Source organism: Aplidium turbinatum, chromosome 1, assembly GCF_918807975.1.
Source record: "Aplidium turbinatum chromosome 1, kaAplTurb1.1, whole genome shotgun sequence".
NCBI lineage: Eukaryota > Metazoa > Chordata > Ascidiacea > Aplousobranchia > Polyclinidae > Aplidium > Aplidium turbinatum.
Window position 1 is genome coordinate 59393484 of NC_137472.1, and position 69944 is coordinate 59463427.

Below are 69944 nucleotides of genomic sequence, written 5' to 3' on the forward strand. Positions count from 1 at the left end.
ATGATATCGTTTTGTCACTTCTACCCTTTTTATCAATTTTGTTGGAAAGGTTTCTTTGATGTAGGCTACCACAACTAGAGAGCAGCCAGTTTTTGGTTTCATCATCCAAGACGCGCAGAAGTTCCACTTCATTAAGTAGCTTGAAGATGGTACAATCGTTGATGATGTGGTCTGTTCCTCGGCACCACATTCACAGGAAGAGACCATTCTATCAATCAATCATTTTATTTTTCGTCATTAACGCGTCCGGGACGAAAAAGATACTAACTACAAAAATCGATATAAACCTACCAGCACGTTAACGAACGGGAAAAGATGGCAAAACCTTGAAAGGTTTAAAACGTGCCTGAATGAAAAATTATGTACGTAGTAGGCTATATATCAGTAGTTAGCACGGCCACAAAACCCAAAAAAACAAATAGCAAAAAATAAAACAAAAACAGAGAAGCACACATGTAGTATTATAGTTATAGTATTTTAGTTATATTATTAGTTATAGTTAGTAGTTAGTATTAGTTATTAGTTAGTATTAGTAGTTATTAGTTAGTAGTAGTTATTAGTTAGTAGTATTTAGTTATTAGTTATAGTAGTATCTCGTGCATTAGCCTATAGAGCGGAATAGTCCGACACCCGTGCGAAGAAGGTTGAGGTGTACTCAGTACCCACTCCTGTCTTTGTAGCGACAAGCCGATGGGACGTGTGTTGGCGCCGAGAATGAACGGATGGAGTCTGGTAGTGTAGGCTATAATAGGATTAATGGCATTGCTAATTTGCAATATGCATCCCTAAAACAATGTTTAGAAATTAATATTTTTAATTTGCGCAGCCATTATTCCTATTATACATTGCATTGGTCTGGAGTCGAATCCGGAACTCTGCGTGGTAGGAGAGGATTTTACCACTGAACCATCAATGCTGGAGGTTCATTGGTTGTCGCTCAGTAGAATAAATAGCATAATATTTTAGAATAATATAATACATTCCGCTGCCCTTCTATTTTTCTGCATTTACAATGTCTGCTTTGTAAAGCGCTGAAGAGCAACGCATGTCTGGGATGGATATAGCGCTATATAAAGCACATATTAGGCTATGTTTAATACAGTATCATTGCTTGGTTTCATATGCTAACATTTCCACCTTTCTTAGGCATTTGTTATCTTGTCACGTATTGTTTGTACTGTCATGGTCACTAATCAAAATCCGTGAAATTTTGCAACTATATCTTCCTAGCGTCAGTTTAAACTGACGCACATAAAACTGGGCTTACTGTATTTCCGGTTAAACACAAAAGTGTGCAAAAATTCGGCCGAATCTGTTTAACTTACCCTAAGTAAAACTAAGGTGCAAACAGGATATCGAATAAAAATAAGACTTCAGGATGATATGGGTTAAGACGCATCAACGCCTGTCTTTGTAGCGTCAGGCCGATGGGACGTGTTTTGGCGCCGAGAATGAAATAATGGAGTCTGGTGGTAGCCTACTTGACTTCTATTCAGAGTTTCATTTATGGTCCGCCTAATTAGCCGCAAAGATATATCGTCCATCAGCTTTGTTAATCAGGAATTGAGCGGCTGACACAAATAGGTGTCTTGACTTTTATCGACAAGAGTGTTCGTTTGAAGGATCACAGACCTTTGAGTGAATAAGATGTTTGGGCTCCAATGCCAATCGATCGAGATACAGAGTGGTTTCTTCTCGACGACGCTCAGCAGGTTGGATGCCAGCAAGAATGGGAAGATTGTCCAATGGTGTGAGACGCAGGCATCCGGTCACTATGTGCAGGACGCTGTTTGTGGCAGTGTCGATGTTGTGGCAGTAAGCACTGCGGCACCAAACAGTTGCACAGTAAATCTGCTGAGGAATAGACAAGCGCTACGGCTGCTATACGCAAAGTGTCAACCCTCGCTCTCCAGCTAGAGCCTACCAGGCACTTTAGCGCAGCGCGCGATGTCAGTTTGTAGTGCAGTGACACCAAATGGTGGCGGTATGTGAGCGATCTGTCAAATGTCACCCAAAGGTATTTTGGTTCGGGGCAGAAAGACAGAGATTTTCCATTGTTCTGGACATGTAGGTAGACACCCACGACCTGGTTGGCAGGTCGTGGGTATAGATGTTGAAAAGAAGTGAAGCCAAGACATCCCCTTGGGACACCATTTATCAGACGACTCAATCTGTTTCGCAATGAGTTTCCTAGTGGTGAGGGTGAAGCTTCGATTCCTGACAAGTGTCATGATCATATGGACCATATGTCGGTCTGAAAGCAGGCGAAGCAGCTTGTAAGTAAGGCCGCGGTGTCGTAGGGAGCTGTTAAATCTAGAAAAACAGCTCCGGTCTTCTTTTGACTGAAAGCAATCTTCAATGTCTTTAGTGAAGCGTGTGACCTGATCTACAGTGGATTTTCTACGGCGGAACCCAGTTTGCTCTTTTGGAAGGAGCTAGTCGATGATTGGGTAGATGCGGGCATAGATCAGCCGTTTGAGGATTTTGAAAATAACACAGAAGAGAGATATTAAGCAATAACTCCTTGGGTCCGCTGTGCAACTAATAAAACTCTTCTCCAACTATCAGGGATTGTGAGGTGGTGCAAGAAGAAGGGAATTTACGTAACCAGAACTTGAGGGCAGGGCTAGCATGGAGCACAAACTCAAGGCACATCTTATCTGGGGCAGGAATCTTGTGTGGTTTCACTAAGCGGAGGGCGGTGGTGAACTCCTCTGGAGTGAAATCTTCACAGATTGTTTCTTCTTGTGGTGTTTCCACTCGCCACAGGGCAGATACTTCTTTGGCGACAAGACGGGATGGCTTGCGATCCTTTATCTTGTAGACCCCGTAGTGCACTAGCTGGGGAGCGATGGCATCTGCAGAAACGGGGCACTGGCGTCTGGCGAGGGGAGTTTGCTGAGCGCCCAGTGAGGTTGTTGATGATGTTTCATGCTTTGCGGTTTGAGTGTGAGAAGTCGATAGCTTGGAAGGCTTCGTTCCATCGCTCAAGCTTCTTTGCGTCCAACCGCTCAAGTAACTTTGTGGTGGCGGTGTTGAAAGCAGTACCAGGTGTGGCGTTTTGGTAGAAACGATAGGGTGTCTCACATTCAGAGTCCCAGCATGGTGTATAGCTGGTTTGACGGCCACATAGTCTTGTGGCTTTTGCCACAGTTATTATGGCATTGCAAATGTACTGGTAGGTCTCGTCTACGTTGCACGTTTCAGGTGATGGTAAGCATGTAAATGATGACTAAATGATGTCACAAGTTTGATACCCTGTCGGGTCATACCAAAAACTTTTTAAAAGTGATACAGAATCTTGCTTCTTGGCACTCAGTTCAATTCAATTTTGTTTTTCATTGCTGGCACGAAAATGAAAAGAACGATAAAGTAAACATAGGAATTTGGCACCAACAAAAAGGAAAAGATGGCAAAACCAAAAGGTTTAAAATATGCATCGCTTAAACAGTGTTTAGAAATTATTATTTTTAATTTGCTCAGCCATCACACCTACTACACATTGCATTGGCAGGGAATCGAACCCGGAATTTCTCATGACAGGCGAAGATTCTACCACTGAACCACCAATGCTGTCGGTTCTGTGGTAGTCGCTTAGCAAAACGAATAGCATAATATTTCAGTATAATAATTCATTCAACCCCCTTTATTCTGCTGCTCTTACAATGTCTTCTTTGTAAAGCGCTGAAGACCAACGCATGTCTGGGATGGATATAGCGCTACATAAAAACACATATTAGGCTATGTTAAATGCAGTGCCATTGCTTGGTTTCATGTGCTAACATTTCCACCTTCTTTAGGCATTTGTTATCTTGTCACGTATTGTTTGCACTGTGATGGTCAGTAATAAAACCAAAGTGAACTAATGAAGTTTCAAAGTCAAAAATGATTCAATTTGTAAATTTGAGGGACGAGATATGCAACTGCTGCGCTATTAATGGGCCACGTGATCACCATAACCAATGTGCACAACCAAATGCACTAATGCATAACCTTACAAAATGTGGCATAGCTTTGATTAATGTGTTGATAAACAATCGCTCACCGGTGAAGATATCACTCTTTGGCTCTCATCCTGAAAAAAAAATTATTGTGATTACTTCTTATTTGTTTATTACTTCCGGAGGGAGTTTGATTTTTTGTACCACAGACAAGCAAGGCACAGCATCACAACTCGGCTTAGCATTATAAGAGTATATTTTACATATTTACAACTAGTTTTAAAATTTGTTTATTGAGCATAACATAATGACATAATGCCGCAGGATATTTCATTTATGAAACACATTAAGAGAGTGTAAATAATAGAAAATTTTCTTACCATTTTTCTGATTAAGCACGTCTTAACTACACAAATACGTACAAAATACTAATCTGCCTGCAAAAATTTTAACTCAAATTAAATTTTGGATTACTTGCACTGTGTCAAATCTGCATCACTTTGGACGCACAAAAGTTTGCTCAAAGTAAAAGTACAACGAAACATAACCAGCATTAGAGTTCAGTTTCTGTGATAAAAATGTATTTTACTTTCTTTTTTATATTTTAAAATTTTTTGCTTACAGTATTGTATTACTTAAAGGCATAGTCTACTAAGCGAAATTTTCAAACGGGTATTAAGCATTAAAACTGAACATTCAAGAATACATTTCAAAAAAAATTACCGAAAAAAATTTGTTTTCGATGGCGCTGGCAAGGCCCAAAGTCCAATGTTTCATTTATTTTCATTTTTTTTCAAAATGACCAAAAAGTGCAAACACAGCTCGAGAATACGTCACAAAAGACAGCAATAACAAAAGCCAGGTTAGGCTACAACATCTGATGTTTTAACATCAGATCTGAGGTTTTGAGCAAACTGTCTGATGTTTTGACGTTGAAATCTGATGTTTTGATGTACATAAATACATAGCCTGCAGTTAAATCGCCGGCAGTAACAACTGTTGCGTGATCAGATGATTGCTTGTCTTTTGTTACGTGGACTGTACAGTTTCACGCTTCGCTGCTCAGGCCCATTCTGGTTCTGAAAGCTCTGACAAAAGCACGCGCGCAATGATGGTAGGACCGCAATGGGGCAAAATTTTATTGAAAATTGTTTTATGGTAGCAAGTTAAACACAAAAAACGTGGAAAATCGCCAAGTCAGGTTTTTCCTTTAGTATCCCTTTTAGGGCAGCTTGTATTGAAAGCTGTGTAATTTTAACTCCTTTCAGGAAAGCTTCATAATTCCTTGCTTTTGTTTAGGTAGTACTTTGACAATGAGCTCTTTTTCTTTGAATCACTGGTGAAGCGTATGTAATTATTTACACATTTTCTTTTTTATATTTATTCATGTTAAGCCTACATTTAAAAATTTACCTTGAATAAATACATATTAAAATAAAAGAACTACCGGTATGTTAGTGATATTTATTAATATGACCATCCTTAAAAAACCGCCTTTGCATTCAATCAAAGATTATTTCCGTTTTATCATAGTTTGGTTTATTGGTAAAAATATTTACACAAAATCTTTGATTATCTTTATTTATGTTGAGCCCATAACTTCTCACAGCAAATCAACTGTTGAATTGTTGTCTGGGTTATTGCAAAATCCTTCTGTTATTGGTTTAGAAGTTATGTATAAAACAGATTTCAAGTTGTAAAAGTATCTCATTCTCACCCACTTAATGTCCACTAAACGAGAAATATGTTTTGGTGCAGCCCAAGGGTTCTATTTAAATGCCGGTCATTGTTGCGCCAAATCCTGGTATAGCTTGCCTTTCCGGTTGCCACTCTTGTAAACTTTACTCTTCCATGAACACTATACTGTACTGCGTTGCATAATTCTACATTTGTCAGATAAGAATATGTCTGTGAGTTCCTACAAGTTATATAGGTTTGTACCTTATTAATTTTCGTTCACTGGATCACTTGATTTTTCGCTAGATTATTGTTTTGGTTGGTTTAAAAAAGATGCTATGATGTCGATTTTAAACTTGGCCAGGCCTTTTGCATTCAACTGCAGCAAGGTGATGCCTTCCCATACGACAACCGTAGTTGCCCGCCCTGAACAGCTATTAGACATGAAGGGCGCATGCTCTGGGTCAGCATCACTCTGTACAGGATATAGTTGCATAGAGCTCTGTGAGCTATAATTGCTGTCTCGATTCGTTGTCATTCGCTTGATTGCATGAATCAACTACCAGGGCTCAACACTAGAAAATTGACAACTTGAGCCCAAAAAAGATACTTAAATCGACTTAAAGACACTGCATCCCTTACTAGCATTGCCAAAGACACTTCATCTATCACCAGCACTACCAAAGACACTCCACTTCTCATTAGCGATACCAAAGACATTCTGCTATATTATCATGTTTTGTTATGATCCTACATGCGCAGACAACCTATTTTTTAGTGATTTGTTTGCTATTTAATCTTCGTAACGAGCTGGTATGTTGTGTATTTATCCTCTGCCGTTTGTAGGATACTCACTGCCGTTGCTGCAAACACTTTATTTCTGTACGAAATCTGTAAATAGTCCTTGTACTATAAGTCAATTATTTAAATAACATGATGCATTCTATAGATGCAAATTAAGCTGAACTATTACAAGATGTATAAAGTGACAATCTGCTTTTATTCCGAAGTTTCGTCAATCAGACACAACTGACTTCTCCAGTGGGTAGCATGGCACAACACAGAACCACGCTGCTGAAATCAATTAAACATGCAAAATGAAAACGCAACTTCTAATTAAAAAATTATCGCGTGCAAACTTTGAAACTAGAAAAACGGGTTTGCTTGTTAACGGTCAACAAGAAGCTCAAATAACAGCAGAGAAGAAAGAGCAGAAAAGAGAGTGAAAAGTATGAGTCATGATGAATCGAATCTTGTACGCACTACTGCACTTTTTGCTAAAAAAATAATTATTAAAAAAAATATAAAAAACTGATGTTTTCTGAAAGTTGGTTTATCAATCAAAAGCCTCATTTAAGATGTAATGAATCGCAATGAGGCATCTCTTTTCCTGCTATCTACACAAAAACTATTGTTTGCTTATTTGACGTTTTTAAATTGGTTTCATGCTGATTGTAAACTGTGCAGTAGTGCGTGCAGAACTGTGCAGAACCGTTCATTCAGAAGTACAAATGACTGCGAAATAGCGAAGCAATGCAGAGCAGACCAGACAAATAGACAAAGGCACGCAAGAATGCAAAATGTGTAGGCTACATCAATACAGATTCAGCTCGTATAATTTAGGGAAGTTAAAGCAAAACTTTCCCCACCAAAAAGATGTTTGGCACCAAATAAGTCATAACATTAGCACATAGCCACGTAATTCGAAAACTGGCCGGCTGCGTTCAAAAGTTTGCCGACCCCTGGTTTAGGGTCATAAAGCAAACTCAATCACAACAAAAGGCTTGCAAAATTACTCGATAAAACTCTTCCAAGCAATACATCCAACAAGAAAATGGCTAACAAATTAACGAAGGCCCATATATTGTAATAATAATTGTATATTTTATATAGGCTACATGTTAATATTGAAAATTGTTCAGTAGTTTAGCTATTTCTTGCATGTGCACTTGCACTGACGTGTGCATTTTAACTTAGTCTTTACGTATTGGCACAGAGAGCAGGTAATTGTGCAAGTGCACTTCACATCTAGATGGAACACATTCTTGGCGAGGGGCAGTGTGGTCTAAATGGGAAGTAGCTAGCCGTCCTCTTCCTTCCACCCATGGTCAATTGGGTTGCTGACATGCATCATGGACATTTGGGCTGTTTCCTCTTGCCCAGATGCTTGCTTGAAAGACACTTCTTTTAAGATGTTGATCCAAAGCATCACTAGTTGGGGGAATTCTCTCCACGTCCCTAGTTCTCTGTGAGAACAACTTCATTCGGACGAGGTCAACATCATTGTCCTCATTTGATTCATTTGAGTACAGTCTACAGACAAAGTTTTTTGCCACTTCCTTCAACCTTGGGGATGTTTGGAATGGAGTGTCGGCAATAGTTGCAAATTGCTCCATAAGGGATGGAACTTTGTGCATCACCGCGCAGCAGGATCGCTTACCTTGAACTTGAAGGAAGAAGTGCTGTACGATCCAGTGAATGCATGGAAAAGGGCCATGGCTTTGCATATTGTCTTGCCGAGGTTTTTGGCAATAGTAGGCCTATTCAGAGAGATCATTTTGGTTCTCTATCCCGTTTTGAATGAAATTCAACTTTCTGCTGCCGGGTTGAGAGCCTTTGTGTGATGAAAGTTACTCAGAACAATTGCAATAACATCTGTGTCTCCAGTATACACCATCCAAATTGACGAAGATTGGAGGGCGTGGAAGAGATGTACTAAGACACGCGTGTTAGCTACCTCATGGTTGCATTGATTCATTGGTGAACCGTTCCCAACATGGTGGACTTGGTCACCTGTAGTGATGTAGACATTCTTGTCATTTGGGAACTCTTCTTCTGTTATATTCGACAAGAATGTGAACAGTTCCTTCTTGTTATCAACATTCGCCAGAAACTTCTGCCAATTTCCTGGGATTTTGGCAGTAGGCTACCAGATACGCACTGTCGGATGCCTGTTCCTCGTTTTTCCCTTGTGCCTTCTTTGATCGTCAGTGCACGATACTAGTCCCAGACAATGTCTACTCTTGTCGATCGGTTCAAATCATGACGAACTCTTGGACAAAATACGTTGTCGAAGTATGAATTAAAGGTCTTGCCTTGAACAGTTGTACCAGGAAGTGAGTGTATCAGTATTCCACCGTCAATAATAATGAAATCATAAAAATCTGGCGCAAGTAACTCCACGTCGACAGAAATTGCGCTACTTGCACAGGCTTCCGTGATATATACCAGCAAATCTGACTTGGTACAAGAGTTGAGGGACCTTTGAGAAGACAACACAGGTGGGTATAGGGAATAATCGTGCTGAAAAGACTTCTCCAAGTTCCCCCCGCGGCTCAAAAAAAGCTTGTCCAAAAAGCTCTGCGTGACGTTTGAAGTGCTGCATTTTCAGCTTAATTGTTGACTTTTTGTGTTTTCTTCTCATGGAAGAACACTAAGTTGTTGCGCTTGATCGGCGCTATAAAGGTGTGTCATTGGAGTCAAGCCCGCTCTCTTTGAAGTTATTGTACTTCTTTTGTCCCAGAAACTCGACTTTATGGACAGATACAGCAGCAACCGCCGACTCACACATCTTGTTATCTAATGTAACCATGTTACCACAGAACTCCTCAAAAGGATTCCCACTGCCCAGCAACACCTCCATCAGGTCTTTAATCATGGCGTAGGAATCGGTGCTGAGATGCACATCCTTCCTCATGATGAGAGAATCCTTCTTCACCATCGTCGTAAGCATTTACACCACTGAACTCCTCAATGACACGGCTGATTTCTGGGCCAGTCAATATCCAGCATTCCAGCGTTCCAACATGTCATAATTCTCAGTGAGATCAATAATGCCACCAACTCCTTTCACTCTTTTGTTGGCTTGCTCGTGTGCTTGATCGATAGGTAAGAATGAGAAAGGGTGATTGCTTTGAATTATTGTCAAGTGTCCCATATTAAATTCTTCCTGGATGCTATGTGGAAGACCTTCCAGGTCTCGAATAAAGATTGGAATCCACCTTGCTTAATCGTGGTGGTCTGGTGAAAAGAACAGAGGCGCAAGCTTCTGCGGCGTATTAACCATGAGTTCTAGCTTCCTCTCCCGATGGGCCGGATAAACATGATCTGTGGGTACTTGTGTATGAGTAGCCAGAATTTGAACGTTGGACTCTGTGGGAAAGCCACAATGACCCAATCCTCAAAAGCCATCTCGGTTCCACTATTTTTGGACGCTCGTTTTAGAAGGCTGTTAAGTACCACAACAGACTTCAGCTGCTTAGAGAGTAAAAGCACATGAGTCTGGTGCTTTGAGGAAAAACCCCTAAAATGCTACCCCAGTGTAATTTCGCCAAAGCCAGGCTTGGCCAGCACGAAGTCCAACAGTGGAGTGTACACTGTAGTGTACAGCCTAGGTAGCTGACAAACTGAAAGCCACTAGCCTGAGCAACTAACAGCCTAGAAGTTTGGCCATTTAACTGTTTGTTTATAGACTGTGTAGGCCAGCTACTCAATCATGTGTGATGTGGCTAATAAGTTAAGATCATCGCTGGAAAAGTGGACTATCTTCTTTCAGAAAGAAACTGCACCTAAATTGTTAAAATTTGTCCAGTATGCAATGTCTATCCATGTATCTAATGCCAATGTTGAGAGAATTTTCAGTGTTATGGGTAACATATGGACAGATGAGCGAAACCAGTGGCGTAGCCAAGGGGGGGTTGGGGGTTACAGCCCCCTCTTTGTCACGCGTGTGACGTCATGGTATTGAGAATGATGCTTTCAGTCTCTATGCCTCAAAACAAAGTTTGCCTAATTTTAAACGAAACTGCATTAAAAGAACGAGTTTTGCCAATACCAAACATTCAAATATCTCAGCTGGGAATTAGCAACAAGAAAACATAGAGACTTAGCTTTATTACCGAAAAATGCCCAAGAAAACGTGATCTTATCCTTTTGATATGCCACCGGACAGCACCATTTTACAGGAATATTTATACCCACATTTTTGTTGAAAAAGCTCTCAGAATGCACCAAAGTTAAAGTTTTTTTTCAAAATTGTCTGGGGGCCCCCAGACCCCCCTTTTCACAATTCCTGGCTACGCCACTGCTTTAAGACCTTTTAGGATGCGGTCGTGCGCTTTCAAAATGTTCACTATTTTGAGGAAAAAAATCTGGTAACCCTAACCACAGCACATAAGGAGGCCAGGTGAGGATTACCTGCAACTCCCTGGGTTTAAATCTAAACCCTGGGCTGAAAAGGCAATTATTTGCTGGCAGAGCTTCTTATCTTTTAACAGTTTTTGATTGAATTTTCTCGTTTTATGCTTTTCGCATTTGCTTTGTTTGTGCCACTATCGCGTGTTGTGCTTCTGTCCATCTTGCGTAATCTGCCTGAGTCCTTTTCTGAACAATTAATTTTTACATCTCAAATACTTGACCCGTTTTTGCTATGTAATTTTCAGTTATCATTTTGTGTGAGCGAGGTAGTATCTCAAATGTTTAGTTTTGACCATATTTTTGCTGTGATACTATAGCATTTCTTTTAAAATGTATTTTTCTTATAGGCTTGAAAAGGGCTGTATGACTAGCCGAAAACGTTCGCTTTTTATTTTTTGTTTTATAATGTTAAATGTAGTGTTGTTGCTGAGTTATGTCTGTTTATTCAAGTTAAGCCTACATTAAAAAAGTGATCTTGAAATACATACTAACAAAAAGAACTATCGGTACGTTAATTATGACCGTTGAAAAGTCTTCTTTGCATTCATTTCAAAATTTATTTGCGCTTTACCATTTTAGTTTTAGAGGCAAAAATATTTACACAAATTTATCAGGAATATTCATTAGTTGATGCACCAAATTCAAAGTAATTTTTCAAAATTTTCTGGGGGGAGGCCCCCCTGACCCCCCGCCGCTGGGTTGTCAAGCCCCCCACCCCCGTCTTAAATTCCTGGCTACGCCACCGGTTGGTGCTATCTAATACTCGCATGTCAAACGATCGAATCAATGTTGGCTTTATTCAATGCCAATGTTGGCTTCTTTCTAAACTTAACTGCTGCATTCTTGAACTGACCTACTAAAGATTTTACTATATGGCTGTAATAAAGGGTGTCCGACGTTTTTTTCGTAAGCAATTGTTCGTAAAATTAATTCTTCGTAAAACAACTCTTCCTAAAGCATTTTTTCGTGCATGCAGTTAAAATTTGATGTATACGAAGAAATGCTTTATGAAGAATTGTTTTACGGATTTCATTTTACGAACAACAGTTTACGAACAATTGTTTTACGAACAACTGTTTACGAACAATTGCTTTACGAACAACTGTTTACGAACAATTTGCCTATAACCGTAATAAAGTTGTGCTGAAGAGAATTTAATATTCGAAATCGCGATACACAACAAGATAACTTGATTTAATTTGGACTCATCGTAAATTTTTCTTAAATTTATAATTATCAGGCAGTGCATCCTGTGGATCCGTAATTGGACCTATCTCTTTCACCAGCTTGCTGGGCTTGCAGTTGTTATCTTGCGTTATATTGCCTTTTTCATTATTTTTGCATTTTGATCGTATCAATGTTTGTTTTTGTTTTATAGGAAGCAGGCAGGAACATCCTTATTCCCTAATTAAAGCCTTTTGGTCAGACATCGTATAGCCACAGCACAGCATGAAACAGAAGTAAAAACTAAAAAAACGAAAAAACTGTAAAATTGAAAAAAAAAAGCAAACGGAACGACTTTGACCTGGATAGCACAAATCTTGCAACAACTTTCATCATCATCATTCATCATTTTGTTCCTTCCTCGTATGGAGGGTTGGACAATGCGCCATTGTTCTCGACCATGAGCTGTGCGCACTGCACTTTCATAAGTAAATTTTGTCCATTTTGTGATATTTGTTGTCCAAATCATTCTTGGTCTGCCTTTACTTCTTTTACCGTTTATCTTCCCTTCTATTAATGATCTTTGTAACGAGTTTTGCTTTATTGTGTGTCCGAAATACTTCAATTTTCTTCTTTTGACTATTTGTAAGAGCATTTTGCTTGAATTGAATTTGGAGAGTACTTCATCGTTAGTGATTTTTTTGTTTCCATGAAATTTTAAACATTTGCCTGTGTGTCCAGAGCTCGAAGGCATCGATTCGTTTCTCCATTTTTTTGTGACATTGTCCAAGTTTCAGAATTGTATAATAGGGTCGACCAGATATAGCATTTTAAGATCCTGAGATGAATTGATAAATTTAAACGTTGATTGGTTAAAATATTTTTCATTTTTCCAAATGTAGTTCTTGCAATTTCTATACGTCTTAGAATTTCATGGTCACACCTTCCATCTTCAGTTATTAAATGTCCAAGATAGGAAAAAGATTTTACTTTTTGTATAATTTCGTTGTCAATTATAATTTGGAGTACTAGAGTGTCTGGTGATTTTGAGATTATCATTGATTTGGTCTTTTTAGCGTTAATTTTCATATTAAATTCTTTACCAATTGGGTTAACATTGTTCAATATTTCTTGAAGATCTTCTTGTGATTCTGCCAACAGAACAGTATCATCAGCATAGCGTAAACTTGCTATGCTCAAGCCGCCAACTTTTACCCCTTTCATATCATGAATGCGTCGAAAAATCATTTCTGTATATAAATTAAAAAGACATGGAGAAAGTACACATCCTTGGCGTACTCCACGCTTGATATCAATTCCTTTAGACAAATCTTTTTCCATGCGAATAAATACTTTTTGATTCCAGTACAAATTGATAATAAAACGTAACTCTTTGCCATTCATACCAATATTGGACAAACAGTGAATCAGTTTCTCATGGTTAACTCTATCAAATGCTTTCTCATAATCAATAAAACATGCATATAGGCCTACATCTTTATTTACTGCATTGTAACTCTCACAAATTCTTCTGAAATTAAGTATACCCTCTCGTGTTCCTTTACCAGTTAAAAATCCACTTTGAGTCATGCTAACCTCATTCTCAATAGTTTTTCGATTTCTTAACAAAATTATTCTCAACAAAATTTTCAGGACATGACTGATCAAACTTAATGTTCTAAAGTCACTGCAGTTCTTTGCTTTAGATTTCTTTGGTAGTCTGACAAAAACAGTTTCATTTATTTCTTCAGGTATAAATCCAGTCATATAAATTTCATTACATAATTTGTGTATGCGTTTTAAACTTATGCCATTGAATGCTTTTAGCATTTCTGGATAAATGTTATCCTTTCCTGCAGCTTTATTACATTTCAGATCTTGAATGGCTTTCTCAACTTCAGATATCAATATTTCTTCTCCTTCATTGTTGGTAATTTCAGGCATACATGTTCTATCATCATCATGTAATTCTGTTACATACTCTTCCCATCTACTCTTTATATCCTCTTCCTGAAATAACGTTTTTCCTTCACTATCCATGATGCAACTGTTTGCTTGTTCAACTTTCTTCAAACATGTTAGCTGTTTAACTTTATTGTGTAATTCAAGTGACTTATGAGATGCTTCTAATTGTTCTATTTCACTACATTGATTTTCCCACCCCCTTTGTTTAGCATCTTTGCATAATTGGGATATTTCCTTATTTAAAGCTTTATATTTCTTGTGATTATTGAATTTATTTTTCTTTCTATGTTGCATTAAGTCAAGTATCTCCTCAGTAATCCAAGGCTGTTTAAAATTGTTCCTCTTTGATGGTAAAATGTTAGTAGTTGCATTATTTAAGGTTTCTTTAAATTCATTCCAACTTCAATCTATAGTTTCTTGTGTAATTACTTGAGCAATTTCTGTTTGTTGTAATAATTCAAACTTATTGTTTACTGTAATACTGAATTTCTCTCGATATTGTTCATTTTTAAGCATGTTCATGTCCATATGTTCTGACATATTTGTTCTTTTCCCTTTTTTTTAACTTTATTTTGACTTTCACAACAACTGGATTGTAGTCAGACATTATGTCACATCCTGGATACGTTTTAACTTGTTTTACTGCATTTCTGAACCTCTGGTTTATCATATCATAGTCAATTTGATTCCGAAATTGATAACCTGGACTTTGCCATGTATACAACCGCCTAGCAGGATGTTGAAAAAGTGTGTTCGCTATTACTAAATCATTAAGTTTACAAAATTCCAGCAATCTTCTTCCACGTTCATTTAAATTCCCAATTCCGTAAAGACCAGTTGTGGGAAATTCATGATGATCACCCACTATTGCATTTAAATCACCCATGACTATATTAACTTCGCCACTTTTAGTATATTTAAGTACATCATTTATTGACTCATAAAATAACTCAATCTCTTCATCGGTATGTTCTTGAGTTGGTGCATATGTTTGTAATATGTTTACATTAAATGGTGCTGCAGACAATTTAATCATCATAACTCTGTTAGAAATTGGCCAAAAACCAATGATTGAGTTAGCTATTTCTTTTTTCATAATCATACCGACGCCGTAGGCTACATATGCTGTTCACCTCCTAAATATACAAAAACAAATTTATCTTCTGTCACTGTACCATCACCTATACATCTAGCTTCACTTATCCCAATTAAATCAAAGTTCATCACCGACATCTCTTGCTTTAAATTTTCGTATTGTCCTGCTTTATAAAGGGTTCTAACATTCCATGTTCTTATTTTGAGTGCCCTTTTTGTAGTATTCAGCAGTCTACCATCAGACTTATACCTTCCAGAAGGATTTGGGCATAAGCCATCATCACGAGCAGCATAGAAGAGGTTCCTCCTTCCCTGTAGCTATTAGGGGACTTCTCAGCAGGGGGCCCTGATCAGTCTCCATGACTCATTTTCGTATCAATAGCTATCATTGTTTACTACGGAATATATACTTGGTAAGGCTCCAATCTTTTCCAAAGTGACCAGCCACTGTACTCTAAACGTCAAAAGTGTGCCTAAACGGGTCACATCGTTTTGCTATCATGCCTTCCAAGCCATCGACTATTTATGGTTCTTCTGCCTTGTCAGCCATTCTAGACTTTGTGCACTTAAAGGGATTGACTTCCCTACCATGTTAAAGCTGTTCTAACATGCGCCTCATTTAGTTTAGCCGGCATTATGCCGTTACCAGGGTGTGGCCGTTGGTGTGCATTACCAACTTCGTGGAGCCATAGGCTAAATGAGACTTGGGGTTTACATGAAGGACCAATGTTACCATTATCTCATTTGAGGAAATTGAATAGAGGTGCTACCTTTTACACAAACCCCCATACACCCCATATTATGTTCATGTGACTTAAAATACTTGAGTCTTTTGCTTTGTGTAGCTCTGGTGGCCGGCTGGTCTACAGACTTGTGCTTATTTTAGTATAAATTTCGTATTAAAAAGCATCATCATCATCATCATCATCCGTTCAGTCGTTTACGACTCTCGGTCACTCTATACGTCATCTTTCTCCACATCTCTCGATCCCACGCAGCCTCCTTCAATTCATGCACTCCCATGCCACTGTCATTTACAATCGTGTCAAGCCATCTTGTTTTCGGGCGCCCCCTTCCTCTTCCTCCGCTCACCAAACCAAGCATGATGTCTTTTTCCATTGATTTGCTTCTCATTCTGTGGCCAAAATATGAAAGTTTCTGCCTGACGATTCTAGCTTCTAGGGATATGTCCGGTTTAATTTGTTCAAGAATTTTCTCGTTTGTTATTTTGACTGTCCAAGGAACACGCAGTAACCTTCTCCAACACCACAATTCAAATGCGTCAATCTTTCTTCTGTCTGTTTTGTTCATAATTTTAGTTCATAAAATTAAAAAGCAATTGTTAGTAAAAACTTTCAAATTCTTGAATGTCCCAAACTTGTTTTTGACATATTAGAACAGTGGTTCTTAATCTTTTCCTCCTTGGCACCACTTTGAAATCAACGACAAGTTCTTGCACCCCCTTCTAGAATGACTCAAAAGTAATGTTGTTTTCACAGGTAAATAACAAAACCATTGTGTTTCTTTAATCTTTATAACTATTCAATTTTTTTAATTCATTCAATTCAATTTTCTTTGTCTGAATGTAAAAGAAATGATATTGTGAAAAAGAAATACAGTAACAAAACCAACAAAAGGAAAAGGTGGCAAAACCCTAATGGTTTAAGACGTGCATGAAAGGATCTAATATTGCGGTAAATGCATCAATAAATATAATTAAGCACGGCCACCAAAACTGATACTTTAAAGACGAAGTAAAGAAAAAATAACTTCAAGTCCTATGCCTTGGTTGAAGCAAGCAAGTGTATAACAATTGTTAGCTAACACTCATATTGCATCTTTCAAGATGCGGCGAAAGCTTTGAAGAAATAATACGCTACACCAGTATGTAGGCAGACAGACAAATGTCAATTAGACGTTGAAATAACCAGAGGTGGGCACCCGCTACTTTTAAAGTAGCGCGCTACCCGCTACTTGGACCAAAATAGCGTGCTACCGCTACCAATTTACAAAAGTAGCGCGCTACCCGCTACCGCTACTCGGATCAAAGTACCGCGCGCTACCGCTACTTCTTCCGCTACTTTTGTCTAAAATGACACTAGGAAACACTCTTCAAGTCCCTAGTAAAGCAAAAATGACTTTGAAAACGAATTTTATCATTCATTTACACTGTCAATGTAACGTCGTTATAGAAAACACATTCTAAGGGAAATTTATTGTTACGCATCTTTCAAAAACACGAACATTTCAAAATGAGAGTCACTAAGTCCTGCCCGCTTTGGCTTTAAGCACATCTTTTCCAACAGAGAAAAGTCTCTCCACTGCAGCACTGGAAAGAATTGAGGTGTTATATTTAATAAACAGATTTTTAACTCGGTATTGGAAAAGCTCAAGGACTTGCTCCTGTCCGAAAAAAAAGCGTCCACAATTGCTGTTTCCTTCTGTACCGATGTTTCACGGGATGGCGCCAACACACCACAAAATTCATCCTCGGAGTCGTGACTGGTGTTGGTGTCACTCTTCTCAGTATCAACCTGTCTAGATGTCTCCCGCAACAGTCGAATTACATCTGTCTTGACTTTTTCTCGCAGTGCGTCAGTATCATCCGTGGAAGCGTAGTACAGAAATTGTAGCCACGACGTCTTGAAGGAGGGATGACGACATGATGCCATAACGCATTTTATGTCGTTGAAGCACTTGTTGAGTCGTTTCTTCACCCCTTCAAGGACTTCCACTCTCAACTCCTCACAGGTCAGATCACTGATCTCGGTCAACTTCTTCGCGCAAATTGTATGTTGCTGCACTAATTTTGTTTTTAATTCAACAAAATCAGTAGGAAATGAAGTAAATAAGAGTTGAGTTCAATTCATTGCATCTGCCATTCATTTGAAAATCGACATAAGAGACAGGCATGGGTGCGCCTCAACCGTCTCCGTACGGGCGTCGGGCTTTTCCGCTCAACCATGCACCAATGGGGAATGGCTTCTTCCTCCTCCTGTGAATGTGGTGCCGAGGAACAGACCGCAGACCACATCATCAATGACTGTACCATCTTCAAACCACCTAACGGAGTGGAAGGTCTGCGCGTCATGGATGATGAAACTAAAGACTGGCTGCTCTCTAGCAGCCTTCCAGTGTAGTCCGGGAACATCGTGAATCTGGGGTGGTAAAAGGATAGACCCTCGGCCCCAGAAGCTCAGACGACGACGACGACGACGACGACGACGACGAGTAGCCTACCTAATTTTAACAAATAATCGTTTCATTGTTGTTCCACAAATAAGGAAAACAAATAGCTGCAAACTAACTCTGGTTGATAAGTGCGGATAAAATTTTTGCGAAATAAAAAAGTGCCGACCTTGTTTTTAAAGGTTGAAAAGCACTGCGGTAAATCAATGGCCTCAACAAAATCCATTCTTGCTTCAAATATCTTGGAAATATTGACTGCAAACTCTAATCCGACTCAAAACAAAAACCACAATCTTAACTTTTTAACGTTAAAAACGGAACAAATAACTAGGCTACGGTTAGACTACTCAGTTTAGGAGGTAAAAATATTTACGCAAATCTTTTATTATGTTGAATTATGTCAAGCTTATAATAAAAACTGCCTCTTAAATACTTACTAAAAAAAAACAGAAGTGGTTGAATTGTTATGACCATCGTTAAAAATTTTCCGTAAAGATTTTGTGGTCTGCTTTTCCAAATACCTTAGCCAAGGGATCAAAAGGGCTGTGAAGTCGAAGGGATTTTGGCGTGTACAGAGTTGGAGCGGGCCAGTTACAAAGAAGCCAATCTCTTCGCCCAGCTTCAGGCACATTTTAAATGTCATGCCAATGACATTTAAAATTTAAAATGCCAATGACGAGACCACAAGATTTTGAGCAATGCCGAAGAAGTCTTCCGAGCGTCGCACAAAAGCCCTTATCACTCGGTTATGCAACTGGCAAATGATCCAGACCACCAACCAAACATTTCAAAGCCCTGCATGAAGCGCAATCATTTCCTTTTACACAGGTAATCGTATGCTTGTGGCTTGTCATCTCGAGGTCAGTTTCTCGTATCTTCGCATAACCTATCTAGCACACCTCATGTAATCTATTCCTTGTAGCTTGGTGCAATTCTCGACTTTTACTCTTTGTATGTGATATTGAGATTAATGATTAATTCAATGTTTAACTGTTGTATTATTTTTTTGATAAAACTGACTTTTATTATTCCTGAAGACACCGCAACGTAAGTTGTGAATACTTGTTAGTGTAGTTTCTTGTGTGTTGCTGCGTCGAACCTAATAATATTACTTGGCTTTGTAGGCTACTGCATATTTATAAGTCAAGATATGTTGATATTGTCAATATTTAACATCAATGCTGCATTAGTGGGTTAACTGGTATCCACCGCAAAGCTGGATTACCGGGTGCTGTTAATCCTGATCAGAACGTTGCATTTGTGGTAGTTTGGTAGAGTCGTCATTCTCCATCGCTGTAAATTGGTTTTTATCTTAAACGCGACCTTCAGGTTACTGTGCGGTGGACCATGACCAGTAGCTGCGTTAAAAACTGAGGGAAATGTTTGGTCTTCAATTAAATCGCTAGAAAAAATTTTGTTCTATAAACTGTGCCGCTTTGTTTTAATAAAAAAGTGCTCAATATTGTAAAAGTGATCTCTTAATTTTAGTCATTTACTTGTTGTTTTAATGTTTTGGTAAGTTTAGAAATTACTGAACCAAGTATAGAAAGTAGTTGTCTTTCTTCAAAAGGGATATGTTGCGTATTGTAAGTATTTTGAAACTATAATTTGAGCAATTTGGAAGTTTGTCATTTGTTTCAAAGCTCCCATTACCATTTAAAAATGGAATACACTGAGACCTTTGGAAGACTGTTTTTCAAAACAGCTGAGTAATTAATCACACAAAATCCTTATACGGGCTTTTTAAATACAACTATTTTTCTGTATCACTTTCAAGCTAATTTCAGCCGTTCAACCAACACAATCTTCGACAGATTTTGTTATAGCCCACATTAAAATTCAAAGAGCTGAAGCCCAAAATATTTATACACGTTTACTTTATTTAGCCAGCTGCGTTGTTAAAGAGGTTCAAGTAGTACGGTAAATAAAATAAAAAACATTACTTTATTTTTTCTAAAGGTCTCTACTATAGGTTTTCAATAAACTTTTAATGCAGGGTTTTCATTAAACCGTCTGTTTATTCTTTCAACAGTGCTCGTTAAAATAACTTATTTCTACACTCAACATTGCAAGCTTAGTAACCAATGGTCAGTTGGTCACCTAATTTAAAATAAAACTATGAACAAGTGCAACCTGTTACGTTGGTAAACTGACTGTGATTTGTTTAATATTGTTTGAATGTTCAGCAATTGTATTTACTTTTTGATTTTCATATACTGGCTTTTTTATCATTAACGTGGCAAATAAAATAACAGAAGGAAAAAATACAGTTGGTATTTTTTATTGAGAAACAGAGGGCCACAAACAGTGACGTGCGCATGGGGTCATTGGGCCATACCCTTCTCCATTAAAAACATATTACTTACAGCGTTGTTGTGATTTTGTAGTGCAAACATTTTATTATTTTAGAGTGGTCTAGGGTAGCAGAATCATATTTAATACTAACCATACCTCCCGCAGGAAGGCCCACGGCTGTTTAAAGGCCCACTTGTTTTAATTTGTAATATTTTGGGCTTTTCGATATAAAAAAATTATGTAAATATTACTGCAGAAGCTCGATATGCATTTTCTTGCTTCACGTAAAGCCGTATTTAGCGCTTCTAAACCCCCCGGTTTGGGGCCCACCATTGGGACTTTACTAGGACGCGGAACTCAGTTGTTTCGCCCAGCAAGCAGAGTTATCGGATGTTTTGTGTAGACTACTAGGCAGAAATGCAACATTCTAGTGCATGAACAAAAAGAGTGTTTTCAGGGTCAATTTGAGTCGTTGAGTTTGACATGTGGTCCGTTTTCTGTATCAAATCTCTTTTTGTCACTGCCGCGATCACACGTGAAAGTGAAAAAAAGCAGAAAAAAAACAAGCTCCAGTAAAAAAAACAGATTTGGTACAGAAAAATAGGACTTCATTTTCGGATTCCCCACTTTCGAAAATATCAAAACCCCTCCAATGTGTTAGTCATTATGACGTTTTGGTTGAAAAATTTGCAGTCGATCGATGTCTGCAACGTCATAATCAGACTTGCTATTAGCCTAATTACTAAGGTTTTCATTACAACGGTTTATTGCATGAAAATAAGTTTAAACACTATCCAATAATTAATTTACAATTCACCAAAGAATGATACAAATGTGATGATGACACCAGTAGGCTAATTAGCTTAGGCCTATATAGCCAAAATATCAAAAACCAAAACCATAATTACAGTAGGTCTATGGAATTGCAGGGCTCTTTAGAACCGAATTTTAGCACAAGACATTTTTTGAAGGAAGGCTATTTCTCGATTGAGCGATTGTTAAAGTACTTCAATATATTTTGGCAATACAGTTAGAATTAGATTACACAATATGCAAATTGACAATATTTCAAAACAATTTACACCGAACAGTAAAAGTTGTTTCTCAAACTCTTGTGAAACGTGCGCTGACAATGTCTCGACCGACCAATTTAAAATCATCTCTCGGAGCAGATCTGATTTTCAGACTAAGATCATGGAAGCCGAATCAAACGTAACAATCCATCTCCCAACCGGCAGTTATTCGCCTGTGGCTCGTCGTTCCTTTTGTGTGTGTTCTAATTGTTTGCCCAATGCCTGTAGTTTACATCTCATGTAATCTGTTTCCAGGCGTATAATTAACTCGTTATCATTCTTGTATCATTTGTTCAGTTTGTGCTTTTCAGTCCAGATTTTATCGTTACAGTTACACTGCAAAGTCAAATTTATCTTACAATTTTTATTTTATGTATATTGCAGATTTAATGCCTGATGAGAAAACACGTACGTGTCGAAAACGTATGAGTTATTATGTTATATATTTTGCTTTGTGTGTAATACATTATGTTAAACCCGCTAAGGTTAGCCTACTTTGTTTTTCTTGTCCACAGTAAAAGTTGTTGCTTAAAATCCTTGAAACTTTTGTACTGCACAAAGTACAACCATTGCCAAGCAGAGACCTGTGAGCTCAGAATGACCAATACAATTAGAAACCAGCCCCCTTAGCTCAGTGGTTACGCGCCTGGCTCAAGATCACGCGGCGCTGGTTCGACTCTTGGGGTGTGCGCTTGAGCAACTCACTTCAGGACTGCTCTCCATTCAGCGGTACCTAGTGAATGGAATAATTCCCGGCAACAGCACTTCAACAATCAGAAAACTTCACTCTGTCAAGCTCGGTAACCGGCCCTGTGTCAAGAGCCTCTACAAGTATGCGAAACTACCAGGAATAACCAATCAAGGCTTTGTCAGTCCGATGATAAAGATTCAAAACCAAACCAAAAACAAAAACAAGCAATTAGTCCCAAGGCCGTTGAAGGGATAATTTGGGCTGGGTACCTACCAATGAAATCCTCTGTCCCCAATTCAAGACATTTCTAAGACAAACGCACTATATTCAAAAATACGCGATAGCGTTTTCAAGTTTTCGTGCCCTGAAAGGCTGCTGGCCCTTAAAATGATCTCGGGCCCGGGTCCAAAAGTATTCCCTGTCAACGCTATTGATTAGACCCAACGATGCTTACTATTAAATTTGTATTACTATTAAATGTGGTAGATTTTTGTTTTTGTCAGTCAGCGAAAATTTGGGGTTCAACGAAAGCTTGCAGATTAGCGTAAGGGTTCGGTTGGTTAGTAAAGTTTAAGAACCACTAGCTTATACTGTCTACAGGATCTTCTTTCAATATTATCCACTTGTATCCAGCATTAGTTTGCAGAAAAACACGTCAAAACTCATGATTCTTTTCTGGACTATCAGTGAGCTTAGAAGGTGAGCTCATCAACAGATAACCAGTAAAGTTTTTCCTGATTGGATCCATTCTTCAAACTCATTGTTCACTTTCATCAATATCTCAGCCCATTATGCCCTTCGTGTGCTTTTTAGTGGAAAATAGGTTGTATGGGATCTTGCTTTTTCTGTGAAAATAAGCTTGGTGTTTGTGACTTCGATACAGACCGTTAAATTTTAAATATTATTTTTCATAAAAGAAAGTGAGATTACATATTCAGATATTCAGTGCATATGTACTGCTGTAAGTTGAAACAGCTAAAAACGGTTAGAAAAAAGAACGATCGTTGACTGACTCAATCAGAAATATCGAAGATAAACACAAGGCTAACAGAAAATAAAAGTGCAAGCAACATAGATTACACACTTCAAAGTTTCCAATAGAGTGTGAACAATGTGAACGTTTGCTCCAAAGGTGCACATGTGTCAATGGATATTGGATAGTCTAAGAAGGGCTTGCTTCCCAGGAAATTTTACTTTATTTTGGTCGTTTTTTTTCCTATGCTCAGCCTATAATCGTCACTTTTAGCCTGTAGTCGCCTACTGTTTAGCGAAGGTCTTCCTCTTTTCTTGCCAATCTAGTCAAACGCTTAGCCTAATACGTAAGCTTATCTTGTTTTTGTTGAAAATACACCCTTCTTGAGCATAATCATCAAATCCCAATGTTAGATTTCAAAGGAGTTGGGAGATAACAGTTTTGGTTTACCATTTTCAAGAAGTCGTCGTCGTCGCCGTCGTGTGAGCCTCTGGGGCCAAGGGTCTATCCTTTTACCACCCCAGATTCACGATGTTCCCGGACTACACTGGAAGAATCACTCAAAAAGTACCAAGATCTACACTCAAAAAGGGATAGAGCAAGAAAAGTTTGAAAACAAGGCTCCACAATCACGGAATAACACACTTCACCTCAAACCTTTGCTGACACCTGGATGGGTTAATATTTAGACATGCACAGAAGTAGTTTTCAAACAAACCAGGCTACTGAGAAATGCTTAGCTGACCACACATAAAGCTAGATTTTTATTTATTGTACGTAAAACCAACTAAAAGGGGAATTTGTCAAAGCAGAAAAGAAGGAAATGGAATAACAAAATTTATGCAAATACTAATTTATTCGATTTGTTGGAAAGATCAATAGAAAAACTCAGATTGTTGTAAGCCTAATTCTTCATTGACTTTTCGTATATCTTGTGATATGCATCTACAAAACAATTATCGTAGGCCTGCAATACAGAATTGGCATAGGGTAAAATATGATTAGGTTATAAATAAGTTATTTAATAGATTTGCTCACCGGTATATCTGGACTTTGCAAAAAAACAGGAAAAGTGCGAAATAAAAACAGCATACTAAAATACAAGATAAGACAAGTCTCAAATTGTCTCAATTCAACATGGAACTTTATTACGATACCTACGAAGATTTGGTTTAAAAGATTGTTGCACTAAATTAATATTTCTGGGCTACTCAAAAGTAAGCCCACTGCTAGTTGAAGGCTATTAGAAGTTGATGTGTCAGAGTAGCTTAAATTATTTGTAGTTCTTTGCACTTGACCTCTTGTGTCAACCTCACTTTAGTGATTTTTTCCACCGGTATGCGGTAAGCATAATAAAACTGATGGACTCCATTCACATGAAAATCGAAGAAATTCGTATTTTTTGCCGCAAATATTTCGATCTGAAAATAAATGTAGCTCTAATCATCTCTTGGTTATAAAAGTATTTTTACCTCAGACTATTTCAAAGATAGAAGTAAACCATTGGCCTTAGCCTACAATAAGCTCATTAAATCTTAGCAGAGATGTACGTATGCGCCGCAAATTCTACGCCGCATACATGCGGCGTAGACTTTTTGTTTGCGCTAACGCTTGCGGCCACATTTTTTTGGATAGTTTGCGCTTGAGGATGCGCCGTAAATTTTTCGCGGTTTTTTAGCGCATAGCGTCAACGCATACTTTTTAATATCTTAGTTGTTGTTTGCAATTTTTTTTTGTCAAACTGCGAAATGTTGACGTCTTGCAATTGCCCATTGTTCTAGTGTTGTGTCACAGTGTCATCTATTGTTCAGTCAGCTGGAGTTTGTTTGTATATCGCACTACTGCCTTTGACGCTAGAGTCCCACGTGGAGACTGAAGTCTTGCAGAAAAAAAGAAAGAATTAGTTAAAACAACTTAGGCCTACTGCGAAATTACTTAGTAAATTACGGGTCAGAACAGGAATGTAATGTAAGCAAGCAAGTAGGTAGGTTGGTAATGTCGCTCCATGTAAAATGTAAACAATGACTTGGCTTCGTAGTGTGAAGTTTTTTTAGTCAAGCAGTGTTGAAGGCGTTTGTAAGCAATTGTGAGCACTTTAATTTATATTAGTTAAGTCTTGCATTTTGGGGCAAATCAGAAACTTCTCAGGCAATGAGCAATGCAGCCTATGTATCTAAACAAACTCAAATATTTGGTCTCCGACCGTGATTGCTTGCATGATGTTGTACTCTGTATGTTATATTTAGTACATTACTTTGCCTTTGCCGGTTATTCTTGTTGTAGGCTATGTAGCGTAGTAATGTGTAGGCCTACATACAGTAGGCTATCAAGCTAAGGTAATTTTTACTTGACAATTTATACATTCTGATGCGTAAGTATGTAATTATATATGTTTTGTAACTTGATGAGCAGTTTAGCAAAACATGCATCCAGGGGCCAATTGTGAGAGGCTTTTGAGTAGCCTACTGCTAATAACACTAGTAATGCTAACTATCCCTGAATGCTAATAACAAAGAGTTGTGCAGTTCAGAATCTAAACTTGCTTGTGTCTGGCAGTTTTGTCTTCCATTAACCCACTTTTTAAAAATCTTATCAAAAAAAAGCATAGAGCTTACTGAGAGAATTATGGCATTAAAAGCAACATCAGTCTTATTCAAACGGAATCATTTTAAAAATAGTGTTTTTTATAATGGATTTTTAGGGAGCGACAGTTAGTATATTACTAGGAGCGACAGTTAGTATAGTACTAGAATTTTCTTGATAGGCATATGGTACAGTTTCTTACACTACACTATTGTATTCAGGGAATAAATTACGGTAATACTAATCTCCAAGTGAAATGGAGCATGATAATACAAATCCATGGCCCTACATGGAAAAGTATTTTAAGCTCTCTTCTTCGAAAGGCAAAAACTTATATTTTCAATGCCACATGTGCCTTCCGGCCAAAAAGATAATTTCTTGTAACGAGAAATCACGAAGTAGCTTGAAAAGTGTGTTGTTTCGAGTGGTTTATACCGTGTGAATGTTTGGCACCTAGCAAACAAAATGAGTTTGCGCTAGAGTATGCGCTAACGCTGACGCCGCCAACTTTTTTTACAAGTTGCGTTGACGCATGCGGCGTATAGTTGTTTGAACGTTTGCGTTTGCGCTGACGGCGTCAATATTTTTTGTATGCGCGTACATCACTGAATTTTAGCCTACAGGTCATCTGAAACAGTACTCGGAGAAGTGAAAAGAGCTCAAGATTTTTATTTTTAAATCACTGTCTAGTGTTTCGACTTGCAGAACATGTGGATCTCATAGACCCTGATATTAAGACATATTGCACTGGTTGTAACAATTGAGAGATGTTGCCTGAATTGCTGCCTTATAAGCAAGAAGAAGAACATTTTTATCTTAGCCATGTTTTAATTCAAAATATGAGAATAAATTTCTACTAAGCGGTAAATTTTTTTCAATTTTTGATAAAATTTATAGAAAAAACATTATATCAGCATATAGATACCGTACTTACTTGATTGTAAGCCGCATGTGATAGTGTTAAAAATTTAATGTAAGCCGCCCTTGAATGTAAGCCGCAAATACTGTTTACACGCAAAGCTGAAACTGTTTACTGTTAAGTACCATGAATAAAACTGACAACTCCTTATTTTCTTTCGAATGCACGTCATAAATGCATGTGACAATTTAAAATGCACGTCACAACTTCACAATTGTCAGCATCAGACAATGCCGTACGGCAAAATATCTATGGCAAAGTCGACAAGGAAAAAGGCAAAAACAAAAAAGAAAAATGTAAGCCGCCTTTGATTGTAAGCCGCCCTTGAATTTAAGACGCAAACATGACGGAAAAAAAAACTTTATAAGCCGCGGCTTACAATCAAGTAAATACGGTACTGATTTTTGATCCTGTGTGCCAACGTATAGCTGATAACATAACTTCGCCAATGTCATCAATCGTCATAAGAGCGTCGCAAGTTCAGCAAATTCTTCTAAGTGCGTTGCTTTGGAACGTATAAAACATTTGATTCCATAAGGAGACGCGATATATGCTACTAACATTTCAGATAAAAAAAATTTAAGGGTCCATGTCAGCAGCTTGGAAGGCACCAAAAAGGGTCCGCCGAGACAAAGCACTTGAGAACCACTGCTTTGCAAATCTTTTTCGAGGCTTCACTGAAAATTGTTTTGATTTTTTAAATACATGTTTAAAAAAAGCTTTAAAGAAAATCTGGCAACATTTTTTCACAACACACGCTTCCCACACTGCTGTCAAAATCAAGATAACGTTATCGTTAGAATTGCAGAGAGCGTTCATGTAATAAATGTTTGTAGATCTACTGTACAAAAAATATTGTAAAGAGATTTGCGAAGTATTGCATCGAAGATCAAGATACTTTGTTCAATTTGAATAGTGCGGGCACTAGAATAACGAGGTTAGCCATGCAACATATACGAAAAGCATCGTTGTATGCAACACGTTAATTGCACTTCCGCAGTATTGAGGGGAGTGTGATTTTTGGTGCTCTTATTCCATCAAACCAGACTCTATTCCAATCCAACTCCGAAAAATTTCATAACTATAAATTTCGAATCCGCTCCACTCAGGGGCTCTATCCTCTTTTAGAATTCGGGGGGGTGATTTTTGGACAGTGGGCTAAAATCGTCATAGTCATTTCAACTTCTGGGGGGCTGCGCCCCCCAGACCCCCCATTGCAGCATCAGCTTCTTTCTGATCGAAGCATAGGGTTTCCAAGTCGTTTCACAAAGTATGTTTCGGAAAGGGCATTTTTGGGTAAGTAAACTGGTAGTCACTTAACAAGAAATATTTCTGGCACTGCAAATGAAAACTCGAACCAATCATAAACTACGTGTTCCGTGACGTGAAAAGGGGCGAAAAGAAGATGATACAAAGCAAATTAAGTGCTGGATTTTCTATCAGCTGTTTTTTTGTTTGTTTATTTGTTTTTCATATTTTTACCCTGCATTGCGAGAAAGCGGAGTTGAACGCTATGCATCGGTGTACGCCTTCTGACGTACACCTGACCCACGCTGCAGCCGACGGCAATGTCTGTTTCCGGTTGTCTACTCTACTTATGACTTAAATTTGGTACTACCTATTACTCGAAATCGATCACTGAGTAGAGGCAATTATACTCATAGTAAAGTTTCTTCCCCAGAGAAACAACAGCAAGTGCGGGGGGGTGGAGTCGAACATTCAGGCTCTCGACTGCGAGCCCAACGCGCTAACCACTCGGCCACTGCTGCCGACTAAGTTGGCAGCTGGTTGGCTGTTTAGGGGTTAGGGTTAGAAAGTAGTCATTTCATTGACGTGGGTTCGATTCTCACAACTGCTATTGCTTTTTTTTCTTCTGTAATTACCAAATAAAGTTCAAAACAAAGATTAACTCTCTGGCTAAGTGCGAGAAAGGTCACAATTGGACAGTAGCCTCTTATAACATGTTCTGATTGGTTGGCGGTGTCATTCTAGTCATTTGCAGTGGCAGAATATTTTCTTGTTAAAGTGGCTGCCAAGCAAACTAAGAACACAGTGTAAACGCCTGGCTCGTAGTTCAGGGTTGCCAAACCAAAAAATCATATTGAAATGAAATATATATTCATATTAATAAAAAATTCAAAATGTGCTAACAGCGAAAATATATTTTTCAAAATTTGATCAATAAAATATCACAAAACCTTTTCAAAGCCAAATGAGTGGGGGGGGTGATTTTGCATTGATCACCCCCCCACTCCAATTAGTGGGGGGGTGATCACCCCCCTCACCCCCCCTTGGATAGAGCCCATGGCTCCACTCCAAAACGAATTTCTGAGTTAACTTGATTAGCCAATGCGTATAACAAGCATGCTCAGGGGTGCAAAGTTTTTTTGTCAACTTCAGTAGCATGTATATGTTTTTAGTGGCGCATAATTATGAACATTGCAGCTGGGCCGAAAATCGTAGAGACAGCTTTATTTTATTTTTTTTATTTTTTATTGTACAAACATAATTATATGGATTTATTTGATTTAACTAAAATCCAAAGTTGCTGAACCAAACTCCGAATCAACTCCATTCCAAAACGTTTGTGAAAAATAAAACTGTGAATCCTGTAAAACTGTGAATTCACTCCGTTTTCTGAAAATCGAGAAACTCCAGCTCCCCTCCACTCCGACTCCACTCTATGCTTCCCAGACAGCAAATCAACATTTTTTTACATTGATTCAACGTTTGCAGACGTCTGCAGACGTTGAATCAATAAAAAAACGGTTGATTTGCTGTCTAGGTTAACTCTACTTTCAGGTAGGCCTACGTTCTTATTTTTTCTGATTTTCATTCGAGTCTAAAGTTACTGTAATAACATTCCAAGCTGCTAGGCTAGCCAGATAAAACTTCGGTTTGTTTCACAGGGTTGTATCATTGTATGTAAGAATGCAAAAACCTGTAACCATCAACATATTTTGTTCATTAGGTCACTCGATCTCACTTGAATTTCTTTATGCAAAACCTTACAGTAACCTTGCCTATCGTAACTAGGGATGTTCAAAACAAACTTTTTTGGTCAAAACAAAACAAATAATTTCGTCTTGAAATGAAATAGCCAATTACGTTTTTTTTCGAATTTTTGCCCAATTTACCCAATTTTACCTAATTTGAATTTTTACCCAATTTCAAATCCAAATTTTTTCAATATTTTTTATTTCGAAAAGCTCTCGTTGCAACACTCAAATTTCCATCAAATTACTTATGAAATAGACAAAAATCTTACCACAAATGGACCATCTAGAGCAAATGGAAATCCACCCACAAGTTCCTTTTCTTCCCTGCCCCAAACTCCATCAAAGGTATTACGAACAACAGCAGGTTTGCCTTTGTTCCAATGGATATGAAGCCCAGGTTTCCTGAATCGGACAGATGTATGGAAAGCAATCTGGTCAGACGCAGTCAGAAAATCAATCCCAAATCTGCGCAAAATATATTAATTTAAAACAAAAAATAATAATGCCTAATAATAAAAGAGTAATAATAGTACCATTATGGTTTAGAAATTTGATAATCATGTTGAACAGATTGCCAACTACTTATCTTACGCAAAAAGATTACAGACCTAATCTTACGTCTCCCCCTAAATGTAAGTTAAGTTTTCTACTATGTATCAGACTGATCGTATCAGTAAAGTAAACAATAATTAAACTTTCCCCAATTCAAATATTGGTGACGTATCATGGTTTAAACAATGTAACGACAAAGACTCCCTGTTTTTCTGGTTTCAGCACATACTTCATGTTGGGGAGATGTGGGACCCATGGATACACAGGGACCAATGTATCATGGTAATATTGAGCCTCCAGAAGGCTAACATGTGAAGAAAAATTTTAAACATTTTTTTCGTAGTTCTTTAAAATATAAATCTGCAGCTTCGAGCTACCATGAGCAAAATTCTCCTCGCTACTATTTTGTATACCGGTACAGATGTTACAATTCTTGTAACAACAGCTATAAAAGAGGTGTTTCATAATTTTGTAATTGATACATTATTTTGATCTCGAGTATAAACGTTTTACAATTAGTCAAAGTTAACAAACCATCCTCATCAAGTTTTCACAAACAGTAAGAAATTACAGTAAAGCCACTCACAGGAATCCGGCGGCAGATCCTGTGATCCTTACTCTACGATCTTCGTCTTTTTTGAAGGAAATATCGTACAATTGATTTACTTTCTAAAGGAACGGCAACATAATTAAGTTAGAGGCGTGGGTTCAAATCCTATGGTAATCTAACTAAATTTTTAAGACATAGTTTATGCTCAATAACATACCTTGTGCACTAAGTAGGCTACATGTGAAACCGAATTTTACTGTTGTCGAAAACATGGCTACCTGGATGTGCGGCTTGATTGGTCACATTTTCCAGATTTTGATCACTGCTACTGTCTGACGGACATTTTTTAAGATTCTAGTACTTTTTTCGGACTCGTAATGACATACTGTTGCCAACTGCAAAAGGCTTTTGTTGCCTTGGCAAAGCAATCACAAATGAGAAAAAATGGCCTAAGTAAAAAAAAAACGGTAAATCAGAGCGTTAGCAATCGGCTAACAATAGGACTAAAATTTTCTGAATGAAATTGTCTTTGTTTGAAAAAGTCTGGTGATGTTAACATCCAATTTGTCACCTGAAGAAGACATTAATATATCTCTTTTAGAAAATTTCATTCAGACAGTTAGCCTACCAAAAGTTAGCGAAACCTAGAAAACTCTGCAAAATGTAACAAATCAGGCCATATCTTTAGATAGCCATGCCAAAAGTTTGAAAAATCTTCATTCTACTATTCCTCTCTTCACCATTCCGATACTAAATTAAGCGAAGTATTTTGATCAGAATATTTTTTTTTAATTTTTGTAAAGGGCACATGATTAAGTGTTCTAAACTTTCCTACAAAAAAAGCTGATTTATGTAAATGTCTGTCTATTAAAAACATAAATATAATCTGCGTATTCATAAACAAGGCTACATAGTTTTGATTAGTTTATAAACAGTGGCTTACCGGCGAAGATATCACTCTTCCAGTCTGAAAAAAGAATTATTGTTAGTTTAAAATATTCGGTAGCCAACCTATGGTTGCAAAAATCAATAAACATTCAAATCTACTTTGGTTTGGTTTGGTTGGTTTTTGAATCTTTCTCCTCGCACTGACAAAGCCTTGATTGGTTATTCCTGGTAGTTTCGCATACTTGTAGAGGCTCTTGATGCAGGGCCGGTTACCGAAATTGACAGAGTGAAGTTTTCCGATTGTTGAAGTGTTGTTGCTGGGAAATTATTCCATTCACTAGGTGCCGATGACGTGCATCGCATAACTAATGAAACGAGTTTTTTCTAACCCAGGGGTGTGCAACCTTTTATACTGCTGGGCCAAATAGACGTAGGTCTATTCTGGTTAAACCGTTGGCCAAACTTGCGTCTTTCATCGACTATCCTTACCACCAAGCAAAAATCAATTTAGTTTGTTTCAAATCAACAGAAAAATTTTTTAAAACCTGTTGTTTTTGACAGAAATGCGTTAGCCAAGCAAAGGTCTCATGCTGAGACGATTTTGTGATCTGAGAGCAGAAATTCATAACATTTTTTAATCATTAAAGGGCAGCCAGTTCATGAAATGAAAAACAAAGGCTGGTTGTGTCATCTAGTTTTCTTGATTGATACAGCTAAACACTTGAATGACCTCAAAACAAAGCTGCAGCAAAATGACCAATAGCTTACCGTATGTAAATGATAGGCTATAAAGGCTACATAGGCTAATAGCGTTTCAAAGCAAGTTAATAAAGTTCACAATTGAAAATGCAAACTTGAAAAGATCACATAGCCTACAAAAAGGGAATCTCAGTCACTTTTAAACCGTGAGAGACACTGGGCTGTTTCCAAAGAAAAAGAAGGGATGCGCACACTAACTTCAAAATCTGTTTGAATAAGTTTTTAAACCTCTTCAAAGACTTCAAATCTCACAAAAGAATTTCAAAGGCAAAGTAGCCTACATGAAAATAAATCCTGGCGCTTTTTACCGCAATCATCTCGATCAAGACAAGTTTTCACATTTGAGAAAATTTGTGGCTTTAAAAATGCTATTGTTTGACGTGCGTGAGGCAATTTTTTTCCAAACTATAGGATTCATAAAATCTTTTGATCCACCAGTAGGCCTACTGACTAATGAACATCTGAAAAATACACTTCGGATTGCCGGCACCTCCTCATCATTCAAATCACTGATAGAAGTGGCCGACTCTTTATTTGCTGTAATTTCAATTAAAGTGAATCTGGATAGAGTAGTTGGGAAAGTAAATAAGCTTTAAGGTTCACATTGAATGTTTTTTTAATAAGTAGAGTTAAGATTATTCAAAACCAGAATTGCTCCAGAAATAGAAAAAAGCTTGACAAATTTACTGCAGTATTGTTTCATTTCTGAATACTCTTGGCACGAGCCAGTAACCAAAGCCTGCTTCAAATCACATACTTTCACTGCGCGGGCCGCTGGTTGTGAGTCACATCTTTTGCTTCGCGGCGCAGATATGGTTGCACATCCCTGGTCTGACCAAAGGTTTCTGCAAAAATAGCACTTAACCGTATCTGTTACAGCTTCCTTTTGGCGGCAAGAGTTACTGGCCGAGACCATCAAGTCTACGTCTCTCTTGTTGCTAATTACTCCGTCGGCTTACATCAAATAACAACGGGAAAAAGTACGCCGTTGGTCAAAAGCCTTATCTATCACTTCAAGCAATTTATTTTGCAAAATATATTCGTGATTGTGTATTTTAGGTAGAAAAGGTGATAAAGACTCGGTTTTTGACCTATTTTCGCCATTTCTTGGTCAAATTTCTCAGTTCACATTTTATTTTGAAAGACTTCTTGCATTGAACACAGAATTTCATCAACTTTGTTTTTCAGTTTTGTGCAAACAGTATTCCATGCACTTTTTGCACTACAAAGCAATTTGTGCGAATAACAAATTACTTTCCTAATTATTGTCTGCCAGCAAAGAATGACTCATATCGCGTCAGAGACCGACTCAGTACCGAGACAGCAAAATCGACGTTGAATCAATGTAAAAATGACGGATTTTGCTGCCTGAGTACAGAATGGAATTTTAGCGCCGTCGCGTTATGAGTGACAAACACAAAATGATACCGCATGCTAATAGTAAACTGTCAATCAAGCTATTTAACACTCTCAATGCCATCGTTTGGAGCAATTTGGAGAAATTTTCCTCCTGCTTTTGTTGCCATGGTAATTAAAAAATACGTTGCCATAAAATCGGAACGCTCTTTGAAGATTTGGTGCAAATCGGCGTTGCGACTGATCGGTGAAGCAGCATATTGCATTTACAAAAGCGCGTCGCGCCAGTCAGCAAATCAGTTCATTTTTACATAGAATCAACCCATTCAGACATGAAATCAATGTAAAGAAAAACGATAGGTCAACTGGGTGATTCAATGTATTCAGACGTTGAAATAATGTAGCAATGAACTGTTAGGCTAACTGGGTTCTTGGAACAAATGGAAGGGCTTCTGTAAATGTTTCTCAGCTTCAACGTATCCTAGTCTGCAAAAGTTCCCTTTTATACACGATTTCAACGTTTAGCGACGTTGAAACGATATAAAAACGGCAATTTCTGCTGGTGGGGATAACTAGGCTACCAGTACGGTGACTAGGCTACCAGTGCGGTAACTAGGCTATGCTACCTGCCGAGCCTAAACAACCTCTAGCCTACATCTAACTAAAACTTAAATTATTTATGATCTTATTGAAATTAAGAAAAAACTTACACAGCAGCACTATCCAGAATCATTACCTGAATACAGCGCAGTTGTGTAGCCTATAAAAAAACAGTCTAAGCTGTCTGGACCTGAAATTGCAGTTTGCCATGGAAACGACAGAGAACTCTGCAGCTCCTTTGGCGGATAATTTGTACTTTCACTTTTTAAAGGGGATCAATGAGTATAAAATCGTTTTTGGGGTTAAAAAAATAAAAAAAACTCTCAAACCCCAAGACTGGCAACACAGCAAGCCCTTTTGGGGCATTGTGACATCATGGGGCGTCACAATGCCACGTGATTTCGCGTAGGTGGCACAAAAAGTGTTAATATCAGCAAATTTCTTGCATTTCATAACTGGCTGTGACAAAAGGTTTATTGTGAACTTCACAAGTATCCGATACCAACATAATCGGGATTAAAAGTTGGGGCAAGAAGAAAAAAAAGCAAAAGTCAAGAAATCTCAGGTTTCTGGCGTCACTGCTTCTATGTGACATTGCTGAATTAGCAGAGGGCGAGACCAATGGGTCTACGCCAGTAACAGGTAGGGTTAAAACAAATAGTATCCGGAATGCACCGAAAGGCAACTAAAAAGCATTTAGTCCACATGATCTCCTCATCCAAGACATCCACCTTTAGTGTTCCCATTTGCAAAACGGAGGATAGTCAGTCGCCGATGATATGTCTGTAAGATCTGCTTCACGATACTACCTTCGTATGAGGCTGAAAGTTACTCCAAATTAATGCGCAATTGAATCGAAAATCCCTACATCAATGCTAAGGTAGTTGTTAGGCTACGCACCTGGGGTACTTTTTCGCTTTCCCCGCTTCCTGCTGATGTTCCGGCGGATGAAGGCTCAGAGTTGACAGGTTTGGTTTTACATGCAAGGATTGCCAGGTCCAAAATAATTCTGTAGCCAAACTCCAACTGAAAAATAGCCAAACACAGTAAAAAACTAGCCAAATTTTTAAACGTGTAGCACTACAAGGATTTTTAAGCTTTTCAATTGATTAATTCAACTATTTAAACCGAAAAGACACCTCTCATAAGTATACTAAAATGTCAATTTGCAATATTTATATATGTCAAGGGTGAGAAAACTTTTCAACTCAAGGATCAAAAATATTTCTCAAAATTTGACAGGCTGGCAGTGGAAAAAGAATGTTTTGCTGGCTAGCTAAACACTACCGAAATTTTTTTTCACTTTTAGAAAGAAATAACTAAACCGCAGATCATTCCGGCAGAAGATATTACACCTCTGTGTCATTGAGGCAAGAAGTTATCATGACCGATCATGATAGCATAGCCTACAGATCGCATCATTTGGGATAAAGTTATTTGAACCACATCATCAAGTCGTGGACTGCAATGATGACCCCATATGAACTTCAGAAATATAGTTACCTTCAGCCAAACAACTGTTTTACACAGTCGTGGTTGTATTTACTTTGACATAATCTATATGTAATCACTAATCAGCATTTGAAATTAGCATATTTTTATTGCGGCAAAGTTGTTGTCAACATAAAATTATGATTGTGAAATGGCGTCTGTAATAATTGTCGAAGTAAAAATTTTGAGCACCTTTATTTGCCGTAATTTAAACTTCATATTCAAATTTAATGATTTTGTGTCAAATGTAAACTTTATGCGCTTGTTTATGCTAAACCCACGAAATAAAATAACTACTTACTGAAAAATAGTATTCACTGCACAGCAAGTAAAAAGAGCTGTTTCAAGCAATCAGTTTTTTTACGTGTATGATCGTTCTTATTACGTAACATTTCATAATGGTTGCAGTAGACCTCAAACCTCACCAGCGCATAAAACGATGATGCAAGGTTGGCTAGATAATGATAGTGGCAATAGATGTCGGTAATGTTGGAAACTGATCACACAAAAACAATACTAACAGAATAAAAGCACGAAAAAAAACTGAAATGCTCGACAAGATGAAAGCGATGTATATCCACCAGCAACGGCAATAGTAAGTCTTAATAGTTCAACAGTAACTTGCACAGTGGCGTAGCGTCTAAATGGCACGTGCCTCCTCCCCCCCCCAATCATTTCAAAGTCGCAGCAAAAAAGTAAAACTATTTTTGTTTGGAAAAAATTCATAATGTTGGTTTGAAAAATTTCTGAATTATAAAGTATCAGGTGTGTGGGAGGTAGGAGATGGTTAATAATCAAATAAACAGTGAGGCATTGCTTTCAGTCCTCAGTATGAAGAAGGACCGTAGCCTAATGATTGTGATGAATTAATTCGAAAAGTCACTCAACTTCCAGCTGTTTGAAACTTCACAGTCGCCTTGCAATAACTTCCCTAACTAAAACTTTAATATTGTCTGCACTTGCGAAAATGTTATGCAATCTACTGAAGAGCATTCTGTGGGCTCAAGTTGTCAACTTCCTAGTGGTGAGCTCTGGAAATTGATTCTTGCAATCAAATGAATGACAACAAATCGAGACAGCAATTTTAGCTCACAGAGCTCCATTCAACCCCATCCTGTACAGAGTGATTGGAACTTCGGAGCTTTCGGTCTTTGATAATATCCACTTCCTCTCATCAATGATCCAACCGAGCTGTTGTATCCCACTGTCACCAAGCGCTTCAAAAGGTGTCCAGTGACAATGTTTGATGTCCTTTAAAAGGATTCATTTAGCAGTAACTGAATTCAAATTTGGCAAGTTTTACTTCATATCTACCCGATGTAGTGCTGAATTTTTTTTAAGATATTGAAGAATTTTGTTTGAATTGCTTAGTCTGTTTTCAATCGTATATTCCCGGATAGAGCTCTATGTTGCATATATGCAATAAAATTTTTGGAGAGTACATGACTTTGTATGTATTGTTTCTGAATTATGCAGTTCAATCCTATCAAGTTTTTACTTACGATCATACGATAAGCCTTTACATGACTTTGGGAGAGTAAAATGAATGTTTGTGAAGAAAATGAACCAAAATATACTTTCGATTAACTCTTTATAGCTCAATGCTTCAAATTGACAACAAGTTGCACAGATAAATGTCTGTGTTGATTGATTGAATTGATTTGCTTTTGGGCGCTACTGGGTGATCAATGTTACAGACAATATGTGTAGGTATTCTTGCACTACTGCAGTAGCTTACCACCATGATACAAAAATTAGATTTATCCAAGGTCAAGACTCTGACTCCAATCACACACACAGCTTACACACACACCTCCGGTTCCGGAGCCACTATCACCTCCGTTCCGGAGTTGAAAAAAAGGCTGGAGTTTGGTTGGAACCGGAGGTTGTTCACTAACCATTTGGCTTGTAGTAGATGGCGCAGTTGCAGATGATGTGATCTGTGGTTTGTTCTTCTTCGCCACAGTCTCAGATTGCGGATGGCCATTCTCCATTTGTGCATGTTGGAACGAAATAATCCAACGGCAGAGCTCTGTCTTGGTCTTATTCTAAAGTTTAGAATATACAACAGTATGTATTTAAAAGCTAGCCTTTACGGTACTGTCTCTATTGTCTACATAATAGGCCTATCTATCACAACTGGCGCTTTGGTTTTCAAAATGCTCTGGATGCTGCCATATATTGTTCATGTTGCTTTTATTGTTTAATTAATTATTCACGCGTCCATATAGGAAGAATCATTCCAGAGCGATGTATAGTAGGTGAGCTGTAATTGAACAAGTGCTCTGACGCCTAAAGCTAGTGCCTGAAGCCGACGTGTTGATTCACCGTTCACTGTTGGTGAAATTGTATTTCTGTTCGCAGTTTTAGTTTGTGCAAGTTGGAGTGAAGGGTGTTGATTTGGCTGGTCTGCTGTTAACTTGAGTTGTGTTATAGAATGATTATTTATTTTGCAGATTCGAGTTTTAAGTTTAATAAAGCCAAATAACGGTTACAACAATTTATTAAACTTATAATTTAAACATGGACAAGGTCTTGAAACCTGAACGTTTGGAAACTGAGCCAAGTGCTCCGTCAGCAGTCGACGAATTCAAACATTGACTTGAGACGTTCAATCACTATTTAGAAGCTTTGGCTGCAGCAAATTTGAACCCAGACAATTTGAAAGTTTTAATCAACATGGTGTCCTCGAAGGTTTATAAAAGTATAGCAAGTGCTAGAGACTATGAATCGGCCATGACTATCCTGAAGGGTCTCTATGTAAAGCCTAAGAGGTTCCAAGCAATCTCAAAAAGTTATCTTTTTATGATTTCAAAAAACATAGCAAAGCATCAGCTTTGCAAAGTTATGATACTTGATAAGTGGGTCTTCATTTGGCCTAAGCTCTTACATTCAACAATGTCTATTGTCATGGTGTCCAGTGTCCACTGATTTTCATGATTACTATTTGTTGGAAAATCTCGCACACAATTTTATGAAGCTGACAATTAATTGTAAGCTACTAGTCGAAGTATTAGTCTTGTTTGTGTTTTCTTTTTTGATTGTAACTAATTTGGTTAAATTGTTGATTAGTTTCATAACTCAAATTATTCTTTCCAGGGTGGCAACTGACTAGTTGACCGTATGGTCGTTTCGTTGTCTCCCTATCAATAACAAAACCTCAACATTGTATGTATTATTGTTTTATGTCACTTTTGTGTTTTGTTTTTTGATAAATAAACGATTGATTGATTGATTGATTAAGAATATCGTAGCTGCACGTCATCGCTTGCACACATGTCGACAGCAACCTAGTGAAACAATAGACAATTTCGTTTTGCGCCTGGAACATTTTAGTAAAGAATGTGAATGTAACGCTGTGACCGCCGAGGAGCATCGTCGCGGACTATTGAGAGATGCGTTCATTGCCGGTCTGTCTTCGAGCGGGATACGCCGACGATTGTTAGAAAACAGAAGTCTGGATTTTCAAGATGCATATGTGCTAGCTCGTGCTCAAGAGCTCGCAATTGCAAACGCTGAGGCCTATCAAACATCAACCAGTTCCATGGCGACCAGCAGTGCATGTGCGTGGGAGTGGCCAAACGGACAGGAACGACTTTCCAGTCAGCAAGAACCGCAGTGCGCCGAACCAGAGCTTCTTCAGGCAGCTTATGCTAAGCAACTGTGTTATTTCTGCGGAGAAGCTCGCCACCCCAGAAGGGAATGCCCAGCAAGAGATTCAGTTTGTCACTACTGTTCCAAAATCGGACATTTTTCGAGAGTCTGTCAACAACGTTCTGTTCGTTCTAAATCTAAACAATCACAGCGCACCAAATTGAACACTATCCGAAGCTCAGTACTAGCTACAGCTAATCTTTCAGCAACGCAAAACAATAACAACGTTTTTTGTGATGTTTTAATTGACGGTTTTACTGCAAAATCATTGATGGACACGGAGTCATCAGATTGCTACGTTACCAAAAGATTTGTCGATCAACATTCCTTAAAGATTCATCAAACATTGGGCGAAGTAATTTTAGCCGAAACATCTGTTCGTTTGCCAATCTTAGGGCAATGCTTTGCTACCTTGATCGTAAACAAAATTGAATATTCGAATGTTTCCTTCAACATTTTAGACAATTTGGCCACGGATGCAATAATCGGAGAGAAAATCTTTAAAGAACACGAAAGCGTTGTATTTAAATTCAATGGACATCGTCCTGTGCTGACTCTTAACGCCTTACCAAAAATGAATTCGCTTCACCGTAAGGGAACGTTCAAATATTACGTAACGCCTTCGAGGGGGAGGGGGGTTTATGCAAAGCGTTACGTTAGCGTCACATCGGGGGGGAGGGGTTCAAGCAAAAAGTTACGTAACGCTTTCGAGTACGGAATGGTAGTTTTTTGTGCTGATTTCGTAGTGAAAAAACGTTAAATGGGGGAGGGGGGGTTGAAAAAAACGTTGCGTTGGCGTTACATGGGGGAAGGGGGGGTCAAAAATTCGGAAAAAAAGCGTTACGTAATATTTGAACGTTCCCTAAGCCCTTCGACCATTTAACACAAGATTGCCATCCAATTGCTGATAAGACCAGACAATACTCCAAACAAGACAGAGATTATATTCATGAAGAAACACAATGCTTGCTACAAGACGGCATGATTGAACCAAGCAATTCTCCGTGGAGGGCTCAGGTTTTGGTTGTGAAAAACGAGCAATCAGGGAAAAGGCGCATGGTCATGGATTACAGCAGAACTATTAACCGTTTCACTCAGCTTGATGCATATCCATTACCACTAATCGAAGACATTGTCACCGAACTTTCTAAAAATAAAGTATTTACCACTGTCGACCTAAAGTCCGCTTACCACCAGATCGAACTTGATCCGAAGGATAAAGAATACACCGCTTTCCAGGCGGGCTCTGGCTTGTATCAATGGCGACGGTTGCCGTTCGGTTCAACCAATGCCGTTTCCGAATTTCAACGAGTCATTAACTGGTTAATCAAAAACAACAATTTAAAGGGCTGCTTTCCTTACCTGATGACATTACGATTGCTGGGAAGAACCAAGCTGATCACGATCGGAACTTGGAAGAATTTTTTAAAGCCGCATCAAAAGCCAACTTAACTATAAACGAGAAGAAGACACAGCACTCTCAATCAAAGGTTTCTTTATTAGGATATCAAATCGAACATCAGTCAATCAAACCAGATCCAGACAGAGTGCAACCACTTCTCGATTTACCAGTACCCAAAACGCACAAAGAGCTCCAGCGCCTGGTTGGACTATTTGCTTATTATGCACGCTGGATTCCTAACTATTCAGACAGAATACATCCGCTTATCAAAGCTTCATTGCCTCTGCCAGAAAGCGCCAATCAAGCCATTCAAGAAATCAAGTCAGTGCTGGCTACAGCTTCGTTGCATCCTATCGACAACTCCCTACCCTTGACCGTGGAAACTGACGCTTCCAATTTTGCTATTGCTGCGACTCTTAATCAAGATGGACGCCCAGTTGCCTTTCACTCAAGAACCTTGTCGACGGGTGAACAGCGTCATTCTGCTGTGAAGAAGGAAGCATATGCTATCATGGAGGCTTTGCTCAAACGGAGACACCTATTAATCGGACGTCACTTCACATTAATCACAGACCAAAAGAGCGTATCGTATATGTTCGACGTCAAACACGCAAGTAAAATAAAAAACGAAAAGATAACTAGATGGCGAATTGAACTCTCTCAGTTTAGTTACACGGTCTTACACAGACCAGGGAAGGAAAATGTAGGTCCCGATGCACTTACACGTGCATTCTGTGGTGCAATTAGTAAAAACAATTTGCGTGAGCTTCATGTTGCTCTGTGTCATCCTGGCATTACTAGAATGACTCACTTCGTGCGAAACAAGAATCTTCCTTACTCCGTAGCAGAAATACGAGACATGGTTTCCAAGTGCTCCGTATGTGCTGAAGTCAAACCACGCTTTGTCAGATCGGACCAATCTCAATTAATAAAGGCTACCCAAGTATTCGAAAGACTCAACTTGGATTTTAAAGGACCTCTTCCCAACGCAACGAAAAATAAATATATTTTGACCATCGTCGATGAATATTCCCGATTTCCATTTGCTTTCCCATGTGCCGACATGACGCCAACAACAGTAATCAAGTGTTTAACGGAACTGTTTGCTACTTTTAGAATGTGTTCATATATTCACTCGGATCGCTGGTCTTCCTTTCAATCTCAAAAATTAAAATCTTGGCTGCACTCTCATGGGGTAGCTGCCAGTCGAACGACCAGCTACAATCCTAGAGGAAATGGACAGTGTGAAAGATACAATGGAATTATATGGAAGGCGGTCCAATGTGCGTTAAAATCTCGTCAGTTGCCACCTTCCCATTGGGAAGACGTTTTGACCGATGCCCTGCATTCAATCCGTTCATTATTATGCACGTCAATCAACTGCACACCTCATCAACGATTCTTCCAGCATGCTCGACGCTCGGTCAACGGAACTACTATTCCGTCGTGGCTTAAACCAGGTCCAATTTACGTCAAAAGACACGTGCGTAATAAGAATGATCCTTTAGTGGACGAAGCGGAACTGCTTGAAGCAAACCCAGGTTATGCTCACGTTCGTTTAAGTAATGGAAATGAAACCACCGTGTCTATTAGAGATCTCTCACCATGTAACAGGTCTGCCGACGATGCTGCTGTAAATCCGGCGTGTAATTCTGAAAACGAATCTTTCGCCGAACCTGATGCTACTACTCCAGAATTCTTGTCCATCGTACCTCGAGAAAGTAACACTTCCGAGCTGTCGTCTTCAGAAACGATGCAGCCTGATGATGGACCAAGCGAAACTAATGAGAATAGCGTTGTCACTCCAAAGCTGCGCCGCTCTGAACGGAGACGCAAACCTGTCGATTACTACGGTGCTGTGCCTTACGTTTGATACAATTTGTGTTCAACTTCATGCTATGGCACATGTAAACATTAGCAGTGTTGTACGTTGACGGCGTCAACTTTTTGTTGACGCTGAGGCTGGCGCCGTCAATTTATTTTTCAGTTGACGGAAGTGATAGCGCCGTCAACTATTTTGCCGATTTTAAGCGTCAAGCGCTATGCGTCATTTTTTATTTTCATGGAAAAAAATGAAAAATCTCGTTTCACAATTAGAGTTTCACCTATGGTTTCACAATGTATTCTGGCCAGCGCGACTCATCCGAATTACCGGCTTTTGCGTTGGTTGGAATGGCTCTCTGGAATAAACGCGGAAGAAGTTCGCCAAATGGTGATCAGTCTAAGGCTATTTTTATTTTGACCTAAAAAAAAAATTTTTTGACTTTATTTTTATCAAATTTTGACTTTATTTTGACCTAACAAAATTGCTTATTTGTAAAGGTCACATTTCTTCCTTGAATTGATACCAGTTACTCAAACATAATATTTTGTCGATTTCAGACCCAAACGTAATATTTTGTCGAAAAGTCAAGGTTTTTATGGATTATAAAAAGTGCGTCGTGTTTTTCGGCGATAGGAAAATCTCCACAAATCTGTCTAACTTTTGCTGAAGACGATTTAGCTTGGCTATTCCTAAAATCCAAACTGTTGATTTTCGAAAAGACTACGTTTGTGAAGATGGAGCTTTTTATAAAAAATATTTATATACGTAACAATGAATAAACAATGGGCAATTTGCGATAAAAGGTACTGCTGATCCGTCAGCATTGTGACATATTTCCTGCTTTTATGGGTTAATATGGTTTAATTGTGTCGCTGTTCCTGATTTACAATGCTTCCACGAGGATTTTGACAAAGATTACTTTCAAGAAACACAAAAAGTTTGTCAAAAGCCATAATTTGACAAATTTTGACTTTATTGAAAATTTTGACTTTATTGTCAATTTTGACTTTATTTTGACCTATAAACTTCTTAGAAACAGTCCCCTAGGTGCTAAAAATAACTTTATTCTTGGATTCGTGAATAGACGAGGTCCTTAAAATTTTTTGACTTTATTGACTTTTGCGGGCCCTAGTGATCACCCATGTATTGAGAACGAGAGATCAGAGACAGAAAGCGAAAAATCCATGATCGACTTCGCGGAACGTTGAAGATACTTTATTTCAAGAGCTTTATGCCTCTGAAAAGAGCGATGTTGGTGCAGTGAACCTGGTTAAAAGATTTATACATGCTAAACTATCACAGCACGTTAGGAATAGTGATACCTTTCCGAGTAAACGTTTTCAATTTATTTTTGAAATACAACACACCAATACCAACCAGCGCTGCTGTGGAACGCATGTTTTCACTTGGAAAGGACAATAGCCTAGGCTATGCGTCCCAAACGCAGCAAATTGTCAGACAAAAGTTTTGAAATGCTTGCTTTTTCTGTAAGGAAATAACTAATAGGCTAAGCAGCTAATTACAATACAGTCTCAAAACATAATATCTGCTCTTTATTTTTAGCTATTGTTAGCCTAAACTTGGTTGAAATATTTCCGTTTTATGAGACGCTGGCAAAAAATAGCGCTAGAAATTAGCGCTGACGCTGACGCCGTCAATTTCTTTAAGAGCTTACGCAGTACTTTACGCCGTAAAGTTTTTAGGCAATTCGCGCTGACGCTGACGCCGTCAATTTATTTCAATGACGCGTACAACACTGAACATTAGATGTTGTAATAACGGTGTACCTTCAATTGCAATTTTAAGTTCCAATTGTTCTCTTTGTTTTTTTCAACTCTTGGTGTTGTTCAATTTTTATATGGGGGAGAATGAGCTGTAATTGAACAAGTGCTCTGATGCCTAAAGCTAGTGCCTGAAGCCGACGTGTTGATTCACCGTTCACTGTTGGTGAAATTGTATTTCTGTTCGCAGTTTCAGTTTGTGCAAGTTGGAGTGAAGGGTGTTGATTTAGCTGGTCTGCTGTTAGCTTGAGTTGTGTTATAGAATGATTATTTATTTTGCAGATTCGAGTTTTAAGTTTAGTAAAGCCAAATAACGGTTACAACAGTAGGCATTCAAACAGTGGCGTAGCCAGGGAGGGCGGGGGGCGGCACTTTCAGACTACGATTTTTGATTTTGATTATAATCTGATAAAAAAACTCATTTCATTTTCACATGCTTTTTCTTGCAGGGGCAGCAAAATCTGAATCCGCCCCGGGCGGCACATTCCCTAGCATTCCCTAGCTACGCCACTGCATTGAAATGATTGAACTGAAGTGAAACTATCGAATCAGGATCATGGAAAAGATAGATCTGAACAAATCTGATATCTTGATGTGTGGCTTACACTAAAGTTGAGCATGGATTAGAATTGGAGTGGAGCCGAACGTTTGCCAGATGATTGCACAATTTTTAGAAAATAAAGTGGATTAGGAATTTCATTTTTCACAAAGGAATCGGAGTTTGGTTTAGCGACTTTGCATTTCAGTTAAATCAAATAATTCACGTAGGCTGCTGTACAGTTCTGTTTGGAGAAGACAAAAAAATGTCTCCACGATTTTTAACCTATAGCGGTGATGATGAAAAGTGTGCTCGAAGAAAAAAAAATGTTTGTGCTATTAAAGATTTTAACCTAATTATAATCTTTCATTTCTGCTTCAAAATAATATTCACGACATAAAATGCTGTATCACAGTAGGTAATTAGCCTACATCATCATAACATAACATAACATGATGCCCTTCCGTGCCATTGTTCTTTGTATACCGGACACTTGTATCATCACTCGATGATGAGCTGATAGATGAGCATCATTGGTAGCCTATATCTTATCTTAAAACTTTAAAAAATGGCCTTTCAGCAACAGAATTGTCCTTTTTTCATTATCCTCCCCCCCCCCAGTCAAAAACATTTTCGGCACCCCTACCTATGCTAGAAGAAAACGGTAGCTCAAATGGAATTTTTTTTTTTTTTTTTTTACAGGTGGCCTTATCGTTCTTCTAGCTTACTTTTCAAAAAAATTTGCTGAGTTTTCTTATTGAAGCAACAATCTGTTAGTTGAACCACAGGCATACGAAGCCGACTAACGTGATCAAGTTTAACATATCTTCAAGTTTATTACATGTAGAAACACAAAACTACGCAACAAATTCATTATGGAACGTTTTCGACATCACAAGATGTCCTCTTCAGGAATAATATTCATACAACTTAACTACATCTGAATAAAATACACTGGTTAAACTAAATGGGCGAAACACGTGTCTATCGCTGAGTTCCTGCTACACTCGACTGCCGAGAAACAAACTTGACGATGTTAAACTTGATCATGTTACTCGGCTTCGTATGCCTATAGTTCAACAAGACCAACTCTCTACCGAAGCTCAATCTGTTAGTTATTGAAGCAACAATCAATCAGAGCGGATAATAATGCAATGTCGGGTTTTGCTATAACTTTAAAGGTTTATTAACTAACTTAATATCAGAATAAGCCTACTCACCCAATGACTTCCAGACGCCAAGCGACTTGTTTGGGAGGAAATCAATGCGAACATGTCAGGGTAAACCATCAAGAGCAAACTCGCAAGACAAAAAAGCACGCTCGCTCGCTGCATGCTCAATGCCATACAAACTCAGAGTGAACCTCGTGTTTTTCTAATGAAATATTGTGCCAAATTCTGCAAAATAAAACAAAAATATTTTTGTCAGTAATATCGTTGGAAATAAAAATTAATTTTTGTACCATCTTCTGATTAGACACGCTTTGTAAATTTACAGCAATATTTACAAAACACCAGAGGTGTACGAATCCAAAATTTCTAGGATCTTGATCCCGCTTTTTGCTTTTTAAGATTCGGATCCGACAATTTCTAAATATCTCAAATCCAAATCCGAAACAGAACGGTATTAATTTATGTTTAAAATACTATTATAATAGTATTTCACCATTATGACAGATTTGTAGGCTACTTTTTGCAAAAATAGTTTGCAAGTAGATTCATGAAATTTAGTGGTCTACTAAACCTAGTTAGTAGGTGTATTGTGCTTAGCCTACTACATCATGCATTACTGTTTGCTCACATCTTATAGCCCCTTTGGTTCTTATATAACAAGCATCCTGACTTGCCATATGGACGCTATAATTCTTTTTTTTAATACATAATTATTGCATAGGGGAAAGTCAAGCAAAATGAGGTGGTAGGGCAAAATAAGGTTCTCATTAAAACAAAACTACCTGCGCTCGATAGCGAAAATTTTAGGAGATGGTAAGTTCTGTTACTAAAGGCTGTTCCTCATTCCACCTTGCAGCAGTGGAAGCAATTTTTATAAAATCCTTCGATCCCGTCTTATGCCGCCAAAAGGAATTCGTTATGTCTTAAAGCTTTTTTGTTAATTTGATTGCCAATGTTTAGCCACTTACATTTCGTTTTTCTTCTACATGTAGGCCACTATAAAACTTCACTACATTTAAGTTTATTTTATTCTGCCTTAAACCAGTTTAATGGCCGAGTGGTTTGCCTTCGGCTCTAGCGCTGGTAGGACTCAGTTCGATTCCAGGTCAGGTCAAACCGAAGACTTTAAAAAATATATCGATTGCGTTCTTTCTTGCATAGCGCAGTGAGAATAAGTCGAGTAATAATGTCATGACAACGTAAACCTGATATAAAATTAACATGAGCACTGGCGCTAAAAGACCTCAGCTGTTGTAGAGCAACAATAAATAAAACCATAACATTATTACTATTCTGACGTTATCTCAGACGAAAACCACTAAGTAATCATATAATCAACTAAAACCTTTATATCAGCATTTCAAATACTACTAATTTTTTGTACCACTCCTAACCAAATCACAACCATATAGCAAAACAGATTATACAGATAACAGAAATTTTAACAGATTTTATTTTACACTATAATTTAAAGACCTTGGTGCATTAATTTCTGCTGTAGCCAAAGTAGCCTACTGTACGTAAACCCGCAGTAGTCTAATTAAGTCAGCTGCATTGTTCCAAAGGTTCAAGTCGTAAATCTAAAAACCTTTCAAACTTGTTTGTCCTAGGTAAGTAATAAACTTTTAATGGAGTATAACTCTGTTAAATTGTCTGTTTGTTCTTTGAACAACGCTCGTTAAAATAATTTTTTTCCATACTTACCAACGTAGTAGGCAAGCTATAACAATCATAACCTGTAAATCATTAACGTTTTCCAGTATCACTCATTCTCCTTCTGGTTTTTGAAGAGATGAAACAATGGTCAATTACGCATGTTTTTTTAAATATTAAACACCCAACAAAGAGTGAAAGTCTAATGGTTCAAATTTTGCAGAGATCGTCGACGGACATGTTTTTGTTTGGTGGCTTGGACCACGATTTTTGAATCTGTAAGTTCACTGGTAACGAGCTTGTCACTGAACTACAGCGAGAGTGTAGATGAAGATAAACCTTCGAAACCATTTTAATTTGGAATATGTAGGCTGCGTAGCCGAGTGGTGAGGACGTCTGCGCGACGTTCGAAAGGGCGTGGGTTCGACACCGCTCCAGAGCACGCGGCTGTGTCTAGGCAAAGACTAGCAAGCTAAAATAAGGGGATCAGCTGACTCGACGACTATAATTACTTCGCTGCTTCCTGTCGTCTGTTGTATCGCATCTGTGATGGCAGTGTTATGTATGTTATCGCAATGGGCGCAAATAAAAGCATGATTATTATTGTTATATATTGAGTGCTTTATGGATGTCCAAAAACCAATGAATGAATCAAATCTTCTCAATGCGCGCATATGTTGTAAATGACCACTTTGCAACGTAATCATTAATTGTAACAACGAAGTTATGGGGACATAAATTGTCACCATAAACACGCAATAAGACAACACTGTAGGCAAAAATTCCCAGATCAGGTAAAACAACAAAATGTTTGAAAGAAATCGGTCTCAAAATGATGATGAAAGAGAAATTGTCTGTTCAACCGTTTATACACCCAGAAAATAAATAAGTCTTATTTTACATTGTTTGTCGTAAAGCAGTATTTTTTTGTTTGTCGTAAACATCTAGGCTTACATCCGGTGGTTGAAAACTTATATTAAGTGGACGGGAAGGCAAGGAAGCCAATCTTCGTGTCCACCTTCAAGCATGCCTTTAAGTGTCCTGCCAAGGACACAACCGCATGCTCTTGAGCGGTGTCGAACCGGCGCCCTTTCGATTGCCGTTCCAGGGCTCTCACCACTCGGCTATGCAGCCGACAATTTACATTGATGCAACGTCTGTAGACTTTGAATCAGTAAAAAGTAGAACTGTTTTTTCTGGCTGCAATACAAACAACAAACGCATGCGCAATGCGCCATGGTATTCATCTGCTCGTACAACTTTTCTAGTCAGCAGCCCAATGTGAAACTTACCATAATAATAATGTTATGGTTTTATTTATTGTCGCTCTACAATAACTAAAGCCTTTTAGCGATAGGGTTCATTTTTATTTTATATCAAGTTCACAATGTCGTCACATTATTACCCGACTTATTCTTACTGCGTTATGCAAGAAAGAACACAATCGATACCGTTTTTAAAGTAATCGGTTTGACCCGATCTGGAATCGATCTCAGATCTACCAGCACCAGAATCGAAGGCGACAACAACTCGGCCACTGAGCTGGTTTGCCTAATATGTATTCGCTTTTGTTGCTGTCACTTTCATGACTTGGCTGAAAACCAGCTCGTTCTTTTCTGTTCCACAAGTGGCTTCTACTATCTTGACACACTCCCTCTAGTGCAGTGGTTCTCAACTGGGGGTCCGCGGACCTCTTGGGGTCCGCGAAGCGACTTCAGGGGGTCCGTGAAAGCTTGCGAGTTTGCAGCATGATTGATAAATTACGAAATGTAAAAATTGGTTGGTTGTGCTTTATTTGTGTATTAGGCTACCGTGATTTTCAAACTGTACTTCCCAAAGAACCGGTGCGATGTCCTTTGAAAGTTCAAAGGTTTGGTTTCTAACTAAAAAAATATGATATAAATGAATTAATTTTTTAATAAGGCTATGTTCAACTTAATTTTTTTGAGACAGTAGTCTATTGGTCAATGCTTAACTTAGAAATACAAACGTTGGTCAGCAGTCTATCACCACTCACAGTTTTGGGATGACAAAGATTATAACGAATTAATATTGATTAGAAACGAAAAAAGGAAGAAATTGTTTGTAACGGTCGCAAAATTCTATTGGTTTTTGATAAAATTTATAGAAAAACATCAAATCAACATAATTATAGATCATATAGCCTACTGATTTTTGATGTGCCAACATAAAGCTCATAACATAATTTCTCTAATGTCATCAATAGTCATAAGTGTGTCGCGAGTTCACCAAATTCTTTTAACCTCACAGTGTAGATTCAAACGATCTGTTATGGTAGCCACTTTAACAAGTCGAAATTCTGCCACTGAAATTGACTAGAATGAAACCGCCAACCAATCATAAGCTACGGTTTAAGTGACGTAAAAAATAGCGAAAAGAAGATCATAGAAAGCAAATTAAGTGATGGATTTTTTGTCAGCTGGTTGGCTTAGGGGTTAGGGTTAGGGCTAGAAAGTAGTCATTTCATTGACGCGTGTTCGATTCTCACCACTGCTATTGCTCTTTTTCTTCTATAATTACCAAATAAAGTTCAAAACAAGCATTAACTCTCTGGATGAGTGCTAGAAGGGTCACAATTGGACGGTAGCCTCTTATAACACGTTCTGATTGGTTGGCGGTTGCATTGTAGTCAATTTCAGTGGCAGAATTTCGACTTGTTAAAGTGGCTACCATCTGTTATAGCCTGATGCTGCGGGTTCTTTTTGGCAATATCAAATTACACTAGCTTTCGGGACACAGTTCCCTAGTCATGTGCTATGACGAATGGTGTTGAAGTCAGTGAGTGGTTTTCTAAAATGGCTCTTTGAACAAAAACAAAGAGTCATTTTAAAAAACCACTCACTGACTTCAACACAAATAAGGAATAGAATTTGTATATATTTAAAATGGCTTCAAAAAAATAATTCACTTGTCAAGATTCATAATTCATAATTCACCTTCAACAACAATTCACCTAAAGTCTTTAACAATAATTCACCTTTTATATCAAATATGACGACTATTCACATAAAATCTCAACAGACTGTTTCATCTTCATTTGCATCACCAGAATGTTTTAATTGAAATAGATTTTTTTAAGTCCTTTAATACTTTGCTTATTGCGGTAAGCGATGTGAAGTTTCCAAAATTTGCACTCACATGACGTCATAATGAAGACTCCCACTGAAGCTACTACCTATAATTACATTGTCCTTAGTGCAGTAATCTTTGTAGAAAGAAAGTACATTTGTCATAGTCATGATATGTTAGCCAGTGGTTTGCAAAACTCTTTGATTTAATTAAAATTTACCGCAAGAAAAATCTAGAAAAGTTTCTTCTCTGTTTACGCCGGAGGCTTACTGAAACCGCATAGCCTACTGTTTTCATCGCAGTCACACTCACAAGTAAATACAACCAGCTCAGTAGCCTTCGATTCCAGGTCGGGTCAAACCGAAGACTTTAAAAACGGTACCGATTGTGTTCTATCCTGCATAGCGCAGTGAGAATGAGTCGGGTAATAATGTGATAACATCGTAAACCTGATACAAATTAAAAATGAACCCTGTCGCTAAAAGACCTTAGCTGTTGTAGAGCGACAATAAATAAAACCGTAACATTATTATTATTACAAGTAAATACGCATTGTTGGCAACCATGCTATCTCGGTGAAAAGCAGCAAGTGCTATCAGATGCTTAAAATACATGCAGATCAGCTCCAAGATAAGCTCAGTGTCTCTACAGAACAATTATTCAAAAATAGAAAAAGTGAGAAATATTGGCAGATTGCACAGTGAAAACAGAAAGCGCTATCATAAGATGCTTAAAAAAAAACAGATCAGCTCAGTGTTACTGCAAAACTATTCAAAAATGGAGAAAGTAGAAAGTGAAAACTGTGGGCAGATGGACCATGTTTAAAATAAGGCTTTGGCTATATTTACACCAAATAGTGCAATAATAGCCTCAATAGTGTTGCCAGATAAGGAATTCTGCCCTAATTTAAGAAAATTTTAAAGCTGTTGAAAACAAAAACTTGTATTTTGGAAAACTTTTTTAGTTCTGGGTGAAGTTCAAAACCCTAATCTTATTCCTAACTCTAACCCTTAACCTAATTCTTCCTAACTTTAATCCTAACTCTGGCAACACCTGATTGCAACCATGGCATTAAGTGTGGAAAAATAACTACTTCCTTTAAAATATGTAACAACTTCTACAGTTTGAAAATGCTTTTTTTTTTGCTTGTGCAAAATTTTCTCGCGGACTTTGCTCAATCACAATACATGACCCGAACTGATGGTATAGGGTTTAGATAAGGACATGACCATCGATTTAACAAAGACATTAGCAGTCAGGAAAAAAAAGTACAGTACCGCATGGTTATTTTTTTGCTGCTGACTCTTCTCTTTCTAAAATGTTAGTTCCTCATTTTATTTTCTCAATTTCGCAAACTTACAGCTTATGCTTTTGTTTTTCTTTCTTAAATCGATGGTCATGCCCTAACCTTTGCCGCGATATAGCGCATGCCGCACCCGAAGTTGGCTGGTTAGTTTTGAATCTTTATCCTCGGACTGACAAAGGCATTCATAGGTTATTCCTAGCAATTTCACATACTTTTAGAGGTTTTGACGCAGGGCCGGTTACCGAGATTGACAGAGTGAAGTTTCCTATTGTTGAAGTGTTATTGCCGGGAATTATCCATCCATTAGGTGCCGCTGCATGGAGAGCAGTCCTGAAACACATTGCTCAAGTGCACACTCCTAGAGTCGAACCAGCGCCGCGTGATTTTGAGTTGAGTGCGGACGGATAGCGGATTTTAAGGGGTAGGAATTTTACTAATCAAAAGCTTAGAAAAATGCATTGTTCCGAATTAGAAACATTGCTCATTTAACTATAGTATATTAAATTACCAATCATTGGCGGGTAAGTGATAGGATTTGGGCCACATAGCCTTTTATTGGAAGGTAACTGTAAGAGAACAAAGAGTAAGGTTAGATTGCAAGTGGGCTGCGGAGGTCATTTCAAAAAAAAACATAAATGGTTCTCATTATACTAAACCTTTGGCATTAACGAGAGTAGGGTGGCCAGTTCCTTTCTTTCTGTCGTCTTTCATTCAGCAATTTTTCCCACCCAGTCTATTATATCCTGGGTAGAGGTGAGCGGTGTTTTCAACAACCAGCTTTAGCCGAGAGTCAAACCAAGATTAACGGAACCACTATACGTCCATGAATTTAAACATTTTTTATCTTTGAAATTTAACTGTTGCATCTGATGTTCTTTATTGTGAAATTTAGTTCGAAGATGCTATGACAATGCAAATCGTACCTTAAATCCACCGCTGCAGCTGTAGGCTTATTTATTTAAAGGTTACATTCAGGCAACAACCCTTCTTAGTTTTGCGTGTAAGTTGATATATTTGTGTTAACAAGGACACATCTGGCCAACAAATGGTAAGAAAAAAACATTAACTGTTACATAATTACAACATAGTACATAATAGCCTACTACCACAAAGACAGGCATAGGTGCGCTTCAACCGTCTCCGTATGGGCGTCGGGCTTTTCCGCTCAACCATGCACCAATAGGGAATGGCTTCTTCCTCCTCCTGTGAATGTGGTGCACACGACGACGACGACGAACATAGTTACACAGCAAACATCACTTTTTTCCATTCATTAAACAAGCTAATGATGTCACAAGAAACAAAAATGTGTCCGCTGTCACCTGCCAGTAGCCCACTGCAACTGTCGGCCTGAAAACTGCACCGCACTGGAAAAAGGCAAAATACTGTAGTTGCATAAGCTTTCTAGCTGGGTAAATAGTTAAGGAGCACAGCAGTTTCAAGCGACGTTGTCAGTCTGCACTGGCACATTTCAAACAAGCTGAATTGGACTGAGTAAGAGAAGGGCATAATAAAAAAATTCAAATTTGAACCGTTTCGGAAAAAGGTTATTCAGTTTTTATTTACGTTATTCAAATTTTCATTTTGGAAAAGGTTTATTCAACCAACAAAGAAGTTAGCAGCGGAAGATGTTGTAAATTTGTAACATGAGCCATAAAATGTCGGATGGGATTTTGTTCCAAATATTTGCTCTAGGCTACTCACCTAAAGCACACAAACTCCCCCCAAGTGGCTGTGAAGTCCCTCTATACTGAGCTATCATACTAGTGCATGAGATCTCGGCTGGGTTGATGAAAGTTTGAGTTTTTGGATTTTTACCATTTGAGGTTTACTGAATTTGTGAAATTAGCCTGGTGGTTCACTGATTCAAACATACTCTACTTGTGAGAAAACGTTTGGGGTTACGACAGTGATAGAATTCAAACCCACGGCTCCGACTTGACATAATCGTGCTGTCATTCTTTTTCAGAGTAAAGGTTCTAGTCACGCCATTTCTTTTACGGAAGGCCGGAATTCTGGGGTGAGAATAATAGGAATTTCATCCTCGTCAAGGCAAGTCACTATTTTTACATGATTTATTGTGGTTGTCTTTTTTTTGTTAGCGGTGGGATAGCGCAGTGGAAAAAGCGCTCGCTTTCTAATCATGCAATTCTGGTTCGACTCCCCGCTCAAGCTGGTTGTTGAAAAACATGTATTAAATTGGGTAGGCACGGTTGCTGAAAGAAAGGCTGCCGAGAGAAAGAAACTGGCCACCCTTCTCTTCTTAGTGCAGAAGGCTTAGTACAATGAGAACTTATCTTCTCATTCCCCAAAGCTCAGTATCTGAGTATGGAATCTTACCCTCATTGAGTAACTTAGTACAATGAGAACCTCATTTTCTCATCTTTCAATGCTTGGGTCAATTGTGAGACTCACTACCTTTACCTTTTTTATTTATTGTGATAATGTTGAGGCTGTTTTGGTTCGTATAGAGAAGAAAAAAAATTGCGGTTCAATTAAATATTGAAGGCTCAACAAACAGTAAAATAATGAGTTTAGTCGTTCAACATTTTCAGAAACAGTTGGCCTCTGTCTGCAGTAAGTAATACATTATAGGTATTTTTATTCAAAATGTAGTTATGTGATTTTCGTTAAGCGTGGAGCTACATATTCATGAACCTTTTTTCTGTCTGCAAGCTTTCTATCATTGTTTTACACCAAAAGGGTGACACGAGTGTATCAACATGTTAACAACAATGTTTATGTAGAATTTCTTAAACTTATAAAAGTAATACAATTTGGGTAGAGAGATTATAAAAGTAACTCTGCAATAACTTGAGTTTATAGCTGAGCAAAGAAATACGAGTTCTGGCAAGACATTACACATGTTTGCCTGTGTTTCTTTTTTGATTCTTGTTGAATGCAGCAGCAATCAATCAATACATCCATCTCGGGACCAGACGATTTTAAATGCAGTAAACGGATGGTCGTTCCAACCGTGGATGCAATAAACGGATGGTCGTTCCAACCATTGATGCCATAAACTGATGGTCGTTCCAACCGTGGATGCAATAAACGGATGGTCGTTCCAATCGTGGATGCAATAAACGGATGGTCGTTCCAACCGTGGATGCCATAAACGGATGGTTGTTCCAACAGTGGATGCAATAAACGGATGGTCGTTCCAACCGTGGATGCAATAAACGGATGATTGTTCCAACCGTGGATGCAATAAACGGATGGTCGTTCCAACCGTGAATGCCATAAACGGATGGTTGTTCCAACCGTGGATGCAGTAAACGGATGGTCGTTCTAACCGTGGATGCAATAAACGGATGGTCGTTCAAACCGTGGATGCAATAAGCGGACGTTCGTACTTATCGTGGCTGTGTTAAGGTGATTCGACATTCTCCAGATAGTTATCGCTAAAGTTTTGCATTTGAAATTCTTACCCAGACAGCAAAATCCAGCTCTTTTTACGTTGATTCAGCGTCTGCAGACGTTGAATCAGTGTGGAAATAACAGCTGTCTAGGGCCTTTACAGTGATATTTCTGGATTTTTACGTTTGCAATGACAAAAAGCTTATCACACTTGTAAAAGTCAGCTCTCCCACTTGCTTTGTCATAGAAATAAGCTAAGAATTTTGCAGCTTATTTGAGCAGACGTTTTAATCAATGCAGAAATAATAGGTTTTGCTGTCTTAGGATAAACCCATTTGCTTTCTTTGCTTGATGGTTTGAAAAACGACTGAAAATTCGCAGGCTTGGCCCTCACCAAATTATACGTTTATTCTATTTTGGCCAATTATAAAGTCTTTTATAGGTACTGTAGAATGCTCCAAGACACGACATTAAGATTTACTTTCTTGTCTTCCACTCAGTTTACTTGAAATCTTCAAGCAATACGCACCTGCACAGACAATATAGCCTAACTGAATCTAACTAAAATATGATGCTTTTTTGCAGATTTTCCATTAATTTTTTTACTAAAGCTGACCAGATTGCATTCCACATTGGAGTGCGACCAGACGAAAGTTCTGTCGTTCGTAATACCCGGGATACGGTATGGGGCAGGGAAGAAAGGGGACTTGATGGATTTCCATTCGCTAAAAAGGGCCCATTCTTGGTAAAGCTTTATTTATAAAAATATTTTGATGAAAATCTAATTCTTATCTGCTACAAAAAAACAAACAACAAGAAAGGTCATGCATGACCGACGACGGTGCTTTATAAAAAATATTGTTAATTGTATCAGACTTGTCGAATTTAGCTGTTATTCTGACGATCCTTCTGTATGCGTGTGAGGCCTCGACTTTTTATAGGAAACACGAAAGGCAGGTGAACCAATTCCACCTTTCCTGCCTCCGAAAATAAGATTCGATTGCAGAACAAAGTCCCAGACACCAAAGTTCTCAGTAAAGCAAACATGCCTAGCACGTTTACCATCATAAAAAAGGAACAAATTAGATGGGCAGGCTACGCCCACCGGATGTCGAACCATCGTATTCCTAAACAACTGCTCTACGGAGAACTGACTAACGGAAAACGCCATGTGGGTTTCGCTATCGACGTAGATTCGTGGGAAGACTTAGCCGTAGAACGACCAACATGGCCGTAGTCTTATTTATAAAGGCGCAGATTCAGCTGAGAAACATCGTACGCTATCTGCTGTCAAAAAACGAGAATACCGCAAGGCCCAAGCCTTAAACAAGAACCCTAGCCAACCATCCTTCCCGTGTCCATCCTGCAGCAGAAGCTAAAACGTACAGATAGGCCTCATCGGAGTTATCTCCGCACTCATGTACGCTGAGTGACCATAGCCTACACTAAAGCTTGATTCAGTCTCATTGGCCATCTTCGGAAACGAAGGGCGAACATTAATCAAGTAGCCTATCACTTAGTAAGTGGCCTTGTGTCCTTTTGTGTTAAAAGTGATTTTTTGTTTGATTTACCTTCAGACGTTTTGAAAGATGAAAATAAAGTAAGATTTTAAATGTTTGGTCATGGACTTCTAAATAGTAGAATCTGGACCGGAAACGCAGTGGACAACAGTAGGCCAAACAGTTGGCCAACAGTGGGCCAACAGGGTTAGTTACTTGGCTGTTGGCCCACTGTTGGCCAACTGTTGTGATCCACGGTTGTTCCACTGTTGCCACTCTCTTGTCATGAAAAAGTACTAGATTTGACTGAAAAAAACACTAGATTAAAAAAAAAACACTAGTATCATAATTACACAATCATTGACATGCACAATGTACAAAAATGACAGCCAATGGCGTTAGTGAGTGTTAAAAGTCCTTAAAATTCCAAAATATAACTGAATTTTCTTGAAAGCCCTGAAGTCATAGCTGTAGGAGAGTAAAACATTTTGGGGGGGCGAACAAAATTTTCCCAAATTTAGCCTTTGCAAATATACTGTCAAAAACGCAATATTGCTCACAATCATCTCTGAGGTAGTGTAGTCTAATAACTCCACACTCCTCAAATGTAAGCCGACGAAATGCAAGCCTACCACAAGGTACCGTAGGCTACGCTACCTACTTTAGTCTACTTTGAACACTTTTCACAGTCATTTGTGTGTATTTTTTAAAGTATTTATCCTAAATATCTCAAATTTGGTCATCATTGGGTGTAGCTAGACAAAAAACTCGAGTCCACTTTGAAAAGCATTACAAACACATTGATGCAGCCAAACAAAAATAGGTGGGGCTACTTTAAACACTGTCCAAACTTATGCACACCAACATAACGGTAAATCGCTAAAAAAACACTAGATAGCAGAAAAAAACACTAGAACACTAGATGCAACTCAAAAACACTAATCACTAGATCTAGTGGAAAAACACTAGGAGTGGCACCACTGGGTTGTTCTTCAGCATCAGATTCAAAAGATTTCTGTAACCTAAAAATGTTGAAGTCTATGTTTATTTTCAGATCGATATCTTTGCCCGATACGACTCCTTCGATGTTGCGGTAAATGAAGTCCACCAGTTCTACTACTCGCACCGCATACCGCTTGAAAATATTACTCGGCTTCAGCTTACAGATGGTGCACAATATAAAAAAGTAGAAATCTATTAAATCCTTTGCTGCTCAGCGTATACTCATAAAGGTTCGAATTAGCAAACTGTGATAATGTGATATCACAATGCAAATGATTAAATTATATAAGCGTCTTTAAAGTTTTTGATTTACAATATGATCTTACGATCTTATGTAAAAGGTTGGCAAATCTGTTGTAACAAATGCAGACCTTCATAGAATGCTAGATTTTATTAAACTTTTATACTGCATTTCCTACTGCATTTCCATTTTAGAATCAAATTAAGCAACGCGGTTAAAAATGTTGACACAAAATATATGCTGTAACTACGATGAAAACTTGTTGGTTAACCGTAAAATAAACTATTTTTTGCATTACCTCATAGTAACAAGACCAATAGCCTATCACACGGTCGTTGGACCACTCGGCATGCGACAACTTAGCAAGTGCTTCAACTCAGCATTTACATTTCAACTACTGCCCAAGTCAGCAAATGAAATTTTCACCTAGCATCGGACTAGCTGGTCATCGCTTGTTAAACTGAATTTTGCTGACTTGTGACAAGCCAAGTTTCGGCTTGCTCTGTTGTTACTTGCTATAAGTTTCATCATTTGCCAACTTCAGTCACTTTCTGAAATGTGGCTAGCTCAGTTGTCACTTGCTCAACCACCATTTGCTCAGTTCACAACTGCTAACTTCTAGGAGACTCTATCACACAAGATTAGGGTATTAGCAATATTTTCATATTGTGGAATAGGTTGATTTTTTTTTCATAATTTTCTGTAGATAAAACTGGTTGTATTGGCTTTATGCTCTATCCCAGTGTTTCTCAACCCCGAGTCCGCGGACTCAAATGAGTCCGCGGAAGGGCCTGGATGAGTCCGCGAGCACAGTTGCTTTTGCTAGTAGCCTAGTCAGTTTATATTGTATTACAAATAAAAAGTAAAGCTCACAGCTGTTTAAAGGACACGAAACTTCGTCGGCACCTAGAATCAAACCATGGAAATTTTGTTAACAAATCTCTTGAAGTATTTAAAGAAAAAGAGCATTAGGTGAAGCGAAGTCACATTGATCGCCCAACTGCTTGGGGAGGAATAGTATATTCTCACAGTCATGCAGTGCGTTCTTCTTTTGCGGTTGCATGGAAAATCGCTTGTGCAAAAGCACCTCACACAGCTGGAGAAAATTTGATTAAACCAGCATCTGTTGAAATGGCCAGGATAATGTGTAGAGATGCTGTTGCTAACAAACTGGAAATGGTTCCTTTGTCAAACGACACCATGAAGAGGCGTAGCCTATCGAAGAAATCTCAAGAAATGTTCTGCAACAAACAATCGCTGCCATAAGATGCTGTGAAAGATTTAGTTTGCAACTGGATGAGACAACCGATATCGGAAGTGATGCACAGCTCATGGTGATTGTGCGATATTTTGACACAAATGATTTCGTTGAGCAGTTTCTGTTTTGCTGTCCACTTGCTAAAAATACCACAGGAGAAGAAATATTCAAGAAAGTGGATTACTTCTTTGAAGAACATCAGCTTGAGTGGTCTAATTGCGTGTCTGTTTGGGCTGATGGTGCTCCAGCCATGATGGGAAGTAAGAAAGGCTTCATGAGTTTTGTGAAAAAGAAAAACAATAACATTTCGGTTGTTCATTGTCTTCGCCACAGAGAAAATTTGGCAACAAAGAAAATACAAGAAAATCTTGCCATAGTTTTCAAAGAGGTTGTATCTGTGGTAAATTATATTAAATCTCGTCCTTTGAACACTCACATTTCGTGCTTTGTGTGACGAAATGGGAGCGGAACTCAGTGGGCTTCTGTTCCATTCAACTGTTCGTTGGTTGTCACGAGGAAAGGTGCTTGAGAGAGTAGCTACTCTTAAAGAGGAAACCCATGCTTTTTTAAAAGTCCCTAGAGCAAAATCATGAACTTGCTGATCGCTTTCGTGATGATGAATGGATTGCGAAGTTGCTATTTTTGGCCGATGTTTTCAGCCATGTAAACCAACTGAATAGTTCTATGCAAGGAAAAGAGAAACTATTTTTTGATGTTTTGGAAAGTATTGATGCATTCAAACGTAAAATAAAGCTGTGGATGCATCGAATGAAAAGTGGGAGGTTAGCTGCTTTCCCAGGATTGAACTTATTTGTGGAAGAGAAAGATATCAATTTGGGCGTCATTCTTCCCATCTTTCTTGAGCACCTCAACACACTTCTTTCTGAATTGGATCGTTATATTCCTTGCAACGATTATTGCGGGATTTTTAATTGGGTTCGGAATCCTTTTCAGGTGTCAGCGCTAGAACTTCATTCAGATATGGACTGCATTGCTGAACAGTTGCTTGAATTGCAAAGCCGACAGATGTGGAAAGACAAGTTTAAAAAGGCTTCTTTGACTCAATTTTGGGCAAATGTGCAGCCGATGGAGCCTAGTCTTTCAGATCTTTGCAAGCAAGCTGCAACAGCTTTTTTGCCATTTCCAACCACATACCTGTGTGAATCTGGCTTTTCAACTCTGACGATGATCAAAACGAAGTATCGCAATAGACTTCAACCGGAAGATGACATCAGATGTGCACTGACAACCATAATTCCGGAATTCGATAAACTTGTCAAGCAAGTTCAAGGACAAGGCTGTCATTGAGTATGTGTTGAGTGAAAAACAGTGCTTGCTTTTTTCGTTGATACCGTATTAAACTCTCTTGGATAGAAATCAAAAAACCTATTTTTCGTTAATATATAGCTTGAGTCCGCGGATATATACGCGAGCTTGAGAATAGTCCGTGGGTCAAAAAGGTTGAGAACCACTGCTCTATCCTGTATAATTCTCTATTTCAAGTAAATGTAGGGACGCTCCCATTTTTACACATGAGTTTGTAGTGCAGCCAGCAAATTAACCTTATTTCACATTGATTTAACGTCTGCGAGCATTGAATACCTTACACGAAAAAAAAGGCCTGATTTGTTGTCTGGGATGGGTTTTGTCAAAAAGCACAACTTTCTTTTCATCATCGTTTGGAGACCGGCATGTGCAGACATTATTGTTGTTTGGTGTGGCATTGGAATTAGTGTTTATAACGTTTTGTTTATTACATGCTGATCGTGTCTGTTCTTGTCTCCATAACGTCATTGTTTCAATTATTAGTGATTCCGTTGCTAGGGCTGTAGATTAGAACGGGAAAAATTAATTTATTTTCTTATGATTTTACTATATAGTTTGATCCTAGGCTAAATCTAAATGACAGAAAGAAGTAGCCTAATATGGTTAATTTTGTACACTGCACAGCACTGATGTCAAAAAGGTAGTAGATCTTAATCATGTATAACGCCAAATTGTATTGGAATTAAGTAATGTAGAGTCAACTTTAATCACTTTTGAGCTGTAGGGCAGGGTGTTGCACACTAGGGTTATGGCTAGGAAATTGTTTTTTGCCTGTAACAGGAATCAATGAACATTTTGGTATAAATTTAGAAAATTATAATTATTTTGTTCAAATCGTAAAAAATCTCCCGCACAAACTGACTTTAATTTTATTCTTCGCTACAAATTTAATGTTCAAATATTTGTCCTTTTTGCACTTCTGGTAAAGTTCTTCCATCAATTTGACTCTCCTTTCTGCAATTATGTTAGTGCGTGGGACATCTACAACGGACTCATCCAAATTCCAATGGGTTTTAAGGCATTTTAAGGCTTCAGGACATTCGAGCTCAAAGATAGCATCAAATAATCTTTGGTATATTCCATCTTTAAACCTTTGGTTAGAAAACCAGGCTTCCTGCCACGCATTTGCGATGAATGAGCATGATATCTCCAGAGTTACTCTCCATCTAGAGATGAGGAAGTAAGCAATCATAGCATAAATGGCTCTTGAATTCCATCTAGCATTGTGTAGAGATGGAAGTCTATGCCATTTGATTAGTGTAAATCTACCATTTTCTTTGAAGAAGCGGAATGCTCTGCTCAACTCATAGAGAAACTTAAAATCATTCCTCCATCCTGGGTTTTCAACCATTTCCATCTCAATTTCTGGTTTGTAGGATTGCTGCAAGTTTTCGTAGTGTTTCACCACATCATCTACAAATTTGTAGTTGAGAGTTGGTTTTGTTAAAGACGTTGAATTGAAGAACTCTAATGCATGCTTTAAGACTTCATTAACTTGTGTTAATTATTACAACAACGCCATTCAGCCGTCCAGTATTAACAGATGTTGTGTCACATATGATCATTTTCAAATTTTTCCATGCATCATATTCATCTAATAGGTTTTCTAGATTGCTGAAAATATCTTGAGCTGTTCCACTTTCGCATTTTAGAACACCCAGTTTGATTTCTCTTGATGGACTTTTCAAGCATACTACCATACTACTACCTAGTAATGGGTAGTACCAAATTTAAGTCATAAGTAGAGTAGTTAACCGGAAACAGACATTGCAGTCGGCTGCAGCGTGGGTCGGGTGTACGTCGGAAGGCGTACACCGATGCATAGCGCTCAAGTCCGCTTTCCCGCAATGCAGGATAAAGATAATAAAACAAACAAAAACAAAACATGTTTGCCAATCTTTTTTCCGTCAAACTGTAAACAGAAATTATTCTTCTCTTTCATAATTGATTTTAATTTTAGCTTTGCACTGTTGCCATCTCTTATAACTGCTCTCCAAACACCAGATTCTAATGGTGTGGGAACACTGATTCTATCATCAGCCAGGCTAGCACAAACAACTGCTGCTTGGTTGGTTGGTTGAAAGGGAATTGCGTAGGCTATAACCAATTTTGATGCATGCAATGTAGAAAAATGCAACACTGGTTTTGACTGGGTAATATTGTCACTGTATTCTGCCATAGTAGGCTACTGTCTGCATCACTTGTACTACTCTCGACATCGTCTCATCTTCTTCAATTGGTGTGACATGATGTGAAGCCACATTGGTACTGGTACATGGAGGACTTGATGTTCGCACTCTCTTTGAAGGGTGGATTGACGATTTTGGAGTAGTTTTGTTGGTTGTATAGCCAATTTTTCCTTCAGATTCAATTTGTAGGTTATATAGCTTTTTGTCTGCTTGGCACAGCCACTCTCTTTCTATCTTGGTAATGTCAAACAGGTTTTCTGTTTCATCTTTAAATGAATCCTTTTTTTTTCTATTTTTCTCCAGTTTCTCCATCAATTTCCGTAGCTTTGAGATTATTGTTTGCTTTGTCACCGCTGGAAAGTTCAATTTTGCCCAGAGAATAAGTAATTCATCAGCTATTAGAATCGTTCTTGTTAGTATTATCCTTAGAACTCCTTGAAGCGAAGAAAACATGTCGACGAAATTTAGCGGGAAAAAAGAAAGTTAAAAGTAATCGCACCACAAGAAAACAACAAAAATTCGGGATCGCAGCGAACGTGTTAAAGTGTAGCAAATTTATTAATAGTGGCAAACCTAATCAATATTTGATTGTATTTAAACACTATGCATATAATAATAAAATAGACTCTCGGATTTGAATGTAAACTTGCGGAACCCCTAGACTTACTGGCGGAACCTGAGGGCTCCGCGGAACCCTGGTTGAAAACCACTGGTCTATATCTACAAAAGAAAGCCCATCCTTCATACATTGAAAACTGAAAAAATTTGGTGCGGGAGATTTTTGTTTAAAATTTAAACAGTCTTAACTTTTGTGAGTTTTCAAATCAGGACATAAAAGTTCATCATTTGTGACTACAGGACACACAAAATTTAGATTTTTTTTTTTCTAGTCACAACCCTATTGCACACGCCCCATTTTTCTCAAAAACAGCTTTTTTTTGTTTTTCCCGATGGGCCCCGATAGTCCGCTCCGATAGTTCAATTGGTTAGCGCGTCACTTCCGGAACGAAGAAGCTTTAAAATCAAGTGGCACTGGTTCGACTCTCGGTGTGTGCGCTTGAGCAACGCTCGTTAAGGACTGCTCTCCATTCAGAGGCATCTAATGGATGAAATAGTTCCCCGGCAACAAGACTTCAACAATCCGAAACTTCCCTCTGTCCATCTCGATGACCGGGCCTGCGTCAGTGATTCAAAGCCTCTACCAGTATGTGAAACTGCCAAGATTAAGCTCTGCAAGAAGCTTTCCCAGTCCGAGGATAAAGATTCAATCAATCAATTCTTGTGTTAATAAATATTATAAAATCCGAAGTTTGAAAAATTTCATCAACGTTTTCCCCACCCACAGGGTCAGTTTTTGTGGTCAATTTTGTAAAAAAAAATCAACTCTTTTGCCACTAGTGGAAGCTGTGTTAAAGTTATGAGTTATCATTAAATAACTTTAAAAAAATGCCCCTTGGTTCTCTAAACAATTTGAAAAAAGTTTACCCTGATTGCGCTTTTGGATCTGCAAATATGGGCATATTAGTACTCATTTTAGCTCTTTACTGCCATTCGTGGTAAAAATGTAATTTGTGTTTTCTTGGCCACTACTCAACCGGTTCGAACATAATTTGGCATGGGCTAGTCCCCTATTATGGCTTGAGGGTTTTGTTTCTGGCATTTGTTTATTGTAATACAATACCGGTACTGCAAAACATTTTCTTCATCAAATCAAGTGATTTGATTCACTAGCGTGCTGTAATAAAACCAATATTGTAATAATATTGGAAACAACGCTATGACCGTTATGTTTGGCAACGATAGTAGTAACCTGAAAACACAGCGCTGCAATACATTGGTCAAGAAAATTACAACATCCAAGTCCTTTGTTCACCTTGAACGTTTGCCACCTACATCATCCTCTACCAAATTCTACTGCCTCAGAACTTACTACCAGATTATGGTCTGGATGGGTAGGCTACTGACGATGGTGTGGATGCTCTAGACTGGGGATGGAGTGTAGACAATAATCAGATGGTTCCAATCATGACGGACATGAAAGCTGCCCCAGACAACCTACTGAAAATGATACACTGTAATTGCGAATCGTGTCCACCTCACTGTAGTTGCCGGAGATATGGGCTACCATGCCATGCTGAATGTGGACCATGCCAAACCGGTTCATGTGTCAACCCTTACAGCAATCACGTAGGCTAATTACAGAGGATGACATCGAGAGTGACAGCGATGAGCTTTAGTAATACTTGATCCACGTGCTTTTTTTACGCTGGTTATGTCAAGAGTCTACTGTAGGCTACAGTGTAGATGACCACATCGTATGAACTCTTTATGCCTGCTTTATTTACTCAAATATATATAGAAATTCACAGGGTTTTTTAATAACCAATACATTGTTATTGTTCATTTTTAATTGTTTTGGCAGCCATCTTGAATTTATAGGCTAGGAGATAATTCAACAATAATTCTGAAAATGATCTCAGTGACTTCACAGGGTATAAAAACCTAGATATAGACACCAAAACTACATGTTTTGGTCATATGATGACCAAGTTATGGTCAATTTACTGTTGTTTTATTGGTTTGGCGGCCATCTTGGATTGCCATATTGAATTTATAGGCTATCAGGTAATTCAACAATTCTGAGAATGGTCTCATTGACTTCACTGGGTATAAAAACCTAGACATAGACACCAAAACTACATGTTTTAGTAATATGATGACCGAGTTATGGTCAATTTACTGTTATTTTAATGGTTTGGCGGCTATCTTGAAAATAACCACTTTCCGGAAGTTGGATCCCTTAAGATTTTGAATATGTTAATACTGACACCCAATACTAATCAAACCAGTTGAAAAACCTTTTGTTGCGATTTTTTGGGGTCAAACCATATAGCCTATTGCCCTACCGTACCTAAATCAAATATAGTTTTTAGGATCTAAACTTGACAGCCTGTTTCACCTAAACCAGTGGTTCCCAACCTGGGGTTCGCGGACCCCTTGGAGGTCCGTGAGAAAGCATTTGGGGGTCCGTGATTACCTTGATGAATTTTGGAAAAAAAAGCGATCTTTTCACTTTCATTTCTCTTTTTAAATGCAAATGTGTCAAGCTCAAGCCCTCGAGAATAAACAGTACCGGTATGCATTAAATAAATCTCTGCTGCTGCTCCTCGCGTGGTTGTTACACATTGCTTCTTGCACAGGTAGGCCTACGCCTTAGCAGCAAAAACTTTACCAGCAAGTCTCAAGGAAATTCTGACGAATTGCGTGAAAGTCGTTACTTTCATCAAAAGCAGAGCTGTAAACCACCGTACTTTTAAAGCGCTCTGTCAACAAGTAGGGTCAGATTACGAAGTACTTTTTGTATCATTCTGAGCCTCTCTGAGGTACGTTGGTTATCTAGAGAAGTTTTAAAACGACTGCAGCAGCTACAAAATGAAATATCAACTCTTTTGAAAGCAAAAGGAAGTTCCTTCTCAAAAGTGTTTGAGAGTAAAAGTTTTCTATACGGCATGGCCTACTTAGCCGATATTTTCGGTCATATTAACAATGTTAATCGCGGCATTCAAGGACCACGTGTGACAATAATTGATGCAGCTGAAAAACTGAAAGCGTTTTTAGCCAAGTTGCCGGTTTGGAAACGCAGATTGGAAGCAGGTAATTACGCTAACTTTCCAATCTTAGAAGATCTTATCTTGATGGATGAAACTCAAAGAGAATGTACTCTTTTGATCTCTATGAGAGAAAAATTTTGCACACACTTGAAACCCTTCAAATCTCATTTTAACGTTATTTTAATTAAGAACACCGGCCGAACGAAGTTGAAACATGAATTTGAAATCCTTTTCTTTTTGACTTGAACAACATTAGCGATGACGATCTCAGTAAAGATGACCTAATTGATTTGAGATCAAAAGAGTTATTACGCATTGAATTTCATTAAAGAACTGTGGAAGAATTTTGGTGCTCACAACTGCAAACCTACCGGTACTCATTCTTGGCAAAGCAAGCGATTATTGTTTTGTTACCATTCATAGCCACTTACTTTTGCTAGGCAGGACTCTCAGCTCTTGTTACAATAAAAACTAAACATCGAAATCGTCTGGACGTTGAAGATGACATGCGTGTTGCATTTTCAAAAACTCAACCACAGTTTAGTCGTTTAGTTCAGGAAAGGCAACAACAGCGCTCTCATTAAATTTGCTTACGTTAAAAAAGTTTCGGCATGTCACTTTAGGTCACCTTGATATTCAAATACTGCTGACATTTCTTGAACAATTCATTCATTTTTTTATTTGAGCAACTGTTTAACTTGATATTTGCCGCAGGAGTCATAGCGGCAATGCAATATGACACAGCATAGTAGAGTAGCATAATTATTAGAATAGTCAATAGTAGGCTATGTTAATTGAGTTTCAGGCAAAATTTAGGTAGGGGTCAGCAGAATTAATAATTTGTCTAAAGGGGTCCGTGACAACAAAAAGGTAAGGGGAAGAGAACCACACAAAGGGAACCACTGACCTAAACGGATCATCAGAAGGTTACCTAGCCTACTGTATGTAGCTTTGGTAGAGAAATAATTTTTGAAAACCATAGACAGATAACAGCTTTGTAAGATTGAATTGCATAATTCAAACAATACACTTTCTACCGAAAACGTTTGAAGTTATGTAGTTATTTTTATTTTAGGTAGCCTATTAATTTTTGAATTATGCAATTCAATCTTATAAAGCTGTTATCAATTAATTGGTTAACTGGCTACCAAGAAAATGCAAATTACATTTTTGCCACCAATGGCAGTAAAGAGCTAAAAATAAGTTCTAATATGCCCATATCTCAAAGCCCAAAACGGCTTAATTATTATTCAAAAACTTTTTTGGGTGGTGCAGTAACACAAGAGGCATGTTTTAAAAGTTACTTTATTGATGTAACTTGAAAATAGCATCATCTAGTGGCAAAAAAGTTGATTTTCTTTTTTTTACAAAATGGGTGACAAAAACTGCCCTTGTGGATGGGGCAAACGTTGATGAAATTTTTCAAGCTTCGGATTTATGATCAATATCCATTAACACACAACCAAAAAAACGTCAAGCAAGTTTAGATTAGAACTTAAATTTCATGGGGCGTGTGCAGCAGCCAACTGTAGGCTTAAATTTTATTCCTGATTTAAACATTTCTAGTGTTACAACTGTAAAAATTTTCATTTACATTGAATAAGGAGGATATTAGCCTACAATTGTGGCTCTGATTGTAGGCTCACAATGATAGTGCTTTGGGATGAATGAACTGTAGCAGTTAATAGTAGGGGTAAATGAACCTGAAAAAGTTTCAGAAGCACTGGACTAATATTGATTCTTAAGGAAATTGGAGAAAACGCGTAACGCATATTCAACATTAATTTGTTTCTCGGCAGTCGAGTGCAGCATGAATTCAGCGATAGACACGCGTTTCGCCCATGAGGCTGGGCTCTATTTTTTGCGCAACGATCAGAGTTCAAGATGGATATTAATACACCTTGCAGGTTTACAATTTTCCATATAAAATGGATTTGTTACCTGACTCATCATTAATGTGTCCTCTCCGAGAGCGGTCCACACACCCAAACACTCAGCATGCACACCATAAGCTACTTACATGGAAAATATACCTACCAGGGAGGCGATAAGGACTTACTCTGATCGAAGGGACCCACCATGGTAGGGGAGACTGGGGTAAAGTGTGCAATGGGGTAAGATGAGCAACCCCTGTTTTTGGAAAAACGAGTCGGCGGAATTTTTTTATTTTTATTCTGGATGTATCACTCATAATGCCACTTCATGCAATGTATTAGTTATGTCCACTGAGAATTGCATTTTACAATGGCACGCAATTATATCAGATTATATTGCTTATGTCGAAAATTCGAAATTTTTATTTTTTTGCCAAAAACTGAATAACTTTATTGTTACACTATGTAAATCAAATCTGTTTTTTTGTATTGGTAAGTATAAAGTGTGAGGATATTCAATAAAACGTTCAGGTTGGTTGGTCTTGTAGTTTTTTAAATATTTGTAATTTTGTCACAAAAATCAGGATGGGGTAAAGTGTGCAATGCTAGTTGAAGTACTGTATCTTGGAGCAGTTGCTCAACTTACCCCAAAAGAAATAGCCTTAGCTTATTTAATGTTTGAACTGTTGAATTTGTGTCTTTTTAGGTTCGTATTGGATAAAAAAAAACAGTGTTGTGTTGTGAAGCATAATGCCTCGCAATTATACAAACAAACTGACAGGGGAATGCTTCAACTTAATCGAATTGCTCAACTTACCCCAGGTCATTGCTCAATTTACCCCATACAATTTATGCCGGGGTAAGTTGAGCAACACGCGAATAAGTATCAATAAAAAAATAAATAAAAATTGCAAGGTGATAAAACTCGATCTAAAATGTAGCTGATTCACTAGTGCTTTAAGTTTACCCTATTAAAATTTTCCAAAACAAACCGTTCTTTTGTAAAAGCGACTTAAGCAAAAAGGTGCTCATCTTACCCCACCCTCCCCTAGATAGTAGTCTAATCAGTGGGTGTATAAAATTATGGTTATTGGTTATTATTAAAATTATCGCTGACCCTAGAGTCTTCTTTGGATGGCACGCTGCAATCCTGTCATCCCAGCGCGAGTGGGACGTCGGAGTGGGAGGGTTAGAGATTTTCCGCTGC

The 69944-nt window shown here is 38.2% G+C and overlaps 3 protein-coding genes and 1 long non-coding RNA gene across 4 annotated transcripts in view; 2 read left to right on the forward strand and 2 right to left on the reverse strand.

The window, feature by feature from the left end:
• The window catches only part of LOC145777887 (galectin-9-like), a 15518-nt gene extending 11138 nt beyond the window's left edge, over window positions 1-4380 (reverse strand). The window contains exons 1-2 of the mRNA XM_082589245.1: window positions 4322-4380; window positions 4046-4075 (exon numbers count right to left, since the gene is read on the reverse strand). Coding sequence (XP_082445371.1) covers window positions 4046-4075; window positions 4322-4324 — 33 coding nt within the window. The 5' untranslated portion in view covers window positions 4325-4380. The remainder of the gene's footprint in view (window positions 1-4045; window positions 4076-4321) is intronic.
• A 19661-nt stretch (window positions 4381-24041) lies between these two features.
• Window positions 24042-46545, reverse strand: LOC145781161 (uncharacterized). The gene is made up of 7 exons (XM_082592935.1): window positions 46377-46545; window positions 37855-38004; window positions 35366-35491; window positions 31806-31829; window positions 30899-30981; window positions 30030-30225; window positions 24042-24680 (listed from the first exon to the last, which is right to left on the reverse strand). Exons 1-7 carry the CDS (start codon window positions 46500-46502, stop codon window positions 24528-24530), a joined length of 858 nt encoding a protein of 285 aa, XP_082449061.1. The 5' UTR covers window positions 46503-46545; the 3' UTR covers window positions 24042-24527.
• Window positions 46546-55709: 9164 nt separating this feature from the next.
• LOC145769500 (uncharacterized) lies at window positions 55710-58447 on the forward strand. Its single transcript, XR_014289018.1, has 3 exons — window positions 55710-55752; window positions 56323-56482; window positions 58291-58447. It is a non-coding gene; the product is annotated as an uncharacterized LOC145769500 (long non-coding RNA).
• A 1363-nt stretch (window positions 58448-59810) lies between these two features.
• On the forward strand, window positions 59811-61045 carry LOC145767924 (protein FAM200A-like). The gene is made up of 2 exons (XM_082579537.1): window positions 59811-60137; window positions 60311-61045. The coding sequence occupies exons 1-2, from the start codon at window positions 59811-59813 to the stop codon at window positions 61043-61045; spliced, it is 1062 nt and encodes a 353-aa protein (XP_082435663.1).
• The last annotated feature ends 8899 nt before the right edge of the window (window positions 61046-69944 follow it).

Coding starts and splice junctions, on each gene's coding strand:
- LOC145781161 (XM_082592935.1), bottom strand. CDS start 46,502: ATGGCATTGAGCATGCAGCGAGCGAGCGTGCTTTTTTGTCTTGCGAGT. Junction 35,492..37,854: donor CATCTACTACAAGCCAAATG/GTTAGTGAACAA, acceptor GCTATTTTTCAG/TTGGAGTTTGGCTACAGAAT. Junction 30,226..30,898: donor GGATCTGCCGCCGGATTCCT/GTGAGTGGCTTT, acceptor TATTTTGCGCAG/ATTTGGGATTGATTTTCTGA.
- LOC145767924 (XM_082579537.1), top strand. CDS start 59,811: ATGGTGATTGTGCGATATTTTGACACAAATGATTTCGTTGAGCAGTTT. Junction 60,138..60,310: donor TCAAAGAGGTTGTATCTGTG/GTAAATTATATT, acceptor CTTTTTTAAAAG/TCCCTAGAGCAAAATCATGA.